The sequence below is a fragment of the Petromyzon marinus genome, unplaced genomic scaffold (genome assembly GCF_048934315.1).
Source record: "Petromyzon marinus isolate PM22_M1 ecotype Great Lakes invasive population unplaced genomic scaffold, UKy_Petmar_22M1.pri1.0 PM_G_Scaffold_102, whole genome shotgun sequence".
Classification (NCBI taxonomy): domain Eukaryota; kingdom Metazoa; phylum Chordata; class Hyperoartia; order Petromyzontiformes; family Petromyzontidae; genus Petromyzon; species Petromyzon marinus.
In genome coordinates this window covers 117,169-184,387 of record NW_027422654.1, presented here as the reverse complement: position 1 = coordinate 184,387, position 67,219 = coordinate 117,169, and the positions used below count along the sequence as shown (strand labels likewise).

At 46.7% G+C, this 67,219-nt stretch overlaps 1 protein-coding gene across 7 annotated transcripts; it reads left to right on the top strand.

The window, feature by feature from the left end:
- The first annotated feature begins 7,071 nt into the window (after positions 1-7,071).
- On the top strand, positions 7,072-36,283 carry LOC116936997 (heterogeneous nuclear ribonucleoprotein L-like). Of its 7 annotated transcripts, none has more exons than XM_076059434.1 (14): positions 7,072-7,169; positions 8,886-9,258; positions 11,135-11,253; positions 13,484-13,721; positions 14,116-14,201; positions 14,333-14,429; positions 16,253-16,322; positions 28,886-28,972; positions 29,463-29,716; positions 30,073-30,194; positions 33,268-33,469; positions 34,081-34,138; positions 34,970-35,065; positions 35,524-36,283. In XM_076059434.1, the coding sequence occupies exons 2-14, from the start codon at positions 9,166-9,168 to the stop codon at positions 35,577-35,579; spliced, it is 1,578 nt and encodes a 525-aa protein (XP_075915549.1). In that variant the 5' UTR covers positions 7,072-7,169; positions 8,886-9,165; the 3' UTR covers positions 35,580-36,283. The 7 variants fall into 7 exon arrangements, with proteins under 7 accessions (XP_075915549.1, XP_075915548.1, XP_075915551.1 ...); XM_076059433.1 differs by having other exon boundaries at positions 8,886-9,288; XM_076059436.1 differs by lacking the exon at positions 11,135-11,253 and having other exon boundaries at positions 13,506-13,721.
- Positions 36,284-67,219: the final 30,936 nt, after the last annotated feature.

Below are 67,219 nucleotides of genomic sequence, written 5' to 3'. Positions count from 1 at the left end.
GCCCAATGCATATCCGACCAGGAACACATAAGCAGTGAACTCAAGCACGTACACCAAGCTCTTAGGGCTAATGGTTACTCCGACTATACAATCCGCAAAGCTATCACTCAAACCATGAAGAAAAACCCTCTTGAGGAGCCTTTCAAAACCATCACTTTACCCTACATTGCTGGGATCACAAAAAAGATCTCCAAAATCTTGAATAAACACAAGATCCAGGTCCGTTTCAACACATTACATAAAATCCGTGATCTGGTTCCGTCTGTAAAAGATGTGATTCCGGACATACAATACCCTGGTGTCTACAAACTAAGTTGCCTCTGTGGTAGTAGTTACATTGGAGAAACCAAACGCCATATCTCGGACCGCATTCGTGAACATAAAGCAGACCTTAAACACGGTAGGACCAACACCTCGGCCGTAGCAGATCATTGTTCTAATTCAGTAGGCTCACATGCCATTGACTTTTCCAAGACGGAGGTTCTTTGTAAGCCATCTGGCTTCCATGAGAGATTCGTTCATGAGGCTATCCACATATACAAGCACAGAGACAATTTCAACCGAGAAGATGGATTCTATCTTAGCAATCATTGGAAAGATTTGATAAATCATTTCAGTTCTTGATTGATTGTTCACGCTTACAGTGGCTTTCAGACAGCATACATAAAAACAAATTTCGTCTCACCCCTCCTCTTTTCAAAAAATAGATGGACTAGTCCTGGCAAACTGCCAATCGTTGCGCGTGACGCAAACGTTATTTTTTTATATAAATAAATAAATAAATATGCCGTTTTCAAAATAAATGTATGCAAACCGACACACCTGATGATGACCGTTTGAGTTATGGTCGAAACGTCGTGAGAATTTTTTATTGTTTTATATATATTTTGTTATTTTGTTGTTTCTCTTCAACATGACTTTACCGAAAAAACTAAGAATATGAATTACTGCAGTCACGAAAGCTTTAAATCAAAATTTATACCTTCATGTTATCAATAAACTCTATATTCTCCAATCAGCTAAGCTACCAACAATAAGTCGTTATATATCACAATGCTATATGGCGAAAAAATGGGTGGATTCTTACCCTCAAATTTCAGCACCACGGATAGCTACGGGCCCCGTTCAGACGGACGAGTTCGTCCATGGTCGGAACAGAGGAGGGGGAGAGAGACAGCTGCGAGGCCCTAGTATGCTCCATGTTGTAAAACTATACCATTAACCGTGGTGTGAGAGGTATTAAGAGGCAATGCTGGCGAAAGAGCTGCGGTCTGAAGGTCATCGTAAAAATACAATTAATTAAGAACAGAAATGATTTAAAACATCTTTCCAGTGGTTACTAAGCCTGAATCCATCTTCTCGGTTGAAATTGTCTCTGTGCTTGTATATGTGAATGGCCTCATGAACGAATCTCTCATGGTAGCCGGTTGGTTTGCAAGGAACCTCCGTCTTGGAGAAGTCAATGTCATGTGAGCCCACTGAATTATAACAGTGATCTGCCACGGCAGAGAAGTTCGTCCTACCGTGTTTCAAGTCTGCTTTGTGTTCGCGGATGCGGTCCGAGATATGTCTTTTGGTTTCTCCAATGTAGCTACTACCACAGAGGCACTTTAGTTTGTAAACGCCCGGGTACTGTATGTCTGGAACAGCATCTTTTACAGATGGAACTAAATCACGGATTTTATGTACTGTGTTGAATCGGACCTGGATCTTGTGTTTGTTCAGGATTTTGGAGATCTTTTTAGTGACCCCTGCAATGTAGGGTAAGGTGATGGTTTTGAGTGGCTCCACAAGAGGATCCTTCTTCATGACTGGAGTGATGGCTTTGCGGATTGTGTAGTCGGAGTAGCCATTAGCCCTGAGAGCCTGGTGTACGTGCTTGAGTTCACTGGTAATGTGTTCCTGGTCGGAAATGCATTGGGCTCTATGGTATAGAGTCTTGATGAGGGAGTTCTTCTGGGATGGATGGTGGTGGGAATCCGGTTTCAAGTAAGCATCTGTATGGGTAGCTTTCCTGTAGACAGAGTGGCTCATTGAACCATCATGTCTTCTTTTAATTAAGACATCCGTTAAAGCCGTCGCGAGTTTATTGCGACGGGTTCAGCGCCCACGCCCCCATCCCTCGACATATGGGCCGGCCTCATTAACATAATTTATTCAGTTACAGAGCCGCTCGTGGGAGAGAAGTGACGTCATACTACTTCCTGCTGTCGCTAGGTAACAGGAAGCTGCCGTGTGTGCGCTTGCACTGAAATCCGAGGTGAGAAATTCTCATCGTTGTGGTGGTGGTGGTGGTGGTCGTGGTGGTGGTTGTTGTTGTTTACCAAGGTAGAGCCTCGCTCTCTCTCATAGGGATGTCAGTTGAGTAGCAGCGAGCATGGGAATCGATGTCCAGGTTGGAACTTTACAACGCGGGGCCTAGCCACGCGGGGCCTTGCCTCCTGCCCTTGCCTGATTGCATTCACTTTAATTATCTCGCTTAAGTTCAATTTGTCTTCACCCGGCTCGCCACTTTGTAACTTTGTTTTATTGTAAATATTCACGCAGTTTTTATTTTCTTTTGTTAGCAGGCCAAGCCCGCTTGAGCTGCTATACCGCTCTTGTTATCAGAAGCGACCTGCCCACAACAACACAAGGTGAGGCTTTGTCAACGTGTGTGAATGTTTTGACTTAAAACTTTGATGACTGTAGGAATTAATATTCATGGTTCTTTTGGTAAAGTCACGTAGATAGAAAATAAGATAAAAATAACAATAAAATAAATGAATAATTCCAAATAAAGCAAAACAACTCACGTCGTTTTGATCGCAACACAAGTGGTGTTTATTTAATGTAATTGTATTATCAGTTATTGTTATTTTCTATCTACGTAACTTTACCGAAATCAACAAGAATACGTGTGTCAATGTCTATCGGTCAAAGACACTAAACGGAGTGACGCGCAAAATCCAAATATACAGCAGGCGTCAGGGTCGGAATCGAACCCACAACTTCCTGTATACCAGGTGAGGTAGTTAACATCTCACCACGGAGAGAGACACGCAAACTCCAGTTAGCCTCGGTTGTGTTCGTTGATCCTCAATTAATTACTTGGTGTAGTGAGGAAGCATTAATACCGAGCAAATGAAGGTGGCCAGGCGTGATTCTAGACACGCCACCGCCTGTTTACCCAGTGACAGTGTACAGTTTGTGTTTGCAGTAACGTCTATTAACTCTGTTGAACACGGAGGTTATAGCGTAACAGTAGTTTATTTTTGTTTTCCTCTGGAACTCTTTATAAGAATGGAAACAGGAGGTGAACACAGCACACACATTCAGCTGAAGTCAGAACTGTTCATCCCCAGCATTCAAGGACATCTGAGCCTGGATTCACACCTCTGCAAATAGTATTGTTTTCAACACCCTTTGCTATGTCAGCTGAATTTGGCTCTCATAAATATTCCTTTTGTAGACAGACAGCCGAAATTGTGTGCTCGGAGTTTTGGGTGAACATTAATTTTGAAGATACGAGGACTTCCAGGCATGTTTATGACCATTTGCCCTCTCATTGTGTGCCATAACAGCCCTGTGATGAATTTGGGAAACGTTTTTACTACATCCTGAATATATGAATAAGTATAGACATGTAAGTCACATGTGACTATATGCATTCCTCTGTGCCTCGATACTGTCGTGTAGATGGTGTGGATATTATTTTTTTCTGTCTGCAGCTGACGCTGGTCTGATGGAGCAAAGGCAGTCAGCACAGCAGCTCGGTACTACAAGGCTCCAATGCGACCGGTGTGCATACAGCACGGATCGGACTGGAAATTTGACACGGCACGAGAGAACTCACACAGGAGAGAAACCCTTCAAATGTACTGTGTGTGGGAAGGCGTTTGCATGTTCATCTGTTGTTAAAACACACCAGAGAACACACACGGGAGAGAAACCCTTCAAGTGCAGTGTGTGTGAGAGGGCGTTTGCACAGTCATCTATTGTTAAAAAACACCAGAGAACACACACGGGAGAGAAACCCTTCAAGTGCACTGTGTGTGGGAAGGCGTTTGCAGATTCATCAAATCTTCAAGTACACCAAAGAACACACACGGGAGAGAAACCCTTCAAGTGCACTCCGTGCGGGATAACTTTTTCACAGCAACAACATCTTCAAGTACACCAGAAAACACAGAAGCATCAGAAGATTCACAAGGAGTGGAGTCTGAAATCAGCTTGTGAAAGTCAAAGTGCCATCATGAGCCCATCCCTCATGAAACAAGAACCGGAAGAAAATCCCAGCTTGGACACGATTAAAGGTATCGAAGTGAAATATGAAGAGGTGATGGTGAAGAGAGAAGAAGTGATGGTGAAGAGCGAAGACGTGAAGGTAAAATGTGAAGGTGAAGATTCAACTCCAAAATGGGACCTTCACATCGTGAAGCAGGAGGAGAATTCTGACTGTGAGGCAGAGCGAGGCAACTCCCAGCAGTTTGTGGAAGTGGAGGTGTGGGTGGACTTCCTCCGAGACAATACAAAGTCAAGTGGAGACCCGGTAGATGTGTAAGCCAGAGACGATGTCGCTCCAATAGATGCACCTTTGTCACAGGCCTTTAATGACAAGAACGTGAAGTTGAACACTTTGTGGGCCCATGGGTTGGGTAGATCTGTAACCAGGAGCGAGAGACAATAAGCTCCCAAGCATTCACTATGTTATAACAATTGCATTTACACGGTGCTTGCTTTATCGCCTCAGCAACTCAAAGTTTCGTGTCGTACCTTGTCTGAAACACTCGAAGAGCATCCCCAAGTAGCAGCTGCCCCTGTGTGGCACAAGGTCGTGGCCCTGCACCAGCCTGCATGTAGACAAGAGCCTGTCAGTAGGGGGCAATGATTGATGCGTCATCTCAGTTGTGTAGTTTGTAGGCAATCTGGATTCGAAGCTTTCGTAACTGCAGGAATCCACACTCTTGAGTTATTTCGGTAAAGTCACCACGTGGGTAGAAACAAAACAGATCACGGCATTTAGATCACAACACAAGCAATCGTCATCAGGTGGGACAACCACAGCAAGAGGAACTGCTGAAGTAGTAGGCGCCTACTCCAGCAGTTTCTTCTTATTGCTGCTGTGCTTGTCCCACCTGATGACGATTGCTTGTGTTGCCATCAAAACGCCGTGATTTATTATTTGTAGCGTAATGTTTAGAATTTGCTACATTTTGACCCAGACGCCAGCATGCAACGGCCTACTCGTTTTGAATGACGCAACAATAGTACGTTGTACATACACTGTTAAGCAGACGGTGCGTATTTGTAAAATAACTTCTTGTTAATACGATGTAACGTGATGCAGTCAATTTCGCTGCAGTAATTCAATGTTAATATGCCCGTCAATAATTTAGAATTAATACTTGTCTGATTGTGCGCGTACATGTAACATTTTGTCTGAGGGTCACACATTGAATAAGTGATGTTAGGACAAAGTGTGTGTGTGTTTTGGAAGTAACCTGTACAGAGAACTCGGGTGAGACCCGTTGTTCTTGTGATACAGGTCAAAGGGTACTTTTGTGTTTCACGAAGCGTCTGCCTCTGGAGCAACTCATTGTCTTTGAAATAGGTAGCACGCTCGGATCATTCATCAGTTACAAGGCATACCACTTGAAAGTTACACGTATAGGAGGAGGTACATTCTCTACAACACGAATTGTAGTTTTGTCTTACGTGTTGACGTGGATTTTGTCTAACTGGGACTAGAAGTGCTCCTTGCTGATTGACGTCTGGATGTTCGTACCTATCACTTGAAGCAAACCCCACTGCGGTTGTTGAGACATTGTGCACCAATAAGGGTCCAACACATTGACGGCCTTCAGGCCAGGAAAGTCACAACATTTGCACACGAAGGACGCATTCACGCAAATACCCCATGCTCCGTTTTGAAGTTTTAAAATGAAACATCTTTGAATTGTGTTGTGTTTTGAATTAGATGATTTTATTTCTTCATTAAAAGCTTGTATCAATTTACATGTGGAAGACTTCATTGAAAAGGACATTTCGTGTGAATTTTCTCTCGTCGTTAAGTGGATGGCCTTGCAGGGGGTTCGGTTCAATGTGGACACAAACAGTGTACACACACAGTTTATACACAGTGTACACACAGTGTATACACACAGTGTACACACACACAGTGTACACACACACAGTATATACACTGTACACACACAGTGCACACACACACAGTGTACACACACACAGTGTACACACAGTACACACACACACAGTGTACACACACAGTGTATACACAGTGTACACACACAGTGTACACACACACAGTGTACACACACAGTGTATACACAGTGTACACACACAGTGTACACACACAGTGTACACACACACAGTGTATACACACAGTGTACACAAACACAGTGTACACACACACAGTGTACACAAACAGTGACACAGCGACACACAGTGACAAAAACAAAGATACAAAGATCCCCCATATAGCCTTAGACTATAGGAGCAAGTGCTGTTAGCGAGCACCTATGAAGGCCTGAACGGTACACGAGGGGGTGGGTCCCCAGCACCACGCCCGACCGCCTTTGTCTCCCTAGTGGCAATGTTTACACACCGCACCAGGTACTCATTTTAGGCTGAGTCGACCTAGGGGAAGCCCGGGACCGGTTCAGAAAATCGTCACTGGTGTTGGCCGTGAGCGGGAATCGAACCCAGGTCGCCAGGTTCATAGCGCAGCGCGCTAACCGCTACACTATCGCTCCCCACACACAGTGACACAGCGACACACACACAGTGACACAGAGTACACACACACAGTGTACACAGAGTGACACACAGTGACACACAGTACACACACACAGTGTACACACACACAGTGTACACACACAGTGTACACACACACAGTGACACACAGTGTACACACACACAGTGTACACAAACAGTGACACAGCGACACACATAGTGACACACGTGGTGTCAATAAAGTTACAGACACCACGTGGTGTCAATAAAGTTACAGGAACCGCGTGGTGTCACTAAAGTTACAGCCACCACGTGGTGTCAGTAAAGTTTACAGCCACCACGTGGTGTCAATAAAGTTACAGCCACCACGTGGTGTCAATAAAGTTACAGCGGCCTAGAGGGGCGGACCGCGAAGCCTCGGCGAAAACTTCGTGCCGGTAAAACCCCTCACACCCCCTAGGCAGGGATCCCCTTGACCCCTCACACCCCCTAGGTAGGGATCCCCTTGACCCCTCACACCCCTAGGCAGGGATCCCCTTGACCCCTCACACCCCTAGGCAGGGATCCCCTTGACCCCTCACACTCCTAGGCAGGGATCCCCTTGACCCCTCACACCCCTAGGCAGGGATCCCCCTGACCCCTCACACCCCCTAGGCAGGGATCTCCTTGACCCCTCACACCCCCTAGGCAGGGATCCCCCTATGGGTAGTGTTGAGTCTATGGGACAGTGCTGAGTCTATGGTGCAGTGTTGAGTCTATGGTGCAGTGTTGAGTCTATGGTGCAGTGTTGAGTCTATGGTGCAGTTTTGAGTCAGTGGGCAGTGTTGAGTCTATGGTGCGGTGTTGAGTCTATGGTGCAGTGTTGAGTCAGTGGGCAGTGTTGAGTCTATGGTGCGGTGTTGAGTCTATGGTGCAGTGTTGAGTCAGTGGGCAGTGTTGAGTCTATGGTGCGGTGTTGAGTCTATGGTGCAGTGCTGAGTCTATGGTGCAGTGTTGAGTCTATGGTGCGGTGTTGAGTCTATGGTGCAGTGCTGAGTCTATGGTACAGTGTTGAGTCTATGGTGCAGTGTTGAGTCTATGGTGCAGTGTTGAGTCTATGGGTAGCAGTGTTGAGTCTATGGTGCAGTGTTGAGTCTATGGTGCAGTGTTGAGTCTATGGTGCAGTGTTGAGTCTATGGTGCAGTGTTGAGTCTATGGGCAGTGTTGAGTCTATGGTGCGGTGTTGAGTCAGTGGGCAAACATACAAAATCAGCAGGGGATCAAATACTTTTTTCCCTCACTGTAGTAGAGACGAAGGGACAAAGGGGTGTATCTACTTGATGTATTTTTGGTAAGCCGTATAATCTTGGTGGCCTGGCAGCAGAAGGTTTCAAAGATAACTGTTTGGTTTGATCAATTAATGTGGTTGAATCAGAAATGATTTTGGTTTGTATGACGAGGCTGTTGGTGGGATCTCTTTTTATTTTTGTATAGCTACCATCATTGAGTAATTCTTGAATTTTGTTGTTATATTCTATTTTATCCATGATGACAGTGGCGTTGACCTTGTCGGCTGAGAGGATGACAATGTAATCCCTCTTTTTTTAATTCATATAATAATCAAATTTGATTATTTTTATTTATTTATTCTTATTTAAATATAATCAAATTTGCTTAGTTAAATTTTAAACGAAATGTTATATATTTATTATTTGAAATAATCAAATGTGATTATTTGTAAGTTTTATTTATTATTACTTTAAAATATTAAAATTAGGTTATAAAGAAAGGCGAAATTATTAATTAAATATTTCTGCCTTTATTTATTATGTAAAAGTGATCGAAATTGGGCAATTATTTTCATATTTATTCATTATTATTTAATAATCCAATTTGATTATTTTAACATATAATGTATATTTGTTTATTATTTAATAATAATTACATTTCATTATTTTAGTTTATACATTTTTATTTATTTATGCTTATTTTAAAAATAATCAAATTTGTTTTTTTTAATTTATTCTTATTTAAAAGTAATCAAATTAGATTATTTTAAAGTTATTTTTATTTATTTATAATGATTTTACAATAATCAAATTTGAGTACTTTTATGTATCATTTTTATTATTATTTATTTAATATTATAAAAATATAATCAAATTTAATTGTAGTCCGAGTCCGACCTAGGGGGAGGCCCACGACTGCTTCAAATCTCCGTCGCCGGCCCCAGTCGGCCGAGAGAGGCGTCACGTGACGAGTGGCTGTGGGGTCACACCAAGCCGCGCGAACATCGCCAGAGGACACATCGATCCGAGAATCGATGTCACGCGTTGGAATCGCCCCGCCGCCGCCGCCCGCTGCTGCCGCTGACGCTCGGCGATCCGCGCAGTCGTCGATTTTAGCGACAGGATCGCGAATCGATTCCCTCCAGCGCTCCACGCCATCACGACGATGTTGACCACCGCCGCCTCCGCCGCCCGGCACGCGGCCAAGCGCCTGGGAGTCAATGGCGAAGGCAACGACCGCGTCCAGGCGGGCGCGATGGTGAGCGTCAGTGACGAGCGACTTGACGAGGTGTTTTTATAACGAGAAGATGTTTATTTTACTCCTCGCCCAGAGCCTCGTTGTGAGGCCTGGGCCAGAGGCTTCACTCAGGCGACGTGCCACCACCACCACCAGCCGTGTTTATATTATTTAACGTGATTGTTTAGCTTTGTAACTCGCAGATTCCAGTGCCGTTGCGAAGAGCTTCTCGTTGTTGGTGTTGGGGATGGACCACGCGGACCACAGCATCGCTAGGCTCTGCTTACGTTCAGTAAAACGCGTTTTGGTAAACGTGGATTTCGTGTTCGTTAACACTTTGGGCTATTTCCAGTGTAATTTTTTTATACGGCGTTTTCTCTTCTAAGGGTGTGTATTCTCTTTGCACTGAACTAAAATAATAAAAAAATATGAAACAATAAAAACATTACTCATTGTTTTTTTCGGTAAAGTCACGTATGTAGAAATACAATAAAATTATATTAAAACAGAAAACAATCACGACGTTTCGATCACAACGCAAGCGATCTTCATCAGGTGTCAAGAACAAATCACGGAGGTAAATACAGCAAAAGATGAGAGACGAGAATTCAACAAACCTGAAACAACATTACGTGAAGCACATCCAGTCAGGCCAACGACACAGACACTTCCTGGCGGACCACGAATAAAAACATTGCCTACCAGGAGAGATTCGTTCATGAGGCTATCCACATATACAAGCACAGAGACAATTTCAACCGAGAAGATGGATTCTGGCTTAGCAATCATTGGAAGGATTTGATAAACCATTTCGGGTCTTAATTGTTCACGCTTACGGTGGCTTTCAGACCGCATCCATTATTTTCGTCTCCCCCCTCCTCTTTTCAGAACATAGATGGACTCGTCCATCTGAACAAACTCTCAAATCGCTCTCCGTGGTGCTGACGTTAAAAAAACGCCACTTTTATTCAAATTTTCTTGCTGTGGTTTTCACACCTGACGATGATTGCTTCTTGTGTTGCAGTCAAAACGTCGTGAGAATTGTATTGTTTTATATTTTTATTATTTTATTGTTTCCCTTCTACGTGGTGACTTTACCGGAAGAACCAAGAATATTAATCCCTGCAGTCACGAAAGCTTTAAATCAAAAGTTAAAATACTAATTAAGTTAAAATACCGATGTGTTAAATGTCCCACGCGATGGCGTCGTGGGGTAGCTCTTCGACCCTCCCCAATGTGATTAAAAACTTTGCGGAATAATAAAACTTTACAGCGTCTACAAAAGCGCACCTGGCGGTGGGGGATGCGAGTTCCAGAGTTTGAAACTCGAGGGCCGTTTAGATTTAAAGTTAAACTCGCGAACGTTCTTAGCAATTACTGAAATGATGGCACTGAGCTATGGACATTTTTTGCCAAACGGATGCAGATTTAAAAACCCCTTTAATGCAAGTGTCTGCATCTGCTCCGATATCACTTGCCGGCGATGTTAGCCGTGGCTTTATTTTGGTGATTTTGAAAAAGTTTTATGGTTTGGCCATGTTTGTTTTGTTGTAGTATGGAGTTAGACTGATGGCCTTAATCTAAGTTGTCTTGTGGTTGTTGTTGTTAGACTTGGATCCCACTGGGATTTTTGCACACAGCGTTGGTGTACGGTGCTATTTCAAGGATTATTTTGCTGTTTTTTCCTGGATTTTCTGTTTGCACAGTCAAATAATCACTGTAAGATGTTTTTCTTGTTCATGTTTTTGTTTGTTGCGGTTGCACCCGATTCAAGAGCCGAATGGCTCACAGGGCTATACCAAATAAATGAAACTGAAAACTGTCTTCTCGGTATAGGAGGAAACAACAGCTTTGCACAATAGTCGTGTTGAGTTTGCTTCCTTGCCGACGTGCACAGGACACGTTTGAGGACCCACACAAGCCCCCACCGTCGGCTGTGGTTCACGTGCGGGGACTCTTGGACACAGCCCTCGAGTCGGACCTCGTGGAGGCCGTGCGGCACTTTGGCCTAGTCAGGTGACCAGTCGGTGGTGACCGTTGCCCGCATGGGGAAGGAAGCTGTATTATTATTATTGTTGTTTACCGAAAACACCAAAGATTAATTCCTGCAGTCACGAAAGCTTTGAACCAAGTTTAAACCGCCTCTACGGGGAGGTATAAGGTCTGTATCTTTGTGTCTGTCTTTGTGTTGTCTTGTGTTGTCTGTGTGTTGTCTCTGCTTGTGTATCTGCCTTTGTGTCTGTGCTTGGATTTGTTTCTCTGTGCTGTCTCTGCCTGTGTGTCGGTCTTGGTGCTTCCGAATGTTTGCTGCCGTGCTCCACTTTGCTCTATGCATACCTCATGCTAAAATGTCCCATTGTCTCTCAGCCTTGCCTTCTCATGCTAATATGTCCCATTGTCTCTCAGCCTTGCCTTCTCTGCCTATTTAAGGCGACTTCACTGTGTGCTTGTACCTGTGCTGGTCCGCTCTACTTGAATGTCTATGTGTGTGTGTGCCATCTGTATCTTAAATTTCATACTTAACTTGCAATTTAGCAATCTTTGAAATAACGTAATCAACCAGGCTTTGCGTTAATTGTGTTTTGACCGACCGTCTGTGTTGCTTTATTTGGTTTCCAAATTCTGCTAAACTCTTGTTTGTTTGGTATGCTTCTCTCTCTGTGTCCCCTATTGTGTCGGTGTTAGTTCCCCCCTACTTGGGTGTCTGTATATACATCTGAGGTTATGTGTCTCCCCTCTCTCGTAAATTTAGCTCTTCTGTACCTGATGATGGCTGCTTGTGTTGCAACCGAAACGTCGTACGCTATTATGTTATTTTATTATTTCTTATTTATACGTGACTTTACCGAAAAAAACAAAGATTATTGTTATTATAGTTGTTATTATTATTGGTGTTATTATTGTTATTATTATTGTTGTTATTATTGTTGTTATTGTTATTATTGTTGTGGTGGTGGTGTTTGCGGACGTGGAGTGAACTTGGACCTTGGAAATTCGAATATTACCGATTTTCGCTTCGACAACTCAAGAAATTGCATAACACGAAAATACTCGATGGTTCTTAAGCACGGGGTGGGAGATGCCCTTTCTGGGGGCGCAAGACATGCCAGATTATTTTTAACAAGGTAAATCATCGAAACACATTGAGCACGGGCACGTAAGCACCGCTACTTTGTTCCATCAAACCTCTAAATTAATAAACATTGTACGTTTTAAAAAAAATATTGAGAACCAAAGGGGGGGTGGCAAGGCTGCAGGTTAAAGCTCAAGAACCACTTCCGTAAATAAAAAGCCGTGGCCGCGTGTGGCGGTGGACGAGAGGGCGCGGTGTTGCCCACGTCACGGCGTGATCGGCGACGCCGTGCGTGGCTTACTCGGGGCCTTTACAGCCTGAAGTGACCAAACAAAAACTGCTTCATCTTCTTTGGGGTTCTTTCGGTAAAGTCACCACCGCGTAGAATGAGAATAAAATAATAAATTAATAAAACTTAAAATAACACGATAAAATTCTCACGACGTTTCGGGCTACAACACAAGCGGCCTTCATCAGGTGAAGGGACGAGACTGCCAAACTGAAATGGGACAGTCTCGTCCCTTCACCTGATGAAGGCCACTTGTGTTGTGGCCGAAACGTCGTGAGAATTGTGTTATTTTATTGTATTATTTTATTCTCATTCTACGTGTTGGTGACTTTACCGAAAGAACCAAAGAAGATTAATCCTTGCAGTCACGAAAGCTTTAAATCGAAACAAAAAACCGTTTGTTTTTCAATTTTTCCAAGTCACGAATTCCCTCCGAATTAAAGTGCCGCTGCTGCTTTTGTTGTGCCGTCTGACAAAAGCGGCACACGTTCAAATGTGATTAGTAACCGTGTTAAAAATTAATATCTTGTATTGAAATGGTGCACACATACCTTGTTTATGTACGTTTGAAGAGGCTTCCTTTATCAGGTGATACATCGACAGAAGAAGACTACATTACCCTCAAGATGTATTCTAAATCTAATTATATTGTTACAGTACATTCAATTCCAACGCACTACACTGCCAAACTGAAATGGGACGTGGCATCTAACCTGCATCCAACCAGTCTCCACTCCGTTGCATGCATTGAAACATTTCTTGAGATCAAATGAGGTGACTTGGAGCAGACCAACCTCGTGTTTAACATCAACAACAGGCACGCATTTTAAAGTCGGCCACATCTTTGAATAACGGCACTCGTTTGAATCGCTCCCTCCGTGCAGCTACGTGGTGATGATGCCCAAGACGCGGCAGGCGCTGGTGGAGTTTGAAGACCCGGAGAGCTCCCGCAGCTGCGTCGACTACTCGTCCACGGGCTCCGTCTACGTGTGCGGGCAGCCGGCCTATTTTAACTTCTCTACCAGCCAGAAGCTTTGGCGCCCTGGCGTCCCGGGGGATAACGGCAACAGCAACCACGTCCTGCTCTTCACCATCCTCAACCCCATCTACCCCATCACCACGGTGGGCATTGTTACGCTCACAGCAGCTGGACATTCACTCGTGAATAATTTGTCGGGTGTGCCATGCGCACACGCGCGCACACACACGTGTGTTTCATTTTTACGAGTGAAATTATGTCCGTTTTGGATTACAGTGAATGGCTTTGCTAAGGAAATTACATCGATCCTTTGGTTCATTTGAGGCAATTGAAGTCGTGTTTTTTGTTTGTGCTTTGAAGTCTACCAATGGCATTGAATAAAAAAAATATATATAGACCTAATGTTGATTTTGGAAAGCGTTGATGTCCTGTATGGCTCGATCTTAAAAATTCACTGGAAAAAAAGCTTTTCAAATTTACTTGGTAATGCGTGCAAAATCACCTCGCTGCGTTTGTGTGCTCCATGTGGTCCTGCAGGATGTGCTTTACAACATTTGCAAACCATTTGGGCCTCTGCAACGCATTGTGATCTTCAGGAAGAATGGCCTGCAGGCCTTTGTGGAATATCCTTTCAACGAGATGCATAACCGTAACGACATGTCCGCCATTCACGTAATTTTACGTGTTATTTTGGAGATGCTAAATGTATTGTTTTTAAAATGAAATGGTCGTGTTTTCCTTAATTTTTGGCCACGTTTGTTTCGGTTGAGAGCGCCGAGAGAGCGAACTCATCTCTGAATGGAGCAGACATCTATTCGGGCTGCTGTACTCTTATAGTGGACTATGCGAGGGCAAGTACAACCGATACTTTGTACATTCACAAGTGTGTGCACCACAACCTGGGTTTTTTCACCCGCAGACCAAAGATTAATTTAATATTCTGAATTGACCACTTTGGTGAGCAAATAATGCTGAATACACACGGCAATTCATTGCCAGATGAGGGCTTCCGCACTCGACGCCTGTTGTGGGGTTATTTGACTTGTGTGCGGGGTAAAGGAGTGTAGCATATTTTGTGGCAGCATAGAAATACAATGCACCCAGTGGGTTTTACAGCTGCCCACCACACAGCCGCACAACCTACAACAACCCATTGTGCATGACGGTCATCCTTGCCGTTGTCTAAAGTCAAACTTTTCCTAATTGATATTACCGTGAGGGTGGTTCTCATCTGAGCCAGTGCCCTGAGCCAGTTAGTGGAAAATTCGCATCCAGTGGGAAGGGTAGAGTTGGTTTTTAATTCAATTTTATTTGGTGACGGGTGATTAACATTCAGCCATAGGCTGCTTTGCGAGACCTGCAGAGTACTTGAGGGGAGATGTTACATTGTTAGCAGGAAATAAAATTACAGAACAGTAATAACGAATGCATCATTTTCATAACGGGGTTATGGCACTTCAACATTTTTGAGGTATACGATCAAGGCTAACGCTTCACAGTACACGAGGAACACCGCGAATAAATAATACCAAGTTAGGCAAAGCATGCCAAACTTATGTGCAATTAAACAAGTTTGGAATTTAAATAGGCCACCGAGGGTTAGCAATTTTTATCTGCAAACACGAAGGGAGCTTGTTCCAACGAAGAGGGATAATCAACACGTGATCTTAAAAAAAAAACGGTGGCAGAATGGCCACTGTTTCCCACAACTCCGATAAGCACGCTTTTATTTCGATTTAAAGCTTTCGTGACTGCAAAACCAAAGAAGAAGCACGCTTTTGCTACGTACGGCGCGAAAGTTTAGCTTACCGTTGACTTCCTACATGTGGCAGCTTTTATTCATTCATCTCCCAGGAGGTGAAGGGTTGCGTTAAGTACCTCGGTTTCACCGCAAGTTGCATGCCGTAATTGTCTCGGGGGTAATGACTTGCTTAATAATTATTATGCTTGTACATTTTAAATGGTTCTAAAGTTTCGATTTAAAGCTTTCGTGACTGCAAGGATTCATCTTCTTTGGTTCTTTCAGGTAAAGTCACCACCACGTAGAATGAGAATAAAATAATAAAATAACACAATAAAATTCTCACGACGTTTCGGCCACAACACAAGGTCGGGACGACAGGTTTCTTCCTGATTTAAAACTTTCGTGACTGCAGTAATTCATATTCTTAGTTTTTTCGGTAAAGTCACGTTGAAGAGAAACAACAAAATAACAAAATATATATAAAACAATAAAAAATTCTCACGACGTTTCGACCATAACTCAAACGGTCATCATCAGGTGTGTCGGTTTGCATGATCAGGTGTGTCGGTTTGCATGCAAACCGACACACCTGATGATGACCGTTTGAGTTATGGTCGAAACGTCGTGAGAATTTTTTATTGTTTTATATATATTTTGTTATTTTGTTGTTTCTCTTCAACGTGACTTTACCGAAAAAACTAAGAATATAGGTTTCTTCCTTTCACCTGAAGAAGGCCACTTGTGTTGTGGCGAAACGTCGTGAGACTTTTATTGTTTTAGTTTATTATTTTATCCTCATTCTACGTGATGACTTTACCGAAAGAACCAAAGAAGGTTCTAAAGTTATATAATTTTTTTCCGAGCATCTATGCCCTATATGCTGGCCACGAATAATGTTTATCTTTTCCCCCTGCTGTGTCCTCTTTACAGGCGACGCGTCTGAATGTGTTTAAAAATGACTCTGAGACCTGGGACTTCACCAACCCTGGCCTCAAGCAAGGTAAGACCAATATTGAGCATATCAGAGCCGCGCTCTCTCGACAGCTGGTGGTGGTGAGCCCTCGGTGTGTGGGGGGGGGGGGGTGACGTTTTTAACGCAAGGGGTGGGGGGTGTGCACGGCGTGATGAAACAGGCATTGACTATTTCTGTACGCAGCCGGCTTTGCCGTGTTATACTTGAAGATCCGTGGCCAAGTAGAGGGGGAAGTTTGGAGCGTTCTCAAGAGGATAATGCAGCTTCTGCACTTGAGATTTTGGTTGCAGAAAAATGTCACACCTGCAGACACTTGGTTGTCTTGAAGCACATTGGTGTACTGTTTACAATCTACAGAACTTGTCTTCTTTGGTTCTTTCGGTAAAGTCACGTAGAATGAGAATAAAATAATAAATTGATAAAATAAAATAACACAATAATATTCTCACGACGTTTCGGCCACAACACAAGCGGCCTTCATCAGGTGAAGGGGGCGAGACTGTCTGGTAGGACAGCGCTGGAGTGAGAGAGCCACGTTCAGATCACGGCTTTTAAGCTGTGTGAGAGGAACAAAGAGACTTGACAAAGGAATTAGCATAAAATTTAGCATTGAAATGGCTGAATGATTAGCTTGTGACTGGTCACAGAAATAGCTATGTTAAAAGTTAAAGCATACACATCCGCAGAGGCACCCATTGTTAAAAGGAATTAGCATAGAATTTAGCATTGAAATAGCTAAGTTAAGGCATACACATCCGCAGAGGCACCCCTTGACAATGGGATTAGCATAGAATTTAGCATTGAAATGGCTGAGTGATTCGCTTGTAACTGCTACAGAAATAGTTACGTTGAAGTCAGAGCATACACATTCACCGAGGCACTTAGTACAAATCAAACAGGAGAATTTAGCATTGAAATAACTAGGCGAATTTAGCATTGAAATAACTGGGTGATTTGCTAGTGACTGGTCACAGAAATGACTACACATCTGAGCTATTCACAGTACTATATAGTGAACCAATAAAAACTAAAATATAAATTACCTTCATGTTATCAATAAACTCTATATTCTCCAATCAGCTAAGCTACCAACCATAAGTCGTTATATATCACAATGCTATATGGCGAAAAAATGGGTGGATTCTTACCCTCAAATTTCCGTACCACGGATAGCTACGGGCCCCGTTCAGACGGACGAGTTCGTCCATGGTCGGAACAGAGGAGGGGGAGAGAGACAGCTGCGAAGCCCTAGTATACTCCATGTTGTAAACCATACCATTAACCGTGGTGTGAGAGGTATTAAGAGGCAATGCTGGCGAAAGAGCTGCGGTCTGAAGGTCATCGTAAAATTACAATTAATTAAGAACAGAAATGATTTAACACATCTTTCCAGTGGTTACTAAGCCTGAATCCATCTTCTCGGTTGAAATTGTCTCTGTGCTTGTATATGTGAATGGCCTCATGAACGAATCTCTCATGGTAGCCAGTTGGTTTGCAAAGAACCTCCGTCTTGGAGAAGTCAATGTCATGTGAGCCCACTGAATTGTAACAGTGATCTGCCACGGCAGAGGAGTTCGTCTTACCGTGTTTCAAGTCTGCTTTATGTTCGCGGATGCGGTCCGAGATATGTCTTTTGGTTTCTCCAATGTAGCTACTACCACAGAGGCACTTTAGTTTGTAAACGCCCGGGTACTGTATGTCTGGAAGAGCATCTTTTACAGATGGAACTAAATCATGGATTTTGTGTACTGTGTTGAATCGGACCTGGATCTTGTGTTTATTCAGGATTTTGGAGATCTTTTTAGTGACCCCTGCAATGTAGGGTAAGGTGATGGTTTTGAGTGGCTCCACAAGAGGATCCTTCTTCATGACTGGAGTGATGGCTTTGCGGATTGTGTAGTCGGAGTAGCCATTAGCCCTGAGAGCCTGGTGTACGTGCTTGAGTTCACTGGTAATGTGTTCCTGGTCGGAAATGCATTGGGCTCTATGGTATAGAGCAGGGGTCGGGAACCTTTTTGACTAAGAGAGCCATGAAAGCAAAAAATTTGGAAATTTATTTCAGTGAGAGCCATATAATATATTTTAAAAGTGAATTCAACTAAATGTCAGTATAATAAGCCTCTGAATTTATTCTTTTAAATAATGTTGTTATAACACTCACCATTAATGCGACTTTTGGTGCTGCATGGATTTGCTGATGTCTTTGTAGTCGGGTTGGTACCTTGTAGTCGGGTTGGTACTTGGTGAGGTTAAGCTTCATGCAAGCGTTGAGGCTTTCATCCGTTAAACGTGATCGTAGGTTGGACTTGATGTTTTTAAGATGTGAGAATGACTTCTCACATGCATACGTAGATCCAAACATGGTCAATACAGCAATACTCACACGCTGCAGTGTGTGGTATGTGACAGGAAGCGCGTTCCAAGTTTTGAGAATCAGCTGGTCTTCGGGTTGGAGTTTTTTCATTTCTGTCCACATGTGCTTGCTCGCCAACTCCGCTTTCTGTCGTGTGATTCTTTCCAAATCTTCATTCAGTGACTTGAACTTATTCACCCACATGTCTGAGGCCTTCAGGTCAGCCACTTCTGCTTCAAAATCTCTGACGGAGACACCAGGGATGTAATTCAGGTCGGCTGTGTTCAGTGAACACTCGTTTGGATGGGTGATGAACTTAAAAAGACGAGTGTGCTCACGAAATTCTCCAAAGCGTGCTTTGAAGGACTGTAGGAGACTGGATGTGCAGCCAGCTAGCTGGTGGAGATCAAGGTTTTGAATGGGCTCACTTGCTGTGCATGCATCTTTAAATTGGCTCAGTTTTTCAAAATGTAGTAAACGACCTGTTTCAAGATCCGTGATGAAAAGCTCCAGCTTGTTTTCAAAAGCAAATACAGCTTGTTGAAGGGATAACACTGTATTTCCAATGCCTTGCATTTTCACGTTGAGCTGGTTCAGATGTTCAGTCAGATCTACGAGATAGTAAAACTTGAGGAGCCACTCGGTGTCGGCTAGCTCAGGATGCCCGACGCCTTTCATTTCAAGGAAAGTCCGGATTTCGTTCAGGCAAGCCGCAAAACGGCTAAGCACCTTCCCTCTTGACAACCAACGCACATTGCTGTGCAAAAGCAGACCAGGATAGTTATTTACAACTTCATCCAGCAGTGTTTTAAACTGGCGATCATTTAAGGCTCGGGCAACAATAAAGTTGATCACACGAATGACCAGCGACATCACTTCGCCAAACTGCCTGTCACACATCTGAGCACAAAGTGCCTCCTGGTGTATAATGCAATGGAAACTTAGGATGGGTCTATTTTCATGTTCACGGAGAAGCGCCACAAATCCTTTGTTTTTCCCCACCATACACGGAGCACCATCAGTACACACTGAGAGAAGTTTATCCATAGGTAGACTTTTTTCTTGAGCAAACTCCATGAAAGACTTGAATAAATCCTCACCTCTTGTAGACCCTTTTAATGGCAGAACAGCAAGACTTTCTTCGCGCAGTGTGTCACCAACAGCATATCTTGCAATCACGCTGAACTGCGACAAATGGCTCACGTCTGTTGACTCATCCAAAGCCAGAGAAAAGAACGGCGCTGCATTTATGTCCTTCACTTGCGTTTCCTCCACTTTGTTTGCCATCACGATGGTACGATCATGAACAGTTCTTGCCGACAGAGGCATGTCTTGTATCCGTTTGATTATCTTGTCTTTGTTCGGAAGATCATCAAAAAGTTCATTGGCTACATCCAGCATGAACGTTTTAGCATACTCGCCATCTGTGAATGGTTTTCCATTCCTCACTATTGCTAAAGAACCAGCAAAGCTAGCCGAATTATAGTCACCTTGCCGGGTCCATACGCGGAGTTGCTGCTGGCTAGCTTGCACCCTGCTCAGAAGCTCTTGGCACGCTTTCTTTCTGCTGTCTCCCGCAGGGTATTTTGATGCAAAGGTAGCGTGGCGCGTGCCGAAGTTCCGCTTTACATTCGACCGTTTCAACGATGTAATTTTGTCATTGCAAATTAGACACACCGCAGAACCCGCTCTCTCCACAAAGGCGAATTCTTCGGTCCATTCGTCCTGAAATGTACGATACTCGTCGTCTTTTTTTCTTTTCGCCATCTTCTTCGTCGAAGGGTTAGCTTTGAGCTAATGACCGAGCAGACGCAGTCTCAGACTGATTCAAAAGGGGGCGTTTACCTGTTTTACCCAGCAACGGCAAACGTAGGCCAGTATCATCCAATTAAAATAATGGACAATTGCTCCTGCAGCCCTGAACAGGACATGCGCAGTGAAAAATCGATGGATGGATTAAAACAAGTGAGAATATTTTGTTTTATCTGCGAGCCATATGCAATCATCAAAAGAGCCACATCTGGCTCGCAAGCCATAGGTTCCCGACCCCTGGTATAGAGTCTTGATGAGGCAGTTCTTCTGGGATGGATGGTGGTGGGAATCCGGTTTCAAGTAAGCATCTGTATGGGTAGCTTTCCTGTAGACAGAGTGGCTCATTGAACCATCATGTCTCCTTTTAATTAAGACATCCAGAAAGGGTAGTTTGCCATCTTTTTCGACCTCCATGGTAAATCTGATGGCTGGGTGTATGGAATTGATGTGGTCGCGGAATTGGTCTAGAGCAGGCTGGCCATGTGGCCAGATGACAAAGGTGTCATCAACGTACCTCTTCCATAAGGTCGGGCGTAGAGTGGCAGTCTGGATGGCGTCAGTTTCAAATTTTTCCATGAATACGTTGGCTACAACCGGAGATAGGGGGGAGCCCATTGGGGTGCCCTCAGTTTGTTTGTAGAAAGTTCCATTCCAGGTGAAGTATGTGTTGGTTAAGCAATGTCTCACCAGGGGGGGTACATCAGTATGCAGTCCTTGATGAACCAGGTCTTCAATGATAGCGATGGTGTCAGGTACTGGGACTTTGGTGAACAAGGACACCACATCAAAACTGACAAGCAGGTCGTTTGGGGACAGGGAAATGTCTTTGATTGTCGATACCAGGTGAGTAGAATTTAGTACCGCAGAGGTGGTTTTTCCAGTGAAAGGTCGCAGTATATCAGCCAGAAAACGTGCCAGTTTGTAGGTGGGGGAGCTGATAGTAGAGACGATGGGACGAAGGGGTGTATCTTCTTTGTGTATCTTTGGAAGGCCATATAATCTTGGTGGTCTGGCAGCAGAGGGTTTCAACAAGAACTGTTTGTTCTCATCAATTAATGCTGTTGAATCAGAGATAATTTTGTTCGTTTTTGTGACCAGGCTGTTGGTGGGATCTCTTTTTATTTTTGTATAGCTGCCATCGTTGAGTAGTTCTTGAATTTTGTTGTTATATTCTGTTTTGTCCATGATGACAGTGGCATTGCCTTTGTCGGCTGAGAGAACGACAATATCATCCCTCTTTTTTAATTGAGATAATTCAAAACGTTCGTCTTTGCTGATGTTGCTAGGTGGCAACTTAGCGTTTTTGAGGGTTGCAGCGATTTCAGATCTTGCTACGTCTGCAGAGATGTGACTCAAGCCCTTGAGTGCAACGTCGACATGGGCAATGATATCATTAACCGGTAAGTGTCTCGGTGTGACAGCAAAGTTTAGACCTTTAGCTAAAACGGATTTCAGACCATCAGAAATGGAACTGTTACTGCGATTAATTACGACTTTGTTGACGTCTATCTTTTCGGTGTGTGGATCCGATTTTTTGCTGGAGAGGTGATTGAATTTGGAAATCAAATTGTCCCTACATTTGTTCGACATAGTGGCAGCCGAAGAGGTAGTCATTGTCTACATGTTCCCAATCCGATGTAGACATTGTTGCTGTCAATTTTAAGTGTGATTTGTAGAGTGTCTTGTCTAACTGATCGAGTTCGGTGCGTGTAAGTCTGATTTTTTCCGAGATAAGAGCGAAGCTAGTTCTAGCTAGAATTCGTTTTGCATTGAGAGAAGTTGCAACAGCAGAGGTTAGTGTAAATGCGGTTGGTATTACCTTAGAGTCGCGGCATCTCTTCAGAAAGGTGAGTGACTCGATTAGTTGACCGCATCCGCGAACATAAAGCAGACTTGAAATACGGTAAGACGAACTGCTCTGCCGTGGCAGATCACTGTTACAATTCAGTGGGCTCACATGACATTGACTTCTCCAAGACGGAGGTTCTTTGCAAACCAACTGGCTACCATGAGAGATTCGTTCATGAGGCCATTCACATATACAAGCACAGAGACAATTTCAATCGAGAAGATGGATTCAGGCTTAGTAACCACTGGAAAGAACCAAAGAAGATGAATCATTGCAGTCACGAAAGCTTTAAATCGAAATTTAACCGCCTCTACGGGGAGGGATTCCACACATCCTTAAGATCATTCAACAGACTTCGGGATAAGAAGGCTCAACTAATCGAGTCTCTCACCTTTCTGAAGAGATGCCGCGACTCTAAGGTAATACCAACCGCATTTACACTAACCTCTGCTGTTGCAACTTCTCTCAATGCAAAACGAATTCTAGCTAGAACTAGCTTCGCTCTTATCTCGGAAAAAATCAGACTTACACGAACCGAACTCGATCAGTTAGACAAGACACTCTACAAATCACACTTAAAATTGACAGCAACAATGTCTACATCGGATTGGGAACATGTAGACAATGACTACCTCTTCGGCTGCCACTATGTCGAACAAATGTAGGGACAATTTGATTTCCAAATTCAATCACCTCTCCAGCAAAAAATCGGATCCACACACCGAAAAGATAGACGTCAACAAAGTCGTAATTAATCGCAGTAACAGTTCCATTTCTGATGGTCTGAAATCCGTTTTAGCTAAAGGTCTAAACTTTGCTGTCACACCGAGACACTTACCGGTTAATGATATCATTGCCCATGTCGACGTTGCACTCAAGGGCTTGAGTCACATCTCTGCAGACGTAGCAAGATCTGAAATCGCTGCAACCCTCAAAAACGCTAAGTTGCCACCTAGCAACATCAGCAAAGACGAACGTTTTGAATTATCTCAATTAAAAAAGAGGGATGATATTGTCGTTCTCTCAGCCGACAAAGGCAATGCCACTGTCATCATGGACAAAACAGAATATAACAACAAAATTCAAGAACTACTCAACGATGGCAGCTATACAAAAATAAAAAGAGATCCCACCAACAGCCTGGTCACAAAAACGAACAAAATTATCTCTGATTCAACAGCATTAATTGATGAGAACAAACAGTTCTTGTTGAAACCCTCTGCTGCCAGACCACCAAGATTATATGGCCTTCCAAAGATACACAAAGAAGATACACCCCTTCGTCCCATCGTCTCTACTATCAGCTCCCCCACCTACAAACTGGCACGTTTTCTGGCTGATATACTGCGACCTTTCACTGGAAAAACCACCTCTGCGGTACTAAATTCTACTCACCTGGTATCGACAATCAAAGACATTTCCCTGTCCCCAAACGACCTGCTTGTCAGTTTTGATGTGGTGTCCTTGTTCACCAAAGTCCCAGTACCTGACACCATCGCTATCATTGAAGACCTGGTTCATCAAGGACTGCATACTGATGTACCCCCCCTGGTGAGACATTGCTTAACCAACACATACTTCACCTGGAATGGAACTTTCTACAAACAAACTGAGGGCACCCCAATGGGCTCCCCCCTATCTCCGGTTGTAGCCAACGTATTCATGGAAAAATTTGAAATTGACGCCATCCAGACTGCCACTCTACGCCCGACCTTATGGAAGAGGTACGTTGATGACACCTTTGTCATCTGGCCACATGGCCAGCCTGCTCTAGACCAATTCCGCGACCACATCAATTCCATACACCCAGCCATCAGATTTACCATGGAGGTCGAAAAAGATGGCAAACTACCCTTTCTGGATGTCTTAATTAAAAGGAGACATGATGGTTCAATGAGCCACTCTGTCTACAGGAAAGCTACCCATACAGATGCTTACTTGAAACCGGATTCCCACCACCATCCATCCCAGAAGAACTGCCTCATCAAGACTCTATACCATAGAGCCCAATGCATTTCCGACCAGGAACACATTACCAGTGAACTCAAGCACGTACACCAGGCTCTCAGGGCTAATGGCTACTCCGACTACACAATCCGCAAAGCCATCACTCCAGTCATGAAGAAGGATCCTCTTGTGGAGCCACTCAAAACCATCACCTTACCCTACATTTCAGGGGTCACTAAAAAGATCTCCAAAATCCTGAATAAACACAAGATCCAGGTCCGATTCAACACAGTACACAAAATCCGTGATTTAGTTCCATCTGTAAAAGATGCTCTTCCAGACATACAGTACCCGGGCGTTTACAAACTAAAGTGCCTCTGTGGTAGTAGCTACATTGGAGAAACCAAAAGACATATCTCGGACCGCATCCGCGAACATAAAGCAGACTTGAAACACGGTAAGACGAACTCCTCTGCCGTGGCAGATCACTGTTACAATTCAGTGGGCTCACATGACATTGACTTCTCCAAGACGGAGGTTCTTTGCAAACCAACTGGCTACCATGAGAGATTCGTTCATGAGGCCATTCACATATACAAGCACAGAGACAATTTCAACCGAGAAGATGGATTCAGGCTTAGTAACCACTGGAAAGATGTGTTAAATCATTTCTGTTCTTAATTAATTGTAATTTTACGATGACCTTCAGACCGCAGCTCTTTCGCCAGCATTGCCTCTTAATACCTCTCACACCACGGTTAATGGTATGGTTTACAACATGGAGTATACTAGGGCTTCGCAGCTGTCTCTCTCCCCCTCCTCTGTTCCGACCATGGACGAACTCGTCCGTCTGAACGGGGCCCGTAGCTATCCGTGGTACGGAAATTTGAGGGTAAGAATCCACCCATTTTTTCGCCATATAGCATTGTGATATATAACGACTTATGGTTGGTAGCTTAGCTGATTGGAGAATATAGAGTTTATTGATAACATGAAGATAATTTATATTTTAGTTTTTATTGGTTCACTATATAGTACTGTGAATAGCTCAGATGTGTAGTCATTTCTGTGACCAGTCACTAGCAAATCACCCAGTTATTTCAATGCTAAATTCGCCTAGTTATTTCAATGCTAAATTCTCCTGTTTGATTTGTACTAAGTGCCTCGGTGAATGTGTATGCTCTGACTTCAACGTAACTATTTCTGTAGCAGTTACAAGCGAATCACTCAGCCATTTCAATGCTAAATTCTATGCTAATCCCATTGTCAAGGGGTGCCTCTGCGGATGTGTATGCCTTAACTTAGCTATTTCAATGCTAAATTCTATGCTAATTCCTTTTAACAATGGGTGCCTCTGCGGATGTGTATGCTTTAACTTTTAACATAGCTATTTCTGTGACCAGTCACAAGCTAATCATTCAGCCATTTCAATGCTAAATTTTATGCTAATTCCTTCGTCAAGGCTCTTTGTTCCTCTCACACAGCTTAAAAGCCGTGATCTGAACGTGGCTCTCTCACTCCAGCACTGTCCTACCAGACAGTCTCGCCCCCTTCACCTGATGAAGGCCGCTTGTGTTGTGGCCGAAACGTCATGAGAATATTATTGTGTTATTTTATCAATTTATTATTTTATTCTCATTCTACGTGACTTTACCGAAAGAACCAAAGAAGATGAATCATTGCAGTCACGAAAGCTTTAAATCGAAAAATCTACAGAACTTGGTCGATGTCACAGGAAGTTATTTGAAACGCCACTCCCCTCTTCTGTATCAAACATGCAATCACTGCAATTGTGTAGAGCTGGTCAAGGTTATTTTCGTTTATACCTATCTTCTCCATATATATAAAAGGCAAAGTTGTGATTGTGTGTGTCTGTTCAAAATGTTTAGCGTACTTCCCGACATGCAACAAACTGGAAATTTGCCATGTGGGTACTTTCCAGACTGTACACCGTGCAAACATTATAAAAATACACTTTTTTTCTGGGGGGTGGGGGGGAGCTCAATAATGCACTTATTTTTTGTACGGCAAGTGAGCTGTGACGTCAAATCTGTCACGTGACCCGTAGTGTAGCGGTTAGCGTTACGCTGCGCTATGAACCCGGCGACCCAAGTTCGATTCCTGCTCACCGCCACCGCCGGTGACGATTATTTTAACCGGTCCTGGGCCTCCCCTAGGTCGACTCAGCCTCAAACGACTAACTGCTGTGGTGTGTGAACATCGCTACTGGGGAGACAAAGACGGCCGGGCGTGGTGGATCCAAGTCCCGGGCGAAGCCGGGTAGTAACAGCTAGCGCAACATATAACTAAATAATCTTTGTGTTTTTTTAGCCCATGCTAAGCTTGCGTAGTTTACTCTGGGCAGATTGGTTTTAAACTCGTGCCCGTGTACTTTGTTTTTCTAGTTTACCCTTCAGAACAATGTGGCAGTATAAGTGAATGTTGTGAAGAACAGGATTCACAAGGAGGCATGTGGCTGCTGGAGTGTTCAATAATCCATTGGATTCATTTTTATGTTACCATTAAAGCTGTTGCCCTGGTACTGGACATGCGATAGACATTGCCATTAAGTTGGTGGCGTTTTAGATTTTGATCAGCTTTGAAGATTTTCCCAACGTCAAGTGCATGTGGCCCATAGGCGGGTACTCGGTTGTTCGGGGTGTATCAAGGCTGGGCATTATAACACTTCAGTGTAAAACCTTGCATTGCGAGCATAATTCGTTCCGGGAACGTGTTTGTAATCCAAAGCGCTCGTACATCAAAGCACTCGTCTATCAGTTGTGTGATCACGTGACTCACGGCAGTACAAAGTGTGTCTACACGTACACTGCTCGTATTGCAAGACCTCGCTCGTTTATCAAGTTAATATTTATTTACAATTTTAGCTCGTCTTGCAAAACACTTGCAGACCAAGTTACTCGCAATCCAAGGTTTTACTTTTATATTTAGATTTACCAGGGTGTGTGTCTGTTGGATCAGAAGTAGGTGCCAACTTTCACTGGCATATTTGAGGTGGACATTGCACGTTGCGTTTTTATATTTTGTAGGGTTGAGAAACCTTGACTGCATTATGTGGTGTCTGGATACTAAGCGGAGAAGCTTAGAGGATGTCAGAAAAGCCGATATTTACGATTGAAAATATCACTTATTATAAAGTAACCCTTTTAATTTGGTACGATTGAGCCTGAACAGGAAAATGTATCTTTGTCCCGAGTACATTGTGCGTACGCACAGATATTAGTTTCCGAAGAGGTAAGTCTCGCCACTTTATCAAGGGAGCTTCAGGGACACGGTGCGGTTTGATTTTATCGCCAAATTTCCGTAAACGCTTCGAAGAGTATTTTCCTCACTCCAAACATCAACGCTACAAGGAGCATCTGCGAGCATTGCCGCACACAGAAGCACACGGAGGCAATTTGCAAGCAACACACGAGCAATCAAGCGCCCGGCAGCCAACAGCCACCGACGTGAACGGCGACGACACGAACGGCGACATTGGCGACATCCTCGTCGGCACTTGGGAGGCACCGGGGACCAAGCAACCAACACGCCGCCGCCGCTGTGACACGCACGGCCGACCCGCGCCCCCCACGCCTGCAGCGCCACGTCACAGAACACTCGGCGCAGCACGCCGCATCCGCTGCACCGCAACCGCCAAGTGCCGCTTGGCAGAGGCCATCGGATAACCCGCGTCCAGCCGCAGGCACCGGGGGGACACGGCGCTGACAGACCGGCAAAGTACCGGCATCGCCGCGAAGAAGCCGGGAACGACAAAAGCCCGCATTCACCGCGAACGGGACTTGGAAATAAACCGAACGGAACGCGTGCCGATGCGTTTGGGGCTTAAAATCGCTCCGTTGGTGAGAATTTACCTCGACGCTCGTACGTTTAGACTGCCTTGCTAAAGTTTTGTTTGCAAACGAGGCTTTTTACATTGCAGATGCCAGACACAACGCATTTCGCATCGGTTTATAAGCGGCGATCTTTTTCATTTTAAAGGTTTGTAAGGCCCCGTCGCCCACTTCAATTGTCCCAATTTTAAGCCCCAAACCAAAAAGGGTCGCCGGAGAGCGAGAGGTGCGGTGGCACGGACAACGCGGGGGGGTCCATTTGTGCCGAGCGTGACTGCTGTTGGCGCAGGAAAGAAGGCGCCGGCCTTTCTGTTGCATCCTCCTCGCGATGGGTCGTCAGCCGCCGCCCGACTCTGGGCAACTTTGTGTTCCCGTCGAAGCGTAGACTGGGTAAGAAACGAGCGGGCATCGCAGGCGGCAACCACGGATACTCGCTGACGCCGCACCTCGGAACAATTTGTCGCGTGCATCTGTACACCTCCAATAAAAAAAATTTCTTCTTCTTGCGATGAGCGTTTCTTTACGCGCTGTATTTTGTATGGTGCTCGTTATTTATGTTGCGCCGTGTGAAATCTGCATTTTAAAAATACCGCCGATTGTTTTTATCGACAGACGCAGCGCGCCGCCTTGTGGAATGTGCCCGGAATTTCTTAATGTGTTGGTAGTGTGAATGTTCTGGGTGCAGAATGATTTTTTTGGATTGTCATATTTTGTGCAGCAGTGAGCGCTTATGTTTCCCGTGGGTGAATTTGGTGATCGTTTTTTTGTTTGTTTTCAGAGGACAATGCAGTGATGCCAGCGAAGCAAACGTCTCTCCTTGGCGACCATCCCAAAGCACACGCTTGCGGTGGTGGCGACTGTGGAGGTAATCCCCTTGTTGCGAATGCTATAATTTCGGTTTCCTTCAGCTTGCTGTCAGATTGAAAGAACCTGCTGCCTGTTGAGAACATTTCTTATTTGGAATTAGTGTTAAGGTGCATCCTAAAAACCTTTTTTTGCGGTTAACAATTGCAACGTACGAGTTGCTTTGTGTTTTAAAGAGACGATATTTCCAACAGTTATCAGATGTATTGGGTATTTAAAACAAGCTATGCTGAATAAGAGCTCTAGCTTGGTGGGCCTCAACCTAAAATAAAAACTAGTTTAGTCTATTCCCTAGGCAACTGAGTCTTCTGGACCAATGTTTTCCAGTGTCTCCAAGGGGTAGAGTGGTGAATCCTGGGTTACCTGATCTTATAGGAAAGGGCACACGTGTGTGTAAGATGATGGCTGTGGTAAATCTGTTTTTCAGAGAAGTTTAGAGAGTTTCAGCTAGTTCACGATGCGTTTCCCCCTCTTGTGTGTTTGCGTCACAGGCCACCAGCAGCCACCGCCACCGGGCCTCGACTACGGACCTGGCGGCGACGGCATGGGCATGGGCGGTGGGGGAGGAATGGGCATGGGAGGAATGGGCATGGGCAACCTGGGTGGGCCCCAGGGCCAGCACGTGCAGGCCATGATGAACCAGCAGGCCGGCAACAAGGTCCTCATGGTGTACGGCTTGGATGCCGAACGCTTCAACTGCGACCGCGTGTTTAACATCCTCTGCCTCTTCGGCGACGTGGAGAAGGTGCCTTCGCTGGGTGTTGCGCGCGCCTGCTTTGAAATGAGTCCCCGTTTTTTTCCTTCCAAAGGTTCAACCGCGGTGCAACGCGTACGCACGCGTGTGGTGCACGTCGTGCGCTCATCGTGTTATATAAAGTGGGAGATTCACACGACCAAATTTGTTCACCGGTTGACAACATACACATTTGCTCTTTTTTCTTTACAAAAATGTACCCAATGCGAAGTGTTCTTTGTGCATGTTTTCTAATGGCCCCTCAGCCAACACTTCACATTTCAACGATGCGTTACAACGAAACTTGTAGATATTTTCGTACAAGATTGCGCGATGCTGAACCGTGTTACGGGTTGTTATTCTTGTAGGTTAAGTTCCTGAAGAGCAAGCCGGGAGCCGCCATGGTCGAGATGGGAGATCAGTACGCCGTGCACAGGGCGGTTTTTCACCTCAATATGTCTCAGATCTTTGGAAATAAAATCAACCTCTGGTGAGCCGTTTTGTTCCCGTGTTAAAATGGTAAATGTAACTCGTCATATCCTGTTAATGTAATTGGATACTGCTTTCCCTTTAGAGAAGACAACTTTAGTAAATATTTAGTGCAAGTGGCTAAATTTTAGGACGGTGAAAAAGAGAGCTGATAAATACCGTGAACGAAACACTTGTCACAGCTCACGAGGACCCCGATGACTTGCTGTCCAGAGCCTTTTTTGAAGTGGCGAAACGTGAAATTTGGATTCTAGATTTGAAGCTTTACGGAGAGGGCCTTTATTGAAATAGCGAACGTGAAATTTGGATTCTAGATTTGAAGCTCTACGGGGAGGGTTTTCACCTATCTGTTAGAGCAGGGGTCGGGAACCTTTTTGACTAAGAGAGCCATGAAAGCAAAAAATTTGGAAATTTATTTCAGTGAGAGCCATATAATATATTTTAAAAGTGAATTCAACTAAATGTCAGTATAATAAGCCTCTGAATTTATTCTTTTAAATAATGTTGTTATAACACTCACCATTAATGCGACTTCTGGTGCTGCATGGATTTGCTGATGTCTTTGTAGTCGGGTTGGTACTTGGTGAGGTTAAGCTTCATGCAAGCGTTGAGGCTTTCATCCGTTAAACGTGATCGTAGGTTGGACTTGATGTTTTTAAGATGTGAGAATGACTGCTCACATGCATACGTAGATCCAAACATGGTCAATACAGCAATACTCACACGCTGCAGTGTGTGGTATGTGACAGGAAGCGCGTTCCAAGTTTTGAGAATCAGCTGGTCTTCGGGTTGGAGTTTTTTCATTTCTGTCCACATGTGCTTGCTCGCCAACTCCGCTTTCTGTCGTGTGATTCTTTCCAAATCTTCATTCAGTGACTTGAACTTATTCACCCACATGTCTGAGGCCTTCAGGTCAGCCACTTCTGCTTCAAAATCTCTGACGGAGACACCAGGGATGTAATTCAGGTCGGCTGTGTTCAGTGAACACTCGTTTGGATGGGTGATGAACTTAAAAAGACGAGTGTGCTCACGAAATTCTCCAAAGCGTGCTTTGAAGGACTGTAGGAGACTGGATGTGCAGCCAGCTAGCTGGTGGAGATCAAGGTTTTGAATGGGCTCACTTGCTGTGCATGCATCTTTAAATTGGCTCAGTTTTTCAAAATGTAGTAAACGACCTGTTTCAAGATCCGTGATGAAAAGCTCCAGCTTGTTTTCAAAAGCAAATACAGCTTGTTGAAGGGATAACACTGTATTTCCAATGCCTTGCATTTTCACGTTGAGCTGGTTCAGATGTTCAGTCAGATCTACGAGATAGTAAAACTTGAGGAGCCACTCGGTGTCGGCTAGCTCAGGATGCCCGACGCCTTTCATTTCAAGGAAAGTCCGGATTTCGTTCAGGCAAGCCGCAAAACGGCTAAGCACCTTCCCTCTTGACAACCAACGCACATTGCTGTGCAAAAGCAGACCAGGATAGTTATTTACAACTTCATCCAGCAGTGTTTTAAACTGGCGATCATTTAAGGCTCGGGCAACAATAAAGTTGATCACACGAATGACCAGCAACATCACTTCGCCAAACTGCCTGTCACACATCTGAGCACAAAGTGCCTCCTGGTGTATAATGCAATGGAAACTTAGGATGGGTCTATTTTCATGTTCACGGAGAAGCGCCACAAATCCTTTGTTTTTCCCCACCATACACGGAGCACCATCAGTACACACTGAGAGAAGTTTATCCATAGGTAGATTTTTTTCTTGAGCAAACTCCATGAAAGACTTGAATAAATCCTCACCTCTTGTGGACCCTTTTAATGGCAGAACAGCAAGACTTTCTTCACGCAGTGTGTCACCAACAGCATATCTTGCAATCACGCTGAACTGCGACAAATGGCTCACGTCTGTTGACTCATCCAAAGCCAGAGAAAAGAACGGCGCTGCATTTATGTCCTTCACTTGCGTTTCCTCCACTTTGTTTGCCATCACGATGGTACGATCATGAACAGTTCTTGCCGACAGAGGCATGTCTTGTATCCGTTTGATTATCTTGTCTTTGTTCGGAAGATCATCAAAAAGTTCATTGGCTACATCCAGCATGAACGTTTTAGCATACTCGCCATCTGTGAATGGTTTTCCGTTCCTCACTATTGCTAAAGAACCAGCAAAGCTAGCCGAATTATAGTCACCTTGCCGGGTCCATACGCGGAGTTGCTGCTGGCTAGCTTGCACCCTGCTCAGAAGCTCTTGGCACGCTTTCTTTCTGCTGTCTCCCGCAGGGTATTTTGATGCAAAGGTAGCGTGGCGCGTGTCGAAGTGCCGCTTTACATTCGACCGTTTCAACGATGTAATTTTGTCATTGCAAATTAGACACACCGCAGAACCCGCTCTCTCCACAAAGGCGAATTCTTCGGTCCATTCGTCCTGAAATGTACGATACTCGTCGTCTTTTTTTCTTTTCGCCATCTTCTTCGTCGAAGGGTTAGCTTTGAGCTAATGACCGAGCAGACGCAGTCTCAGACTGATTCAAAAGGGGGCGTTTACCTGTTTTACCCAGCAACGGCAAACGTAGGCCAGTATCATCCAATTAAAATAATGGACAATTGCTCCTGCAGCCCTGAACAGGACATGCGCAGTGAAAAATCGATGGATGGATTAAAACAAGTGAGAATATTTTGTTTTATCTGCGAGCCATATGCAATCATCAAAAGAGCCACATCTGGCTCGCGAGCCATAGGTTCCCGACCCCTGTGTTAGAGCTTTCAACAGACAACGGGACAAGAAGTCAAAGCTCATCGAGACGCTGACCTTCCTCAAAAGATGCCGCGACAACAAGCTTAAAGGACTCGACCTGGGCTTTGCTGTCTTCACTCCAACGCTGTCCTCTGGACAGCCCGGTCCCTTCACCTGATGAAGGCCACTTGTGTTGTGGCCGAAACGTCGTGATTTTTTGTTATTTTATTTTTACCTACGTGACTTTACCGAATAGAACCAAAGAGCACTTGAAATTTGGAACATGATAAAATAAATAAAAACAGTTTCTTCGCGCTATTCCCTCCCTTCCGCCCTCGTCTCGGCAGCGCGTCGAGGCAGCGGTCGATTGCGCCGGGCCAGGCGTTCGAGCTGCCGGACGGCACCGACAGCTACAGGGACTACGCAGGTTCTCGCAACCACCGCTACGCCGACAGCGAGAAGGCGGCGAAGAACCGCAACCAGCGTCCCACCGCGGTGCTGCACTTCTTCAACGCGCCCACGGACATCACGGCCGAGATGTTCGCGCAGGTCCGTGCCCCCGCCGCCCCTTCAGCCTGCTGCCAGCAGCGCAGAAGGGGAGCGCGTTCGGTTTCTTTAAAAGTTTTCCCAGGTGAAGCTTTTATAAATATTCAAGTCCAAAGTTTGCACGTGAAACAATCGTGGGTTTTTAAGATGAGCCTATTGATGTTGTGGAGTTTGTGGTGGCCCATGACACGTTTCCTGTGACGGGACAAATGTAAAATGGTGTAATGTAGTTTCCTTTCAGCGGTTAAAACATAAGATGTATAAATAATGCAATCGATGTTCCAAAGGGACTTTTTTGTTACAGACTAGACAACACCTCGCGTTAATTTGTCCTGTTTAATACATTACGATTCATATTCATTTGTATTCGAAAGGTTTACATTTCAGTCTTTGGACATTGTTTCTGCAAATGGTTGCATTCCCCCTGAGTCTATGCTTGGTGTTCACAATAATCTGAGCACTTTGAAAGACTGCTCCAAAGCTGGCGAATGTAAATTTAAAAATGGACAACGGGATTTGTGCCTGCAATTAAAATGACATCTCCCGAATGCTTTACCGGTGCACGTTAACTGTTACCAACTATAACGTGAACGCCGCCCGTTCTGTCCCCGCAGCTGTGCGACGAAATGTCGATTGCGAGGCCCCGCTCTTTCAAAGTGTTTTCTGGAAAAAGTAAGTCCCGCAAAGTATGTTTATTATTTATCTTACGTGTCATGGCACAGAATAAATCGTGTACTGTATTCTCCATGCAATCGTCGCTTGATTTACAGCACGACACCAGATGATCTGCAACGTGTGCTATGAGGCCATGCTCAAGAAACCCTGTGAAAAATTCTCTCCCGAGAGCAGTCCTTGCTATTCACTCGTGCCCAAGCTGACTGAAGCGTGTTAGCGTAGCCAAGGCATCGGACTGAAGCCTTCCTGCTGCAGAAATTCACCGACGACTGACACCACCCTTTAAACACGGCTTCTTTAGGTAAAGTCACGTAGAAGGGAAACAACAAAATAATAAATATATACAAACACAGACAATTTCAACCGAGAAGATGGATTCTGGCTTAGCAATCATTGGAAGGATTTGATAAACCATTTCGGGTCTTAATTGATTGTTCACGCTTACGGTGGCTTTCAGACCGCATCCATTATTTTCGTCTCCCCCCTCCTCTTTTCAGAACATAGATGGACTCGTCCATCTGAACAACTGCCAAATCGCTCTCCGTGGTGCTAACGTTAAAAATAACCGCCACTTTTTTAAAATGTTCTTGCTGTGGTTTTCACACCTGATGATGATTGCTTGTGTTGCAGTCGAAACGTCGTGAGAATTTTATTGTTTTATATTTTTATTATTTTATTGTTTCCCTTCTAACGTGGTGGTGACTTTACCGAAAGAACCAAGGATATGAATCCCTGCAGTCACGAAAGCTTTAAATCAAAATGGCGAAGGGTGTTGCGTTTTACACGACCCAAATTACTCTATGAGCGACGGTCCGTCCACGTGTCCAGCCGATAGGAGCGTGTCCGGCCTGATGGAGTGGGAGACCAAGAACGATGCCATGGAGGCTCTGGCGTGCATTAACCATCACCCCCTGAAGAACGCAAGTAAGTTGTGGGGTGTTGGCCATTTGTGTTGGTGCGATGACATTGAAGCGGTGCTGCATTATCGGCAAATCTTTGGTCGTACGCTCTGTTGAGCACCTAATGTTCAGATTTGGGGGGGGCGCTTGTTATTACCATAGCACCATCTGTGTACACTGGCTGCCTAGCAGCCTTGGGTGAAATTGCAGGAAGCGAAAGCAGTTGTAGATTGTTGTATTATATATTAACAGGTTGTTATTTATGGGCGATTTGGATTTCGTTGTTGTTGTTTGCATATACAGAATGGAATTGAAAGTTGACATAGCCAAGCACTTTCACTTATCACAACTCAACGTTATCTTAGCTCCCTGAACGATTTTGTTAACATCAACAAAGACCCTCCTAAGAATCGCTTCATTGTTTTAAGTTTTTGTGTGCTCCAGTGAAGACGTCATGTGGCTCCCCTGTTTTTATTTTCTCAGATGTTCCATACCTCTACACCCTCAAACTGTGCTTCTCCACTGCCCAGCCTTCATAGAAGACAACTCAACATGTTTCATGCCATATTGAACGTCGGTGTCAACATCATTGTCACTTTGTGTAATATTTGTGAATGTCCCATCACTCTTGTTGAAAGTTAACCGTGGGTATAGGTCGAAAGTGCAATTTGACGCGTTTACATTTTAGTTGTCATTTTTTGGAGGATTAATTTAGATTTCTATATTGACTGCACCGAAAGATTTTAAAGGTCGCAGTGGAAATGAAGAATGTTGAAATTAAAATAATTATGATTAGTCTCCTTAACCTGCCGAGTTTGTCTGCCGTGTGCATTGCTATTTTGTCCATGAGCCCCAAACCAGATTTCACTTGGCAGTCCTCGGGTGCCGTAACTTTAGCGGCTCCAATTAATTTACAATTTGGGGGGGTTCTCAACTTGCTCATAGCCAAAGTTTTTGCTCCCACCACGAGTGATGCTCCTTTCTTGCTGTAGCCCATGGCACTAATATTGCCCATTTAATTTCATAACGGAGAGCTCTGAAATAAATGCCAAAGAGACCCTTTTGGGGGGGGGCTGGTAAAAATATACCCCGACTCATTGAAAATCCCATTGAAAAACATGGGTTGGCATTCTGTACAGTGCGTGTTTTTAGCAGGTTAATACGCTTGCAAATATAAACCCCAAGAGAAAATAGAACCGTGTTTGAAAATAAAAGCATGGAGAGATGCATGTTTGACATCGAACTGGAATCGATTGAACATGAGCGTGGAGACATGAAGGAAGTTGGGCATAGGGTAGGTGAGTGACTGAGTGAATGAGTGACTGAGTGTGTGGGTGGCTAGGTGAGTGACTGTGTGTGTGGCTAGGTGAGTGACTGAGTGTGTGGGTGGCTAGGTGAGTGACTGTGTGTGTGGCTAGGTGAGTGACTGAGTGTGTGGGTGGCTAGGTGAGTGACTGTGTGTGGCTAGGTGAGTGACTGAGTGAATGAGTGACTGTCTATGTGGGTGGCTAGGTGAGTGACTGCGTGAATGAGTGACTGTGTGGGTGGCTAGGTGAGTGTCTGGGTGGCTAGGTGAGTGACTGAATGACTAAGTGTCTGTATGGATGGCTAGGTGAGTGAATGAGTGACTGAGTGTGTGGGTGGCTAGGTGAGTGACTGAGTGTGTGGGTGGCTAGGTGAGTGACTGAGTGAATGAGTGACTGTGTGTGTGGCTAGGTGAGTGAGTGACTGAGTGTGTGGGTGGCTAGGTGAGTGACTGTGTGTGTGGCTAGGTGAGTGACTGAGTGTGTGGGTGGCTAGGTGAGTGACTGTGTGGCTAGGTGAGTGAATGAGTGACTGTCTATGTGGGTGGCTAGGTGAGTGACTGCGTGAATGAGTGACTGAGTGTGTGGGTGGCTAGGTGACTGAGTGTGTGGGTGGCTAGGTGAGTGAATGAGTGACTGTGTGGGTGGCTAGGTGAGTGACTGAGTGACTGAGTGTGTGGGTGGCTAGGTGAGTGAGTGAATGAGGGACTGTGTGGGTGGCTAGGTGAGTGAATGAGTGGCTAGATGAGTGACTGAATGACTTAAGTGTCTGTATGGTTGGCTAGGTGAGTTACTGAGTGAATGAGTGACTGAGTGTGTGGGTGGCTAGGTGACTGAGTGTGTGGGTGGCTAGGTGAGTGAATGAGTGACTGTGTGGGTGGCTAGGTGAGTGACTGAGTGACTGAGTGTGTGGGTGGCTAGGTGAGTGAGTGAATGAGTGACTGTGTGGGTGGCTAGGTGAGTGAATGAGTGACTGTGTGGGTGGCTAGGTGAGTGACTGTGGGTGGCTAGGTGAGTGACTGAATGAGTGACTAAGTGTCTGTGTGGGTGGCTAAGTGAGTGACTGAGTGAGTGTGTGGGTGGCTAGGTGAGTGAGTGTGTGGGTGGCTAGGTGAGTGACTGTGTGGGTGGCTAGGTGAGTCACTGAGTGAATAAGTGACTGTGTCTGTAGGTGGCTAGGTGAGTGAATGAGTGACTGTCTATGTGGGTGGCTAGGTGAGTGACTGCGTGAATGAGTGTGTGGGTGGCTAGGTGAGTGTCTGGGTGGCTAGATGAGTGACTGAATGACTAAGTGTCTGTATGGTTGGCTAGGTGAGTGACTGAGTGAAAGAGTGACTGTGTGGGTGGCTAGGTGAGTGACTGAGTGAGTGACTGAGTGTGTGGGTGGCTATGTGAGTGACTGAGTGAATGAGTGACTGTGTGAGTGTCTAGATGAGTGACTGAGTGAATGAGTGACTGAGTGTGTGGGTGGCTAGGTGAGTGACTGAGTGAATGAGTGACTGTGTGGGTGGCTAGGTGAGTGCGTGAATGAGTGACTGTGTGGGTGGCTAGGTGAGTGACTGTGGGTGGCTAGGTGAGTGACTGAATGAGTGACTAAGTGTCTGTGTGGGTGGCTAAGTGAGTGACTGAGTGAATGAGTGAGTGTGTGGGTGGCTAGGTGAGTGAGTGTGTGGGTGGCTAGGTGAGTGACTGTGTGGGTGGCTAGGTGAGTCACTGAGTGAATAAGTGACTGTGTCTGTAGGTGGCTAGGTGAGTGACTGAGTGAATGAGTGTCTTTGTGGGTGGCTAAGTGAGTGACTGAGTGAATGAGTGACTGAGTGTGTGGGTGGGTAGGTGAGTGAATGAGTGACTGTGGGTGGCTAGGTGAGTGAGTGACTGTGTGGGTGGCTAGGTGAGTGAATGAGTGACAGTGTCTGTGTGGGTGCGTAGGTGAGTGTGTGTCTGTGTGGGTGGCTAGGTGAGTGAGTGACTGAATGTGTGGGTGGCTAGGTGAGTGAGTGAATGAGTGACTTGAGTGTCTGTGTGGGTGGCTAGGTGAGTGACTGTGTCTGTGTGGGTGGCTAGGTGAGTGAGTGACTGAGTGTGTGGGTGGCTAGGTGAGTGAGTGACTGAGTGTGTGGGTGGCTAGGTGAGTGACTGTGTCTGTGTGGGTGGCTAGGTGAGTGAGTGACTGAGTGTGTGGGTGGCTAGGTGAGTGGGTGACTGAGTGTGTGGGTGGCTAGGTGAGTGACTGTGTGGGTGGCTAGGTGAGTGAGTGACTGTGTGCGTGGCTAGGTGACTGTGTGGGTGGCTAGGTGAGTGAGTGACTGTGTGGGTAGCTAGGTGAGTGAGTGAATGAGTGAGTGTGTGGGTGGCTAGGTGAGTGAGTGTGTGGCTAGGTGAGTGACTGTGTGTGTGGGTGGCTAGGTGAGTGAGTGACTGAGTGTGTGGGTGGCTAGGTGAGTGAGTGAATGAGTGACTGAGTGGGTGGGTGGCTAGGTGAGTGAGTGACTGTGGGTGGCTAGGTGAGTGAGTGACTGTGTGTGTGGCTAGGTGAGTGAGTGACTGAGTGTGTGGGTGGCTAGGTGAGTGACTGTGTGTGTGGCTAGGTGAGTGACTGAGTGTGTGGGTGGCTAGGTGAGTGACTGTGTGGCTAGGTGAGTGAATGAGTGACTGTCTATGTGGGTGGCTAGGTGAGTGACTGCGTGAATGAGTGACTGTGTGGGTGGCTAGGTGAGTGTCTGGGTGGCTAGATGAGTGACTGAATGACTAAGTGTCTGTATGGTTGGCTAGGTGAGTGACTGAGTGAATGAGTGACTGAGTTTGTGGGTGGCTAGGTGACTGAGTGTGTGGGTGGCTAGGTGAGTGAATGAGTGACTGTGTGGGTGGCTAGGTGAGTGACTGAGTGACTGAGTGTGTGGGTGGCTAGGTGAGTGAGTGAATGAGTGACTGTGTGGGTGGCTAGGTGAGTGACTGAGTGAATGAGTGACTGTGTGGGTGGCTAGGTGAGTGACTGTGGGTGGCTAGGTGAGTGACTGAATGAGTGACTAAGTGTCTGTGTGGGTGGCTAAGTGAGTGACTGAGTGAATGAGTGAGTGTGTGGGTGGCTAGGTGAGTGAGTGTGTGGGTGGCTAGGTGAGTGACTGTGTGGGTGGCTAGGTGAGTCACTGAGTGAATAAGTGACTGTGTCTGTAGGTGGCTAGGTGAGTGAATGAGTGACTGTCTATGTGGGTGGCTAGGTGAGTGACTGCGTGAATGAGTTTGTGGGTGGCTAGGTGAGTGTCTGGGTGGCTAGATGAGTGACTGAATGACTAAGTGTCTGTATGGTTGGCTAGGTGAGTGACTGAGTGAAAGAGTGACTGAGTGTGTGGGTGGCTAGGTGACTGAGTGTGTGGGTGGCTAGGTGAGTGACTGAGTGAATGAGTGACTGTGTGGGTGGCTAGGTGAGTGACTGAGTGAATGAGTGACTGAGTGTGTGGGTGGCTAGGTGAGTGACTGAGTGAATGAGTGACTGTGTGAGTGTCTAGATGAGTGACTGAGTGAATGAGTGACTGAGTGTGTGGGTGGCTAGGTGAGTGACTGAGTGAATGAGTGACTGTGTGGGTGGCTAGGTGAGTGCGTGAATGAGTGACTGTGTGGGTGGCTAGGTGAGTGACTGTGGGTGGTTAGGTGAGTGACTGAATGAGTGACTAAGTGTCTGTGTGGGTGGCTAAGTGAGTGACTGAGTGAATGAGTGAGTGTGTGGGTGGCTAGGTGAGTGAGTGTGTGGGTGGCTAGGTGAGTGACTGTGTGGGTGGCTAGGTGAGTCACTGAGTGAATAAGTGACTGTGTCTGTAGGTGGCTAGGTGAGTGACTGAGTGAATGAGTGTCTTTGTGGGTGGCTAAGTGAGTGACTGAGTGAATGAGTGACTGAGTGTGTGGGTGGGTAGGTGAGTGTGTGAATGAGTGTGTGGGTGGCTAGATGAATGAGTGACTGAGTGTGTGGGTGGCTAGGTGAGTGACTGAGTGTGTGGGTGGCTAGGTGAGTGAATGAGTGACTGTGGGTGGCTAGGTGAGTGAGTGACTGTGTGGGTGGCTAGGTGAGTGAATGAGTGACAGTGTCTGTGTGGGTGCGTAGGTGAGTGTGTGTCTGTGTGGGTGGCTAGGTGAGTGAGTGACTGAATGTGTGGGTGGCTAGGTGAGTGAGTGAATGAGTGACTTGAGTGTCTGTGTGGGTGGCTAGTTGAGTGACTGTGTCTGTGTGGGTGGCTAGGTGAGTGAGTGACTGAGTGTGTGGGTGGCTAGGTGAGTGAGTGACTGAGTGTGTGGGTGGCTAGGTGAGTGACTGTGTCTGTGTGGGTGGCTAGGTGAGTGAGTGACTGAGTGTGTGGGTGGCTAGGTGAGTGGGTGACTGAGTGTGTGGGTGGCTAGGTGAGTGACTGTGTGGGTGGCTAGGTGAGTGAGTGAGTGTGTGGGTGGCTAGGTGAGTGAGTGACTGTGTGCGTGGCTAGGTGACTGTGTGGGTGGCTAGGTGAGTGAGTGACTGTGTGGGTAGCTAGGTGAGTGAGTGAATGAGTGAGTGTGTGGGTGGCTAGGTGAGTGAGTGTGTGTCTAGGTGAGTGACTGTGTGTGTGGGTGGCTAGGTGAGTGAGTGACTGAGTGTGTGGGTGGCTAGGTGAGTGAGTGAATGAGTGACTGAGTGTGTGGGTGGCTAGGTGAGTGAGTGAGTGACTGTGGGTGGCTAGGTGAGTGAGTGAATGAGTGACTGTGTGTGTGTGGCTAGGTGAGTGAGTGACTGAGTGTGTGGGTGGCTAGGTGAGTGACTGTGTGGGTGGCTAGGTGAGTGACTGAGTGTGTGGGTGGCTAGGCGAGTGACTGTGTGTCTGTGTGGGTGGCTAGGTGAGTGAGTGACTGTGGGTGGCTAGGTGAGTGAGTGAATGAGTGACTGTGTGTGTGTGGCTAGGTGAGTGAGTGACTGAGTGTGTGGGTGGCTAGGTGAGTGACTGTGTGTGGGTGGCTAGGTGAGTGAGTGACTGAGTGTGTGGGTGGCTAGGTGAGTGAGTGACTGAGTGTGTGGGTGGCTAGGTGAGTGTGTGTCTGTGTGGGTGGCTTATCAGGGACGGGTCCCGTGTGGCCAGTGGTCGAGACCTGTACCTTGGCTGGGTCAGGTCAGACTAGCCTCCCCTAGGACCCCCTTAGCCGGAGGACCCCGAGACCCTAGCCCAGGAATAGGGCGAGTTAGACCGAAGCCGTACCTCCTCAGCTAGCAGCGGGTGAAGGGGCCGTTACCCCTTCAAGTAGAAGGCTGCATTGTATTGTTAAGCACCTTTGTAATAAATAAGCGTTGCCTCTACCGATTTGTCTCTACGCCGTCTTAAAGAACCCACTACACATGTACAGGCATAGCTCTTACGTCTTTAACCATTGAACTTGTTTTAAATATATAAAATGCTCTAAACATTTATCATGTGCACAGTATCGTAATTAAGGCGGGTACTGATACCCCAATGAAGTGCTCATATTTGGTCAGAGGAAAACTAATGCTCATTCGGTAATGCATCTCCATTGGAAGCACGTTATCAGAATCAGAAAGGGTTTTATTCGCCATGTAAGTTCACACCGACACGGAATTTACTTTGGCAGGATGGTGCATACATTCAACATATAGGAATCTAAAATCTTAAATAAGTTTTAAACAAGTCTTACTATAATAAGGGTTAAAAGTCTAACACTAAGGGGCTGAAGTATATAAAATTAAATAAATATCGAATATAAAATAGCTTTAAGATATAATTTAAAAATACAAATAGGGAAACATAGTTAATATCAGCAACGTGTCGTTATGTAGATCAAATGTTAAAAACAGTGTTAGCCCTTGGCCTTGTTTAACAGGCCAGCAGCAGATGGGAAGAAACTGTTTTTATGGCGTGAGGTTTTGGTCCTGATGGACCGAAGCCTTCTGCCGGAGGGGAGTAGCTGAAAGAGAGAGTGTCCAGGGTGGGAGAAATCGGCCATAATCTTCCTCGCTCGCCTCATAGACCTTGTCGTGTGCAGGTCCTCGAGGGTCGGTAGATTGCAGGCAATTACCTTCTCAGCAGTGTGGATGATACGCTGCAGTCTGCTCTTGTCCTTGGCAGTGGCAGCAGCGTACCAGACGGTTATGGAGGAGGTGAGGATGGATTCAATGATCGCTGTATAGAATTGCACCATCATTGTCTTTGGCAGGTTGAATTTCTTCAGCTGCCGTAGAAAGTACATCCTCTGTTGAGCTTTCTTGGTGAGGGAGCTGATGTTCAATTCCCACTTGAGGTCCCGGGAGAGAATAGTGCCCAGGAAGCGGAAGGACTCTACAATTTTGACTGGGGAGTCTAACAGGGTGATGGGGGTGAGTGGTGCTGTATTCTTCCTGAAGTCCACAACCATCTCAACTGTCTTTAGAGCATTTAGCTCTAAGTTGTTCTGGCTACACCAGGTCACCAGATTGTCAGCTTCCCACCTATAGTCAGACTCATCCCCACCAGAGATCAGCCCAATGAGGGTGGTGTCATCCGCAAACTTCAATAGTTTGACGAACAGATGATTGGAGGTGCAGCTGTTAGTATACAGGGAGAAGAGCAGAGGGGAAAGGACGCAGCCCTGAGGAGTTCCGGTGCTGATGGACCTGGAGCCAGAGACTTGTGTTCCCAGCTTAACGCACTGCTTCCTGTCAGACAGGAAGTCTGTGATCCATTTACAGGTGGTGTATGGCACGTTCAGCTGGAAGAGCTTGTCCTGAAGCAGGGCAGGGATGATGGTGTTGAAGGCAGAGCTGAAGTCCACAAACAGGATCCTGGCGTAGGATGCTGGGGCGTCCAGATGCTGTAGGGTGAAGTGGAGGGCCATGTTAACTGCATCATCCACAGACCTGTTGGCTCTGTAGGCAAACTGAAGGGGGTCCAGGAGAGGGTCTGTGATGGCTTTGAGGTGTGCCAGGACCAGGCGCTCAAAAGACTTCATTACCACAGATGTAAGGGCGACCGGTCTGTAATCATTTAGTCCTGTTGGCCTTAGCTTTTTGGGCACAGGGATGATGGTGGAGGACTTGAGACAGGCTGGTACATGGCATGTCTCCAGGGAGGTGTTAAAGATGTTGGTGAACACCGGAGACAGCTGGTCAGCGCAGTGCCTGAGGGTGGCTGGAGAGACAGAGTCCGGCCCGGCTGCTTTGCGTGGATTCTGCCTCTTGAAAAGTCTATTAACTTCTCCCTCCTGAAAGGAGATAGTCGTCTCTGTAGTATTGGTGGGGGATGGGGCCTCTTGGGTTGGAAGGGGTGGTTCAGGACAGTCCAATTGTCTTTCAAATCTACAGTAGAACTCGTTCAGGTCGTTGGCTAGGTGGGAGTCGTTAGTGGTATGGGGGGCTCTGGGTTTGTAGTTGGTGATCTGCCTGAGCCCTCTCCAGACAGAAGCAGCGTCGTTTGTAGAGAACTGGTGTTTTAGTCTCTCTGAGTACAGTCGTTTAGCCTCTCTCACCGCTTTGCTAAACCTGTTCTTCGACTCCTTGAATCTGTCTCTATCTCCACTCCTAAACGCTTCCTCCTTCTCCAACCTCAACCTTCTGAGCTTTGCTGAGAACCAGGGCTTATTGTTGTTAAAGTTCACCCTGGTACGTGTTGGGATACAGCAGTCCTCACAGAAGCTGATGTAGGACGTCACAGCCTCTGTGAGTTCATCCAGACTATTGGTAGCAGTCGTGAACATATCCCAGTCAGTACAGTCTAAGCACGCCCGCAAATCTTCCACAGCCTCACTGGTCCACTGTTTAGATGTCCTCACAGCAGGTTTACAGAGTTTTAGTTTCTGCCTGTATGCAGGAATCAGGTGGACCATGGCATGGTCAGAGTGTCCTAGTGCTGCTCGGGGGACGGCGTGGTAGGCTCTACTGACTGTAGTGTAGCAGTGATCCAGAGTGTTCCCTTCTCTGGTTGGGCATTTAATGAATTGTATGTATTTGGGGAGTTCGTGGCTGAGATTACCTTTGTTAAAGTCGCCAAGTACGATAACCAACGAATCTGGATTTGCTCGCTCCACACTCAGAATCTGATCGGCGAGCATGCGTTGGGCCTCTTTAACCTGAGGACAAGGCGGCAAATAAACTCCGACCAAAATGAGCGACGCGAACTCGCGAGGCGAGTAAAACGGTTTACAGGTTATAAAAATTGATTCAAGGATTGGAGAACAATGTTGCAGAATCACTGTGACATCTACACACCAGCCACTGTTAATGTAAAAACAAATACCACCGCCTTTCGTCTTGCCGGAGAGTGCTATGTCACGATCCGATCTTACAAGATGGAATCCTGCTAGTTGTAGCGAAGTGTCCGGAATCAAATCACACAGCCATGTTTCCGTGAAGCACAATGCAGAAGCTGAAAGAAAGTCTTTGTTTTTTACCATCAGTAGCTGAAGTTCATCCATTTTGTTGTACAGTGAACGTACGTTGGAGAGGAAAAAGCTCGGAAGCACTGTTCGGATCCCGCGTCTGCGTAGCCGTACTAGAGCCCCCGACCGTTTACCCCTTGGGCGGCGTTTCGTTGCTTGAGCAAAGCCTAGCGCGGCATTGACTAGAATGCCTACTAATTCTGCCGCTGGAAGCAGAAAAGTAGGAATTAAATCCACAGGAGTTGTTTCCCTGATATTTAAAAGTTCGTCTCTTGTTAGAGAACTCCGAAAATCTTGGCAAAACACTGAATTGACAGACAAAACAAGACAAAACAGGGCGCACCGACCGGCTGAGGCTACCATCATCAGCGCCATCTTCGCACCAGCACGGGTGTGCTGAACAGCAGGACTCTCTCACCAGCACTGGTGTGTTGAACAGTAGGCCCCTCTCACCAGCATGGGAGTGGTGAACAGCAGGCCCCTCTCACCAACACGGGTGTGATGAACAGTAGGCCTCTCTCACCAGCATGGGAGTGAACAGCAGGCCCCTCTCACCCACACGGGGGTGATGAACAGCACGCCCCTCACACCAGCACGGGTGTGATGAATAGTAGGCCTCTCTCACCAGCACGGGTGTGATGAACAGCAGGCCCCTCTCACCAGCACGGGTGTGTTGAACAGCAGGCCCCTCTCACCAGCACGGGTGTGTTGAACAGCAGGCCCCTCTCACCAGCACGGGTGTGTTGAACAGCAGGCCCCTCTCACCAGCACGGGTGTGTTGAACAGCAGGCCCCTCTCACCAGCACGGGTGTGCTGAACAGCAGGCCCCTCAACACGGGTGTGCTGAACAGTAGGCCTCTCTCACCAGCACCGGTGTGCTGAACAACAGGCCCCTCTCACCAACACGGATGTGATGAACAACAGGCCCCTCTCACCAACACGGATGTGATGAACAGCAGGCCCCTCTCACCAGCACGGGTGTGCTGAACAGCAGGCCCCTCAACACGTGTGAGCTGAACAGCAGGCCTCTCTCACCAGCACGGGTGTGCTGAACAGCAGGCCCCTCTCACCAGCACGGGTGTGCTGAAAAGCAGGCCCCTCTCACCAGCACGGGTGTGTTGAACAGCAGGCCTCTCTCACCAGCAAGGGTGTGCTGAACAGCAGGCCCCTCAACACGGGTGTACTGAACAGCAGGCCTCTCTCACCAGCACGGGTGTGATGAACAGCAGGCCCCAATACAGCAGGCCTCTCTCACCAGCACGGGTGTGATGAACAGCAGGCCTCTCTCACCAGCACGAGTGTGTTGAACAGCAAGCCCCTCTCAAGACAAAACAAGACAAAACAGGGCGCACCAACCGGCCGAGGCTGCCATCATCGGCGCCATCTTGACCTCCTACAGCGCTGTTTCATGAAGTGTTCCGTTTATTAAGAACGCATCCTGAGCGCCATAAGTGGCTCGCATATAACTGAAGGCCGCCTGGGATCAAACTTACAAAATAAGCGGATGAGAGCAGGTTGGTGCGCTTTTGGAAAATGTAACTTGATAATGAAACGCAAGACCCAATCTAGATGTGACTCACTTGCAGCACTCCACTGCCCCTACTCCACCCCCTCCACTCTTTATCTCTCCTCCCTGGCTCCTCACCCCCTCTCTTACCTACATAGCCTCTTGTCACAGCAGCCCTTTTGCCCACTTCAGCAATTGTTTTCTTGCTGTGGTTGTCCCACCTGACGGCGGACGCTTGTTGTGTTGCGCCCGAAACGTCGCGGATTTAATTTATTTTATACCTACTACGTGACTTTACCTAAAGAGCCAAAGAGCGAGGCCCAATGTTTAGAGAGTTCAAGGGTATGTAAAGCAAGGCCAAAGGCACGTAGAGGCACAACCATAAGATAACATAACACGTTCTCCTGCGGAGGGAGCTGGTAGTAGGAACGTTGAGTTGCTCGGTCAATGGCCAGGGTCAACAACGGCGGCACCACCACGTGGTGTGTTCAGCACAATATGCCCGACTGTGAGGGCGGGCACAAGCCGGCGTGAGTAGGTTAAACGTTGAGTTTTATAAGGGCACCACGGGGTGACCAGCCCTTCCCCACTCAGCCCCTCCCTCCCCACCCTCCCCACCCAGCCCCTCCCTCCCCACCCTCCCCACCCAGCCCCTCCCCTCCCCACCCTCTCCACCCAGCCCCACCCCTCCCATTTTTGGATGCACGACGGACGGACACAACAATAATCCCCTGTGGGCTGGTGGTGTAATAACCAGGAGGTTCCTACCAGTATTAACTTTATAACCAAGTGTAAGCCCAGAGTCTCGATGTATTTTATTTCAGTGAGCACTGGGTCAGCACTCATGAAACATCACGAAAGCACAGCAAGTACAAAGCAATTTTAAAAGCAGTTGCAGTAACAGCTAAGAATATATTAGAATACATTTCACAACATTTTACAATTAACATTGCCGAAAAGGTCTAACTAAAATCTGAAAACTCATACTATCTATGCAACAAATCTGAAAAGCGCTCAAATTTATAACATCCAATTATGGAATTAATAGCTTATTAAAAACCAATAAAATCCTAAGGTTGGGGGTTGACTCAGCCTATGAGACCTCAAGGGCCAATTCAATTAGTACCACTAAGTAGGGAAGTAAACAGTGGTTGTCCTATGGGTCGACTCACACCCATCATTGAAATGTGACATTTCTAACACTGGATAAGGGCTGTAAACACAACATCATTGCACATTTGAGCAGGAAAGCAACTTTCACTTGACAATTATAAAAACTGAGTGGGCCAGGATCATGTTTAGATGTTATACAAATGTGATATAATTCCACGTGTGGAGGAGCGTTGTGCGTGAAGGATTAGCCAACAATTTGTATTTCAGTTTTGGAACCTGGCATATGAATGTTTCAAGTGCTGGCCTCGTGTAAGACCCCTGCCAAACACGCACATCTGCACCTCCACAAATGGTGGAGTCCTCCGGCTCGATTCCTCTATAGGGTTTTTTTTCCTCTGCCAGTTTTCTCCCATTACTCTGCACCTCATTAGGCTCAAGTGAAGCCTCAATCCGGTACGAACTCAGAACATGGCATGGCCAATATGAACCCTGATGACAATCGCCGCTTGTGCTGCGATTGAAACGTCGTAGGTTTTATTTTTATTCATTTCCTTTTATTATTATTTCTATTTTACGTGACATTACCAACAAATCCGTTGTTAATCCGCCATGGGCGTTGTGAACTTCCAACGTTGCTTTTTCTCTCTGTAAATAAACACCCCAGGGCTCATGTCTGACACGACCATTACTGACGCCCTCTAGGGCCTCTGTTGTAACTGCATGATTGAGTCCAGGGCTTGCCACGAGGTGGCGAGGGCTACCTCTTGTTGTCGAGCTTGTTGCAGCACCGTCGCCATTTCCCCAAACTGCATGGTCAAGCGGATATTGTAGCCTTCGTGACGTGACATGATGGAGGAGCGGATAGTATCGCACACCTGTGACACCTACAGTGGGGGGAGGGGGGGGCGAAAGGGCAATTTTACAAGCAATAATGGAGAGAAATGTTTTCAATTCCTCATATGATCGTGTTTTGTTTTCGTGGAACTGAACACATTTAAAGGAACATTTTGCATCGGCTTGAAACATTCAGGCTGGCCTGCCTCCAATCCACCCTGCTGTGTTGTGAGGAACTCACATGTTCTTGAAAGATCTGGAGAAAGTCACACCAGTGACTTCCTCAATGAGGCTAGACTGTGTGTTAGCTGGGTCACATAGCCCACATGCCCAGCCACCGCATGCCCAATCAGTTTCTGTCTAGCCAGATAGAAGGGACTGAATGGTCATGGTACAAGCTACAGAACACAGGGGCTGCTGTGGTACAGGAGAATATAAAGCTGATTGGACTTGCCAAGGATTGGTAACAGCGTTGTCAAGATCGGCCTCTGTGGAGGAGGCTCATGAAGGATGCTACTGGGCAGTTGGAGGTAGTCGCTCTGCAAGCATCAATGTAGGGTGGAGGAGCGACGCTCAAGAGTGGAGCAGTGGGCGGCTAAAGCACACAAGTTGGCACAGTGGGGATCACAGGCCGTGCATCTGCCATTTACCTCGGTCAGATAACCCACAATGATCTGGGCCTGTCCAATGACCTCTTGCCTTCGAAACGAGCACCATGGATTCAAAGGCGCAAGCTATTTGGTGACATTACCACCAGTTAGTGGCGGAGCGGTGAATGGCGGCTGTTGTTTTTCTTCAGATTTTTTATTTGATAATTTCTGTACTTTCTTTGTTGCTTACTCTTTTGTCAACCTTGGACTCGGGGGATCGATTTTGAATAATGAGACTATCCTGGTCCCTTGAGTTCTCACCTCGTTAAACATTTATTTGAACTAAACTTGAGGGAAACGCACATTGTCACGGTAAGTAAATGCGCAACCGGTGGGCTGTAAGTCAAATGCTCTTGGAGTGTCCCACTGAGTGTTTTTTTGTTGTTAAATAGCTGGAGATAAGAGATGACAGCCAAGCTCCCCCAAGACAGAGATGACGTGCGTGATGTCACGTGGCCTAATAGCCAACGTGAGGGGGCAAAGTACGGCGCGTTGGGCTTTTTAATCCGGCCCGCCGAACTTGTCCAAATATTATTATTATTAAATTAAATTTTACCTTTCGCCTGTAATGCCCCCGTTTCCCCATTCGATGGCGCACTTTGACCGCGAGTTACGACACGTTTTTGTATTTCATATTCTTAGCTCTTTCGGTAAAGTCACGTTGAAGGGAAACAATAAAATAATAAAATATATATTTAAAAATAAATTAATTCATGCAAACCGACACACCTGATGACAACCGTTTGTGTTATGGTCGAAACGTCGTGAGAATTTTTATTGTTATATACATTTTATTATTTTGTTGTTTCCCTTCAACGTGACCTTACCGAAAGAGCTAAGAATATGAATTACTGAAGTCACGAAAGCTTTAAATCAAAATTTATGTTTTTGCATTGCTTATGTTCGTGCAATTTGTTAAATTGCTTTGCTAAATAAATGCTTTGCTACCTGTTAAAGGCCAAATCCTTTCACATGATTTTTAACACGCCATTTATATTTAGTTCACACAAACACTCCATCCATCTGTTCCTGGCCCGGCCCCTCTGTCAAATTTTAGAACCCACTGTGGCCCGTGAGTCAAAACATTTGCCCACCCCTGGCCTAGCTGGTAAAAAAAACGAGTTTGTTGCTACGTGGGTTCCATGAGCGACCACTGGGTATCTGAAGAGCGCACCTCAAGAAAGGTGACTTCTAAGATCTCAACGGAAGTTGCTTACCCAAATGTACAAAAGGGAGATCAGTCATCAGATTTGAGTCTGTTTTTTTTTAAAGATACAGCATTTCTTTCACATGTAATCATCATTGATGATTTTTGCCAACCGTTTCCTGAAAATGGAACCTCGTACATTTTGGTCTGAAGGCTCCCCGTCAGGTTCAGTGTTACAACTCTGAGGCTTGTTTCATAATCCTTCGCACAGTTTCAAAGCCAGAATGAGGGCGCCTAAGGACCCAGGCGTTAAGCCCCAGAGGCTCAAGAGAGCCAGATTAAGGCTACCCTGGGTCGTAGTAACATCCTCTCACCTCGAATAATAGTGAATTCTGGAACTCGTTCAACATCTCCAAGTCCCTGGCGCGTTTATCGTTAATCTCCTGCACCAGTGCTTCCAGCTCGTTTGTCAGATCGTCAGAGGTGGGCCTGCCTGAGGGGGTTGAGAGCAGGGTCACGGCTTCCTCGGCGGCTGGAGATAATTGGGTGGAAGGGTCATAGTTGGTGTTGGAATCGTACCTGGTGTTGGGATTGTGACAGGTGGGAGAGAAAATGAACGAGGCACAATGTGATCGTGAATTTCTGTACGGGGAGAATACGATCCAACTAGGGAGCACAATGTCCAATAGTGCAAAACTTTTGGAGATTATACTCCCTGAAAAGTTAAATATACTTCACAAAATGTATACTCCCTGGTCAGGAATACATCTTTTTTTGTATTGCCTAACCGTCGTCTATTACTTTCTATGGCCCTAATGACCACGATCGCCATCATAACCATCCCCATCACGTGCACCATCGTCATGAACATCATCACCATCACGATCACCACCATCATCACGATCACCACCATCATCACGATCACGACCATCACCCTCACGATCACCACCACACTCACAATCACCACCACCAGCGTCACAATCAACACCATCACCACGACCCTCACGGTCACCACCCTCACAATCACCATAACGATCCCCAACCATCACTACCATCATCATGATCACCACCAACCCCATCACGATAACCACCATCACTACCACCCTCACAATAACTACCCTCACGATCACCACCCTCACTACCACCCTCACAATCACCATAACGATCCCCAACCATCACTACCATCATCATGATCACCACCAACCCCATCACGATAACCACCCTCACAATAACCACCCTCACGATCACCACCATTACCACAATCATTACGATCACCACCCATCACGATCACCACCCATCACTACCACCCTCACAATCACCACCAGCACCAACCCCATCACGATCACCACAGAGCCATCACCGGCTGTCAGAAGCGGCCTTGCTGCTGCTGCCACCACGGCCAAGTTCGTCACCTGACGTGTCCATGGCGAGGCTCTCCCACTGGCGTCCTTCACCCACAAAGACAAACACCGTCACCATCAAGATTCCCTCTCGATGGCGCAGCTGTCAACCCCTCATCAGTTGCCCCTACCTTACTACGGGACAATTCAGAACTTAATAAAGCATTAAAGCTTTCGTGACTGCATAAAATTACTCATTGGTTTTTTCGGTAAAGTCACGTATGTAGAAATACAATAAAATTATATAAAAACAAAAAACAATCACATTCTTAACTCTTTCGGTAAAGTCACGTTGAAGGGAAACAATAAAATAATAAAATATATATAAAATATATAAACAATATTGTTTCCCTTCAACGTGACTTTACCAAAAGAGCTAAGAATATGAATTACTGCAGTCACGAAAGCTTTAAATCAAAACAATCACGACGTTTCGATCACAACGCAAGCGATCTTCATCAGGTGGTATGTGCAATCCAAAGGTTGAACACGAAATGTAACACTCTTCTGAAATTCGTGGTCCGCCTGGAAGTGTCTAACTGTGTCGTTGGCCTGACTGGATGTGCTTCACAATGATTTTTCAGGTTTGTTGAATTCTCGTCTCTCATCTTTTTGCTGTATTTACCTCCGCGATTTGTTCTTGACACCTGATGAAGATCGCTTGCGTTGTGATCGAAACGTCGTGATTGTGGTTTTTTTGTTTTAATATAATTTTATTGTATTTCTACATACGTGACTTTACCGACAAAACCAATGAGTAATTCAGAACTTATTGATCACTCCTCGGTGCCCCTTATACATCTCAACGTTCATACTACAAAGTCCCATCACGAGTGAGAAACACAAAACATCATGCTAGTCTCCCGGTGAGAGGTTGAGGAGCGATTTGCTTGACCATACTTCACAACGCTGGCCAATGTGTACTGACCATACTTCACCACGCTGGTCAATGTGACCTGACCATACTTCACCACGCTGGTCAATGTATACTGACCATACTTCACCACGCTGGTCAATGCGACCTGACCATACTTCACCACGCTGGTCAATGTGGACTGACCATACTTCACCACGCTGGTCAATGTTTACTGACCACACTTCACCACGCTGGTCAATGTGTACTGACCATACTTCACCACGCTGGTCAATGTGTACTGACCATACTTCACCACGCTGGTCAATGTGTACTGACCATACTTCACCACGCTGGTCAATGTGTACTGACTATACTTCACCACTCTGGTCAATGTGTACTGACCATACTTCACCACGCTGGTCAATGTGTACTGACCATACTTCACCAGGCTGGTCAATGTGTACTGACCATACTTTACCACCCTGGTCAATGTGACCTGACCGTACTTCACCACGCTGGTCAATGCGACCTGACCATACTTCACCACGCTGGTCAATGTGGACTGACCATACTTCACCACGCTGGTCAATGTGGACTGACCATACTTCACCACCCTGGTCAATGTGTACTGACCATACTTCACCACCCTGGTCAATGTGTACTGACCATACTTCACCACCCTGGTCAATGTGTACTGACCATACTTCACCACCCTGGTCAATGTGTACTGACCATACTTCACCACGCTGGTCAATGCGACCTGAACATACTTCACCACCCTGGTCAATGTGTACTGACCATACTTCACCACGCTGGTCAATGTTTACTGACCACACTTCACCACGCTGGTCAATGTGTACTGACCATACTTCACCACGCTGGTCAATGTGTATTGACCATACTTCACCACGCTGGTCAATGTGTACTGACCATACTTCACCAGGCTGGTCAATGTGTACTGACCATACTTCACCACCCTGGTCAATGTGACCTGACCGTACTTCACCACGCTGGTCAATGCGACCTGACCATACTTCACCATGCTGGTCAATGTGGACTGACCATACTTCACCACGCTGGTCAATGTGGACTGACCATACTTCGACACGCTGGTCAATGTGTACTGACCATATTTCACCACGCTGGTCAATGTGTACTGACCATACTTCACCACCCTGGTCAATGTGTACTGACCATACTTCACCACGCTGGTCAATGTGGACTGACTATACTTCACCACGCTGGTCAATGTGTACTGACCATACTTCACCACGCTGGTCAATGTATACTGACCATACTTCACCACGCTGGTCAATGTGTACTGACCATAATTCACCACCCTGGTCAATGTGGACTGACCATACTTCACCACGCTGGTCAATGTGGACTGACCATACTTCACCACCCTGGTCAATGTGGACTGACCATACTTCACCACGCTGGTCAATGTGTACTGACCATACTTCACCACGCTGGTCAATGTGTACTGACCATACTTCACCACCCTGGTCAATGTGTACTGACCATACTTCACCACGCTGGCCAATGTGGACTGACCATACTTCACCACGCTGGTCAATGTGTACTGACCATACTTCACCACGCTGGTCAATGTGTACTGACCATACTTCACCACGCTGGTCAATGCGACCTGACCATACTTCACCACGCTGGTCAATGTGGACTGACCATACTTCACCACGCTGGTCAATGTGACCTGACCATACTTCACCACGCTGGTCAATGTGTACTGACCATACTTCACCACCCTGGTCAATGTGTACTGACCATACTTCACCACGCTGGTCAATGTGGACTGACCATACTTCACCACGCTGGTCAATGTGTACTGACCATACTTCACCACGCTGGTCAATGTGTACTGACCATACTTCACCACGCTGGTCAATGCGACCTGACCATACGTCACCACGCTGGTCAATGTGTACTGACCATACTTCACCACGTTGGTCAATGCGACCTGACCATACTTCACCACGCTGGTCAATGTGGACTGACCATACTTCACCACGCTGGTCAATGTGTACTGACCATACTTCACCACGCTGGTCAATGTGTACTGACCATACTTCACCACCCTGGTCAATGTGTACTGACCATACTTCACCACCCTGGTCAATGTGTACTGACCATACTTCACCACGCTGGTCAATGCGACCTGACCATACTTCACCACGCTGGTCAATGTGTACTGACCATACTTCACCACTCTGGTCAATGTGTACTGACCATACTTCACGCTGGTCAAAGTGACCTGACCATACTTCACCACGCTGGTCAATGGGAACTGACCATACTTCACCACGCTGGTCAATGTGTACTGACCATACTTCACCACGCTGGTCAATGTGTACTGACCATACTTCACCACGCTGGTCAATGTGTACTGACCATACTTCACCACGCTGGTCAATGTGTACTGACCATACTTCACCACGCTGGTCAATGTGAACTGACCATACTTCACCACGCTGGTCAATGTGTACTGACCATACTTCACCACGCTGGTCAATGTGAACTGACCATACTTCACCACGCTGGTCAATGTGTACTGACCATACTTCACCACGCTGGTCAATGTGGACTGACCATACTTCACCACCCTGGTCAATGTGGACTGACCATACTTCACCACGCTGGTCAATGTGTACTGACCATACTTCACCATGCTGGTCAATGTGTACTGACCATACTTCACCACGCTGGTCAATGTGTACTGACCATACTTCACCATGCTGGTCAATGTGACCTGACCATACTTCACCACGCTGGTCAATGTGTACTGACCATACTTCACCACGCTGGTCAATGTGTACTGACCGTACTTCACCACGCTGGTCAATGTGTACTGACCATACTTCACCACTCTGGTCAATGCGACCTGACCATACTTCACCACTCTGGTCAATGTGACCTGACCATACTTCACCACGCTGGTCAATGTGTACTGACCATACTTCACCACGCTGGTCAATGTGTACTGACCATACTTCACCACGCTGGTCAATGTGTACTGACCATACTTCACCACCATGGTCAATGTGGACTGACAATACTTCACCACACTGGTCAATGTGTACTGACCATACTTCACCACCCTGGTCAACGTGTACTGACCATACTTCACCACTCTGGTCAATGTGACCTGACCATACTTCACCACCCTGGTCAATGTGTACTGACCATACTTCACCACGCTGGTCAATGTGACCTGATCATACTTCACCACGCTGGTCAATGTGACCTGACCATACTTCACCACCCTGGTCAATGTGTACTGACCATACTTCACCACTCTGGTCAATGTGACCTGACCATACTTCACCACCCTGGTCAATGTGTACTGACCATACTTACCACCCTGGTCAATGTGTACTGACCATACTTCACCACGCTTGTCAATGTGTACTGACCATACTTCACCACCCTGGTCAATGTGACCTGACCATACTTCACCACGCTGGTCAATGTGACCTGACCATACTTCACCACCCTGGTCAATGTGGACCGACCATACTTCATCACGCTGGTCAATGTGTACTGACCATACTTCACCACCTTGGTCAATGTGACCTGACCATACTTCACCACGCTGGTCAATGTGTACTGACCATACTTCACCACGCTGGTCAATGTGTACTGACCATACTTCACCACCCCGGTCAATGTGTACTGACCATACTTCACCACGCTGGTCAATGTGTATTGACCATACTTCACCACCCTGGTCAATGTGTACTGACCATACTTCACCACCCTGGTCAATGCGTGCTGACCATACTTCACCACTCTGGTCAATGTGTACTGACCATACTTCACCACCATGGTCAATGTGAACTGACCATACTTCACCACGCTGGTCAATGTGTACTGGCCATACTTCACCACGCTGGTCAATGTGTACTGACCATACTTCACCAGGCTGGTCAATGTGACCTGACCGCACTTCACCACGCTGGTCAATGCGACCTGACCATACTTCACCACGCTGGTCAATGTGGACTGACCATACTTCACCACGCTGGTCAATGTGTACTGACCATACTTCACCACGCTGGTCAATGTGGACTGACCATACTTCACCACGCTGGTCAATGTGTACTGACCATACTTCACCACGCTGGTCAATGCGACCTGACCATACTTCACCACGCTGGTCAATGTGTACTGACCATACTTCACCACCCTGGTCAATGTGTACTGACCATACTTCACCACCCTGGTCAATGTGTACTGACCATACTTCACCACGCTGGTCAATGCGACCTGACCATACTTCACCACGCTGGTCGATGTGTACTGACCATACTTCACCACTCTGGTCAATGTGTACTGACCATACTTCACCACGCTGGTCAATGTGTACTGACCATACTTCACCACTCTGGTCAATGTGTACTGACCATACTTCACCACGCTGGTCAATGTGTACTGACCATACTTCACGCTGGTCAATGTGACCTGACCATACTTCACCACGCTGGTCAATGGGAACTGACCATACTTCACCACGCTGGTCAATGTGTACTGACCATACTTCACCACGCTGGTCAATGTGTACTGACCATACTTCACCACGCTGGTCAATGTGTACTGACCATACTTCACCACGCTGGTCAATGTGTACTGACCATACTTCACCACGCTGGTCAATGTGAACTGACCATACTTCACCACGCTGGTCAATGTGTACTGACCATACTTCACCACGCTGGTCAATGTGAACTGACCATACTTCACCACGCTGGTCAATGTGTACTGACCATACTTCACCACGCTGGTCAATGTGGACTGACCATACTTCACCACCCTGGTCAATGTGGACTGACCATACTTCACCACGCTGGTCAATGTGTACTGACCATACTTCACCATGCTGGTCAATGTGTACTGACCATACTTCACCACACTGGTCAATGTGTACTGACCATACTTCACCATGCTGGTCAATGTGACCTGACCATACTTCACCACGCTGGTCAATGTGACCTGACCATACTTCACCACGCTGGTCAATGTGTACTGACCATACTTCACCACTCTGGTCAATGTGACCTGACCATACTTCACCACGCTGGTCAATGTGTACTGACCATACTTCACCACCATGGTCAATGTGGACTGACAATACATCACCACACTGGTCAATGTGTACTGACCATACTTCACCACCCTGGTCAACGTGTACTGACCATACTTCACCACTCTGGTCAATGTGACCTGACCATACTTCACCACCCTGGTCAATGTGTACTGACCATACTTCACCACGCTGGTCAATGTGACCTGATCATACTTCACCACGCTGGTCAATGTGACCTGACCATACTTCACCACCCTGGTCAATGTGTACTGACCATACTTCACCACCCTGGTCAATGTGACCTGACCATACTTCACCACCCTGGTCAATGTGTACTGACCATACTTACCACCCTGGTCAATGTGTACTGACCATACTTCACCACGCTGGTCAATGTGTACTGACCATACTTCACCACCCTGGTCAATGTGACCTGACCATACTTCACCACGCTGGTCAATGTGACCTGACCATACTTCACCACCCTGGTCAATGTGGACCGACCATACTTCATCACGCTGGTCAATGTGTACTGACCATACTTCACCACCCTGGTCAATGTGACCTGACCATACTTCACCACGCTGGTCAATGTGTACTGACCATACTTCACCACGCTGGTCAATGTGTACTGACCATACTTCACCACCCCGGTCAATGTGTACTGACCATACTTCACCACGCTGGTCAATGTGTACTGACCATACTTCACCACCCTGGTCAATGTGTACTGACCATACTTCACCACCCTGGTCAATGCGTGCTGACCATACTTCACCACTCTGGTCAATGTGTACTGACCATACTTCACCACCATGGTCAATGTGAACTGACCATACTTCACCACGCTGGTCAATGTGTACTGGCCATACTTCACCACGCTGGTCAATGTGTACTGACCATACTTCACCAGGCTGGTCAATGTGACCTGACCGCACTTCACCACGCTGGTCAATGCGACTTGACCATACTTCACCACGCTGGTCAATGTGGACTGACCATACTTCACCACGCTGGTCAATGTGTACTGACCCTACGTCACCAACCTGGTCAATGTGTACTGACCATACTTCACCACGCTGGTCAATGTGGACTGACCATACTTCACCACGCTGGTCAATGTGTACTGACCATACTTCACCACGCTGGTCAATGTATACTGACCATACTTCACCACGCTGGTCAATGTGTACTGACCATACTTCACCACCCTGGTCAATGTGGACTGACCATACTTCACCACGCTGGTCAATGTGTACTGACCATACTTCACCACGCTGGTCAATGTGTACTGACCATACTTCACCACGCTGGTCAATGTGTACTGACCATACTTCACCACGCTGGTCAATGTGACCTGACCATACTTCACCACTCTGGTCAATGTGACCTGACCATACTTCACCACGCTGGTCAATGTGTACTGACCATACTTCACCACGCTGGTCAATGTGTACTGACCATACTTCACCACGCTGGTCAATGTGTACTGACCATACTTCACCACGCTGGTCAATGTGTAAAGACCATACTTCACCACCATGGTCAATGTGGACTGACAATACTTCACCACGCTGGTCAATGTGTACTGACCATACTTCACCACCCTGGTCAACGTGTACTGACCATACTTCACCACTCTGGTCAATGTGACCTGACCATACTTCACCACCCTGGTCAATGTGTACTGACCATACTTCACCACGCTGGTCAATGTGACCTGATCATACTTCACCACGCTGGTCAATGTGACCTGACCATACTTCACCACCCTGGTCAATGTGTACTGACCATACTTCACCACCCTGGTCAATGTGACCTGACCATACTTCACCACCCTGGTCAATGTGTACTGACCATACTTACCACCCTGGTCAATGTGTACTGACCATACTTCACCACGCTGGTCAATGTGTACTGACCATACTTCACCACCCTGGTCAATGTGACCTGACCATACTTCACCACGCTGGTCAATGTGACCTGACCATACTTCACCACCCTGGTCAATGTGGACCGACCATACTTCATCACGCTGGTCAATGTGTACTGACCATACTTCACCACCCTGGTCAATGTGACCTGACCATACTTCACCACGCTGGTCAATGTGTACTGACCATACTTCACCACGCTGGTCAATGTGTACTGACCATACTTCACCACCCCGGTCAATGTGTACTGACCATACTTCACCACGCTGGTCAATGTGTACTGACCATACTTCACCACCCTGGTCAATGTGTACTGACCATACTTCACCACCCTGGTCAATGCGTGCTGACCATACTTCACCACTCTGGTCAATGTGTACTGACCATACTTCACCACCATGGTCAATGTGAACTGACCATACTTCACCACGCTGGTCAATGTGTACTGGCCATACTTCACCACGCTGGTCAATGTGTACTGACCATACTTCACCAGGCTGGTCAATGTGACCTGACCGCACTTCACCACGCTGGTCAATGCGACTTGACCATACTTCACCACGCTGGTCAATGTGGACTGACCATACTTCACCACGCTGGTCAATGTGTACTGACCATACGTCACCAACCTGGTCAATGTGTACTGACCATACTTCACCACGCTGGTCAATGTGGACTGACCATACTTCACCACGCTGGTCAATGTGTACTGACCATACTTCACCACGCTGGTCAATGTATACTGACCATACTTCACCACGCTGGTCAATGTGTACTGACCATACTTCACCACCCTGGTCAATGTGTACTGACCATACTTAACCACTCTGGTCAATGTGTACTGACCATACTTCACCACCCTGGTCAATGTGTACTGACCATACTTAACCACTCTGGTCAATGTGTACTGACCATACTTCACCACGCTGGTCAATGTGTACTGACCATACTTCACCACGCAGGTCAATGTGAACTGACCATACTTCACCACGCTGGTCAATGGGAACTGACCATACTTCACCACGCTGGTCAATGTGTACTGACCATACTTCACCACGCTGGTCAATGTGTACTGACCATACTTCACCACGCTGGTCAATGTGTACTGACCATACTTCACCACGCTGGTCAATGTGTACTGACCATACTTCACCACGCTGGTCAATGTGTACTGACCATACTTCACCACGCTGGTCAATGTGACCTGACCATACTTCACCACTCTGGTCAATGTGACCTGACCATACTTCACCACGCTGGTCAATGTGTACTGACCATACTTCACCACGCTGGTCAATGTGTACTGACCATACTTCACCACGCTGGTCAATGTGTACTGACCATACTTCACCACGCTGGTCAATGTGTAAAGACCATACTTCACCACCATGGTCAATGTGGACTGACAATACTTCACCACGCTGGTCAATGTGTACTGACCATACTTCACCACCCTGGTCAACGTGTACTGACCATACTTCACCACTCTGGTCAATGTGACCTGACCATACTTCACCACCCTGGTCAATGTGTACTGACCATACTTCACCACGCTGGTCAATGTGACCTGATCATACTTCACCACGCTGGTCAATGTGACCTGACCATACTTCACCACCCTGGTCAATGTGTACTGACCATACTTCACCACTCTGGTCAATGTGACCTGACCATACTTCGCCACCCTGGTCAATGTGTACTGACCATACTTCACCACCCTGGTCAATGTGTACTGACCATACTTCACCACGCTGGTCAATGTGTACTGACCATACTTCACCACCCTGGTCAATGTGACCTGACCATACTTCACCACGCTGGTCAATGTGACCTGACCATACTTCACCACCCTGGTCAATGTGGACCGACCATACTTCACCACGCTGGTCAATGTGTACTGACCATACTTCACCACCCTGGTCAATGTGACCTGACCATACTTCACCACGCTGGTCAATGTGTACTGACCATACTTCACCACGCTGGTCAATGTGTACTGACCATACTTCACCACCCCGGTCAATGTGTACTGACCATACTTCACCACGCTGGTCAATGTGTACTGACCATACTTCACCACCCTGGTCAATGTGTACTGACCATACTTCACCACCCTGGTCAATGCGTGCTGACCATACTTCACCACTCTGGTCAATGTGTACTGACCATACTTCACCACCATGGTCAATGTGAACTGACCATACTTCACCACGCTGGTCAATGTGTACTGGCCATACTTCACCACGCTGGTCAATGAGTACTGACCATACTTCACCACTCTGGTCAATGTGTACTGACCATACTTCACCACGCTGGTCAATGTGTACTGACCATACTTCACCACCCTGGTCAATGTGTACTGACCATACTTCACCACTCTGGTCAATGTGTACTGACCATACTTCACCACGCTGGTCAATGTGGACTGACCATACTTCACCACGCTGGTCAATGTGACCTGACCATACTTCACCACGCTGGTCAATGTGTACTGACCATACTTCACCACCCTGGTCAATGTGGACTGACCATACTTCACCACGCTGGTCAATGTGTACTGACCATACTTCACCACCCTGGTCAATGTGGACTGACCATACTTCACCACGCTGGTCAATGTGTACTGACCATACTTCACCACGCTGGTCAATGTGACCTGACCATACTTCACCACCCTGGTCAATGTGTACTGACCATACTTCACCACGCTGGTCAATGTGTACTGACCATACTTCACCACGCTGGTCAATGTGTACTGACCATACTTCACCACCCTGGTCAATGTGTACTGACCATACTTCACCACGCTGGTCAATGCGACCTGACCATACTTCACCACGCTGGGCAATGTGGACTGACCATACTTCACCACGCTGGTCAATGTTTACTGACCACACTTCACCACGCTGGTCAATGTGTACTGACCATACTTCACCACGCTGGTCAATGTGTACTGACCATACTTCACCACGCTGGTCAATGTGTACTGACCATACTTCACCACGCTGGTCAATGTGTACTGACCATACTTCACCAGGCTGGTCAATGTGACCTGACCATACTTCACCACCCTGGTCAATGTGACCTGACCGTACTTCACCACGGTGGTCAATGCGACCTGACCATACTTCACCACTCTGGTCAATGTGTACTGACCATACTTCACCACCCTGGTCAATGATTACTGACCACACTTCACCACGCTGGTCAATGTGACCTGACCATACTTCACCACGCTGGTCAATGTGACCTGACCATACTTCACCACTCTGGTCAATGTGTAACTGACCATACTTCACTACGCTGGTCAATGTGTACTGACCATACTTCACCACGCTGGTCAATGTGGACTGACCATACTTCACCACGCTGGTCAATGTGTACTGACCATACTTCACCACGCTGGTCAATGTGTACTGACCATACTTCACCACGCTGGTCAATGTGTACTGACCATACTTCACCAGGCTGGTCAATGTGTACTGACCATACTTCACCACCCTGGTCAATGTGACCTGACCGTACTTCACCACGCTGGTCAATGCGACCTGACCATACTTCACCACGCTGGTCAATGTGTACTGACCATACTTCACCACGCTGGTCAATCTGTACTGACCATACTTCACCACGCTGGTCAATGTGGACTGACCATACTTCACCACGCTGGTCAATCTGTACTGACCATACTTCACCACGCTGGTCAATGTGTACTGACCATACTTCACCAACGTGGTCAATGTGTACTGACCATACTTCACCACGCTGGTCAATGTGGACTGACCATACTTCACCACGCTGGTCAATGTGACCTGACCATACTTCACCACGCTGGTCAATGTGTACTGACCATACTTCACCACGCTGGTCAATGTATACTGACCATACTTCACCACGCTGGTCAATGTGGACTGACCATACTTCACCACGCTGGTCAATGTGGACTGACCATACTTCACCACCCTGGTCAATGTGGACTGACCATACTTCACCACGCTGGTCAATGTGTACTGACCATACTTCAACACGCTGGTCAATGTGTACTGACCATACTTCACCACCCTGGTCAATGTGACCTGACCATACTTCACCACGCTGGTCAATGTGTACTGACCATACTTCACCACGCTGGTCAATGTGACCTAACCATACTTCACCACCCTGGTCAATGTGTACTGACCATACTTCACCACGCTGGTCAATGTGTACTGACCATACTTCACCACGCTGGTCAATGTGTGCTGACCATACTTCACCACCCTGGTCAATGTGACCTGACCATACTTCACCACTCTGGTCAATGTGTACTGACCATACTTCACCACCCTGGTCAATGTGTACTGACCATACTTCACCACCCTGGTCAATGTGTACTGAACATACTTCACCACGCTGGTCAATGTGTACTGACCATACTTCACCACGCTGGTCAATGTGTACTGACCATACTTCACCACCCTGGTCAATGTGTACTGACCATACTTCACCACCCTGGTCAATGTGTACTGACCATACTTCACCACGCTGGTCAATGTGGACTGACCATACTTCACCACGCTGGTCAATGTGGACTGACCATACTTCACCACGCTGGTCAATGTGTACTGAAAATACTTCACCACGCTGGTCAATGTGTACTGACCATACTTCACCACTCTGGTCAATGTGTACTGACCATACTTCACCACCCTGGTCAATGTGTACTGACCATACTTCACCACCCTGGTCAATGTGTACTGACCATACTTCACCACGCTGGTCAATGTGTACTGACCATACTTCACCACGCTGGTCAATGTGTACTGACCATACTTCACCACGCTGGTCAATGTGTACTGACCATACTTCACCACCCTGGTCAATGTGACCTGACCATACTTCACCACTCTGGTCAATGTGTACTGACCATACTTCACCACCCTGGTCAATGTGTACTGACCATACTTCACCACGCTGGTCAATGTGTACTGACCATACTTCACCACCCTGGTCAATGTGACCTGACCATACTTCACCACTCTGGTCAATGTGTACTGACCATACTTCACCACTCTGGTCAATGTGTACTGACCATACTTCACCACGCTGGTCAATGTGTACTGACCATACTTCACCACGCTGGTCAATGTGACCTGACCATACTTCACCACGCTGGTCAATGTGTACTGACCATACTTCACCACGCTGGTCAATGTGTACTGACCATACTTCACCACGCTGGTCAATGTGACCTGACCATACTTCACCACGCTGGTCAATGTGGACTGACCATACTTCACCACGCTGGTCAATGTGACCTGACCATACTTCACCACTCTGGTTAATGTGGACTGACCATACTTCACCACGCTGGTCAATGTGGACTGACCATACTTCACCACGCTGGTCAATGTGGACTGACCATACTTCACCACCCTGGTCAATGTGTACTGACCATACTTCACCACTCTGGTCAATGTGTACTGACCATACTTCACCACTCTGGTCAATGTGACCTGACCATACTTCACCACGCTGGTCAATGTGTACTGACCATACTTCACCACGCTGGTCAATGTGTACTGACCATACTTCACCACTCTGGTCAATGTGTACTGACCATACTTCACCACGCTGGTCAATGTGGACTGACCATACTTCACCACGCTTGTCAATGTGTACTGACCATAATTCACCACGCTGGTCAATGTGTACTGACCATACTTCACCACTCTGGTCAATGTGTACTGACCATACTTCACCACACTGGTCAATGTGACCTGACCATACTTCACCACACTGGTCAATGTGACCTGACCATACTTCACCACGCTGGTCAATGTGTACTGACCATACTTCACCACGCTGGTCAATGTGTACTGACCATACTTCACCACGCTGGTCAATGTGTACTGACCATACTTCACCACGCTGGTCAATGTGTACTGACCATACTTCACCACTCTGGTCAATGTGACCTGACCATATTTCACCACGCTGGTCAATGTGTACTGACCATACTTCACCACGCTGGTCAATGTGTACTGACCATACTTCACCACTCTGGTCAATGTGTACTGACCATACTTCACCACCCTGGTCAATGTGACCTGACCATACTTCACCACGCTGGTCAATGTGTACTGACCATACTTCACCACGCTGGTCAATGTGACCTGACCATACTTCACCACCCTGGTCAATGTGTATTGACCATACTTCACCACGCTGGTCAATGTGTACTGACCATACTTCACCACGCTGGTCAATGTGTGCTGACCATACTTCACCACCCTGGTCAATGTGACCTGACCATACTTCACCACTCTGGTCAATGTGTACTGACCATACTTCACCACCCTGGTCAATGTGTACTGACCATACTTCACCACGCTGGTCAATGTGTACTGACCATACTTCACCACGCTGGTCAATGTGTACTGACCATACTTCACCACCCTGGTCAATGTGTACTGACCATACTTCACCACCCTGGTCAATGTGTACTGACCATACTTCACCACGCTGGTCAATGTGGACTGACCATACTTCACCACGCTGGTCAATGTGGACTGACCATACTTCACCACGCTGGTCAATGTGTACTGACCATACTTCACCACGCTGGTCAATGTGTACTGACCATACTTCACCACTCTGGTCAATGTGTACTGACCATACTTCACCACCCTGGTCAATGTGTACTGACCATACTTCACCACCCTGGTCAATGTGTACTGACCATACTTCACCACGCTGGTCAATGTGTACTGACCATACTTCACCACGCTGGTCAATGTGTACTGACCATACTTCACCACGCTGGTCAATGTGTACTGACCATACTTCACCACCCTGGTCAATGTGACCTGACCATACTTCACCACTCTGGTCAATGTGTACTGACCATACTTCACCACCCTGGTCAATGTGTACTGACCATACTTCACCACGCTGGTCAATGTGTACTGACCATACTTCACCACCCTGGTCAATGTGACCTGACCATACTTCACCACTCTGGTCAATGTGTACTGACCATACTTCACCACTCTGGTCAATGTGTACTGACCATACTTCACCACGCTGGTCAATGTGTACTGACCATACTTCACCACGCTGGTCAATGTGACCTGACCATACTTCACCACGCTGGTCAATGTGTACTGACCATACTTCACCACGCTGGTCAATGTGTACTGACCATACTTCACCACGCTGGTCAATGTGACCTGACCATACTTCACCACGCTGGTCAATGTGTACTGACCATACTTCACCACGCTGGTCAATGTATACTGACCATACTTCACCACGCTGGTCAATGTGGACTGACCATACTTCACCACGCTGGTCAATGTGGACTGACCATACTTCACCACCCTGGTCAATGTGGACTGACCATACTTCACCACGCTGGTCAATGTGTACTGACCATACTTCAACACGCTGGTCAATGTGTACTGACCATACTTCACCACCCTGGTCAATGTGACCTGACCATACTTCACCACGCTGGTCAATGTGTACTGACCATACTTCACCACGCTGGTCAATGTGACCTGACCATACTTCACCACCCTGGTCAATGTGTACTGACCATACTTCACCACGCTGGTCAATGTGTACTGACCATACTTCACCACGCTGGTCAATGTGTGCTGACCATACTTCACCACCCTGGTCAATGTGACCTGACCATACTTCACCACTCTGGTCAATGTGTACTGACCATACTTCACCACCCTGGTCAATGTGTACTGACCATACTTCACCACGCTGGTCAATGTGTACTGACCATACTTCACCACGCTGGTCAATGTGTACTGACCATACTTCACCACCCTGGTCAATGTGTACTGACCATACTTCACCACCCTGGTCAATGTGTACTGACCATACTTCACCACGCTGGTCAATGTGGACTGACCATACTTCACCACGCTGGTCAATGTGGACTGACCATACTTCA

Coding starts and splice junctions, on each gene's coding strand:
- LOC116936997 (XM_076059433.1), top strand. CDS start 9,166: ATGTTGACCACCGCCGCCTCCGCCGCCCGGCACGCGGCCAAGCGCCTG. Junction 11,254..13,483: donor CGGCACTTTGGCCTAGTCAG/GTGACCAGTCGG, acceptor CCCTCCGTGCAG/CTACGTGGTGATGATGCCCA. Junction 34,139..34,969: donor CAAAGTGTTTTCTGGAAAAA/GTAAGTCCCGCA, acceptor CCACGTGTCCAG/CCGATAGGAGCGTGTCCGGC.